The sequence below is a fragment of the Panthera uncia genome, chromosome B1 (assembly GCF_023721935.1).
Source record: "Panthera uncia isolate 11264 chromosome B1, Puncia_PCG_1.0, whole genome shotgun sequence".
Classification (NCBI taxonomy): domain Eukaryota; kingdom Metazoa; phylum Chordata; class Mammalia; order Carnivora; family Felidae; genus Panthera; species Panthera uncia.
In genome coordinates, this window is record NC_064811.1 from 58,757,337 (window position 1) to 58,829,425 (window position 72,089).

Here is a 72,089-nt window from a genome sequence, read left to right on the forward strand (position 1 = left end):
AATAAATAAATAAATAAAATTACAGTGCTTTTAATGTTTTTGTTTTCAACAAGTGTGTAAGAAAATAAAAATTAATTAAAAAGCAATAAAATAAGAAGACTCTGAAAACTTGTTCTATTCATATGCAGTACAGAGGAGCAAAGGTGCCTATCAATTTTCAAACCTAAAATTGAATACTTGCTTTCTCTATTAACCATAATGATTAAAAAGTAATAATATTGCAACAATGAACTTTTTTAAAAGCTAAAAAGAGGAAGTGAATTCATGGCTAATCTTAATAACATTAAGTTTAAAAGCTGGCTTATTTGACAAATAAAATTTTTAAGACTGCTCAATCACCCAATATAAATGCTTTCATGAATAATAAATTTGATTGTGTAATTTCAACCATTTACTTTATGAGTTAATTTCTGCCAATAATATTCTAGGAATCATATTATTTGAATTCAAGTAAATTATAAATTCTAGTAATTTGTGTATTTTTTTTACCTAATCCATCAGTCAATTATTCCCATCAGATATGTTAGGGTTGATTCGTTATCAAAATCCCTGTGGTTCACACATACTTCTTTATATTCATTCACATTTTAATCACTTCTTTGGTGCCATTTCCCTCTGAAAAAAATGTTCTTGGTATTTTTTCTAATTCAATTTTGCAGACCTAGCATATAACATATAAATTTTATGTATTCATTTACTTAGTTAGTTTTAAATATTTATTTATTGTTATTCATTTCTTGAGAGATAAAGAGAGCAGGGGACAAGCGTGAGCTTGGGGGGACAAGCGTGAGCAGGGGACAAGCAGAGAGGCAGAGAGGGCCAGAAAGAAAGGGAAACAGAGGACCCAAAGCAGGCTCCCTGCTGTCAGCGGAGACCCCGACTGGGGCTCGAAACCACAAACCCATAAGATCATGACCTGAGCCAAAGGTGGACGCTTAACCAACTGAGGCACCCAGATGCCCCTATAGTGTATGAGTTTTAAATTGCAGGATGATATTTTTTGTCTTTTTGTTTTTTTCTTTTTCAAGTTTTTATTTAAATTCCGGTTAGTTAACATACAGTATAATATTAGTTTCAGGTGCACGATATACAACACCCAGTGCTCATCACAATAAGCGCCCTCCTTAGTATCCATCACCCATTTAATCCTTCCCCCTGCGCACCTCCCCTCCAGCAACCCTCAGTTTGTTCTCTACAGTTAAGGGTTTGTTTTCTGGTTTGCCTCTTTTTTTTTACCCTCACTATGTTTATGTTTTGTTTCTTGAATTCCACATATGAATGAAATCGTATGGTATTTGTTTTCCTCTATTTTGTTTAACATATTACACTCTAGCTCAGACCACATCATTGCAAATGGCAAGATTTCATTCTTTTATATGAGTCATATTCCAGTGTGTGTGTGTGTGTGTGTGTGTGTGTGTATTCCGCTTCTTCCTTATCCATTCATCAGTTTATGGGCATTTGGGCTCTTCCATAATTTGGCTATTATTGATAATGCTGCTATAGACATTAAGGTGCATGTATCCCTTCGAATTAGTATTTTTGTTTCAAACTTTAGTGAGCACAGGAATCATGTGGAAGAGACATTCATTAAAAATGCAGATCTGGGGACTCCAACACAGATTAAGAGAATCAGAATTCCAGGAGGCAGTGCCTAGCAATTGATACTTTTAATGGTACTGTACATACCCCTCCCCAGTCCCACTTAGTCATAGAAACACACTGTTAGAGATCTTTTTTCTTTAAGTTTATTGATTTTGAGACGGATAGAGAAAAAAGAGAGCAGGAGAAGGCCAGAGAGATAGGGAGAGAGAGAATCCCAATTGACATGGGACTCAATCTTTCTTTTTTTTTATTTTTTTTTAATGTTTATTTATTTTTGAGACAGAGAGAGACAGAGCATGAATGGGGGACGGTCAGAGAGAGGGAGACACAGAATCTGAAACAGGCTCCAGGCTCTGAGCTGTCAGCACAGAGCCCGACGCGGGGCTCCAACTTACGAGTTCATGACCTGAGCTGAAGTCGGCCGCTTAACCGACTGAGCCACCCAGGCGCCCCTACATGGGACTCAATCTTAAGAACCATGAAATCACGACCTGAGCTGAAATCAAGAGTCAGACACTTAACTGACTGAGCCACCCAGGCATCCTGGAGATCTTTGATAGCAGAGATGAAAAACAGAAAATAAAAGCGTTTTCTTTGCAAGGAGACTATTGCTTCTAACTCTGTCATGTTTTCTTTATGTTCTTAGAAAATAGGAACAAATTTGAAAGGTTTAGCATCAAAGATTTTCAAACAGGTTGCTCTTTTTTAATGTTTTAGTGTTTTTAATGTTTTCCTTTTTAAATTTATTTGCAGGAGGAGGGGAGAGAGAGAGGGAGAAAGAGAATCCCTACCAAACTCCACACTGTCAGCACAGAGCCCGACACAGGACTCAATCCCATGAACCATGAGATCCTGATCTGAGCTGAGGTCAAGAGTCAGATGCTTAACTGCTTAACCGACTAAGCCACCCAGGTACCCCTCAAACAGATTGCTTTTAACACCTCTTGTTCAAAGGATGTGGAAAGAGATGTTTATGTAAAATTTAACCACAGGATTTATTTTTTTTGGCTTCAAAATTACATGAGTACATTTGTTCTAACTTGTTGAGCAGCAGCATGAATAAAACAGGAAACAAATCTTATTGAGATAAAAATTATGTATCGTGACTTTTCCCATGTGTCATCTATGTAAAGTTTTTCATATGCTAATTCTTATTAATGTGGGACTGTCAGGCCAAATAAAATGTGATTAGTGTCACTTTCACCACAATAAATGAGGGAAAATTTTTCCTTTTCAGAAAAGATCTGAAAATGTGCTGACATGTAAATCGATGTCAAATCCTGTTGTGTGGCACTGAGAATGTTCTACACTTTCTTTTGTGTCAAATTGTTGCCTTTCAGCCTATTCATTTTGGTAATTTCTCCTTCATTGCATATCATGTTATCCAAGTCAAATCATTTCAAAAATACAGGTGACTATTCAACAATCAGTTCTATTTTGAAGTACTTTGAAAACTTTGAAGTACAAAGTGAGACAAGTTGAACTTCAATAATATCCCCTCAGTGAGAATGATCATTTACCATTAATACAACTCTGTCACAACAAAAGTATGCATTACAGATCTGCCATATTTCTCACTCAGCACAGCGGCAGAATCTGATGCCATTACTGGGGTTCAAAGCATAACTTTGTAAAGTTATTTTCCTATGGTTTCCAGTGTCATCACAAATGCATCATGTTATGCTTATATTTTAACCTGGAAAATGAGTTCAGTGTCAGAAATTGCTGTTGCATCACTGAACTCAGTAGAAAGAAATGGTTATCATTATGTATCAAAAAGAGAGTGATCTCAGAGCCATGGAGCAGAAGTTGAAGCTATATGGGAAGAAAAGAATAAGTATCTATAATAGATATATGTTTTAGGGCCTCGGATGTTAAGATCTTCTGGGTAAATGTTTAGAGCCCTGAGCTAGAAAAGCTTTGCTCAATTTATGTACAAGGACTAGACAAGTTCCACCAGACAGCCAGGATCTTGGTCGATGGAACAATACCCAATTTAGGCTGTGAGTAGAAACAGAATCGATTTCAAGAAAACAGAGCCTGAATATATACTAAATAAAGGTACAGGGCCCTGAAATCACATTGCTCATATAGTATGGGAATCCCAAGCCGAGAAATTGAGTGTAAGACAAAAGAGAAAGACTAAAAACCTAGAGCCCTAATTGTACCTAAGCAGAGTTCATCATAATGCCTTACAAAGAGGTCTCATAGCCAGCTGTATATGATGGCCTTCTAGAGAACATATTTTCCATTAAGATGACCTCATGCACCAAAACTATAAAACATATGAAGAATATCAGAGAAGAGAGTTCACAGAACCACAAAATGTAGAATTAATACCTAAGTAGAGGATGTGTGATCTAAAAGGCTTTTTAAAATACGTAGCTTAAATTGTTCAAAGAAATAAAAGAAATCATAAAATAAGATCCAGGAATTGAAAAATTAGACAAGTGAAAATCTTAAATACAGTCTTTGAGATTAAAAACAATCCTAGAGTAATCAGTAGTTTGGGCACATCAAAGAGAATCAGTGAAATGGAGGGAGGATTGGAAGAAATCATCTAGAATGTAGCACAGAGAAAAAAAAGATGTGTAAGGCATGAAAACTTTCAAAATAAGTCTAATGTGAGTTCCAGAAAGAAAGAATAGGTCAGAGAAAATATTCAACAAATAATGGCTAAAGGCTTCCAAAGCTAAAGCAGGACATGAACCTTCACATTGAAGATGTATGCCTGCTCTTTAGATAATGAGTGAAAACAAATCCACACCTAAATAAATCACAATTGCTACAGAACATGAAAGACCAAAAACTCTTCAAATTTTCCAAGAAAAGAAGATAGATTGCCTAAAGAAGTCAATCAGAATTCCAGAAAATTTCCCATCAGAGAAACAGATTATTATACAATGGAATGAAATGAAATGAAATTAGGTAAAATCAATGTTACCATGGAACTCTACCCCATTTAATAGAACAAAATAAAGACACTCAGCCACAAAAGATGTTAATGTTTTCTAAAAAGTGTACTCAAACCACTTGGGTATAACTGAGATTACAAAAATTCAATGATATCCTACATAATGGGTTTATTTCACATTAGTTTTCTATGACAAGCATAAGTGAATAGTTTGCTGCAGTAAATATTTTAACAAGTATAGTTTTTAAAACAAACATTTTGGATCTCTAGGTTACAAGTTAACCAAACCATACTATATATACTAGTTTTTGTTATCTAACGCTATATCTTTGCAGATTTTTTCATGCAAGTACATCTAAGCCTACATCATTTATTCCAGAGCTTCACCATATTAATTAACGAGTCTTTACTCGATGAATATTTACATTGCCTCTAGTTTCATCACAACAAATAGGGCTGCAAAGACCATCCTTGAATGCACACCTGGTTACAGAAATGGAAGCATGTGGAAAATATGGAAGGATAAGTTCTTGGAAATGAAGTTGCTGGTTCTTAAAAGTGGGATTGCTAGTTCAAAGGCACATCTCTTCCTATATTTAAAATATATTAGTATTTCCATTTCTTTATCAGCCCAAGGGCCCACACCATTAGTCAGTAATAGGCACCATTTATAGAAAAGTAGCCCTTTGTTTTAGACATATCTTGCAAATATTTGTCGTTTGTCTTTAAAATATTTATGGAGCTTTTTGATACCTGTAACATTCCATGTTGTTGAATTTATCCATCTTTTATCTTATGATTTCTGTTTCTTTTTTCATACTTAATGCAGCCTTCACTTGGAGGTTACAAAACAAAACAACCAGGGAAAAGAAAAAGAAAAAGAAAAAGAAAAGAAAAGAAAAGAAAAGAAAGGAGAAAAGAAAAGAAAAGAAAAGAAAAGAAAAGAAAAGAAAAAAAGAAAAGAAAAGAAAAGTTTCCCTGGTGCTCTCTAGGACTCTTATGGCTTAAAACTTAATCCATCTAAAACTTGTTTTAGTGCAAGGAGTAAGTAAATAAAGTCATTTATTATTTAAGTGCCTTTTTGGATTTCTCAATATTTATTGAGTAATCTCTGTTCTTATGCACTGATCTGCAATGTTACCTTAATGTTCTAGACTACTCCCATAGTGCTTCCTGTCTTTGGATTCTGTTTCCTGTCATTGATTTACTTAGTCTCTTTTAAAAATTGCAATATTGTTACTTTGCTGTGATTGTATCAAATGCATAGCCTTATTTTAGAGACAATTTATGTATTTATGATCTTGAGTATTTCTATCCAAGATTAGGGTGCATCTTCCAATTGATTCAAGTCTTCTGTTATATCTAATAATAGCATTTTCATATTTTGTTCACAGAACTCTTGCACATTTCTTGTTAAAGTTATTCATAAACATTAAAAATCATACTGGTATTACTATAACTTGGATCTTCTCCCATTTCATATTCTGTTTGTTGATTCTATATAGAAAGGCCATAACATTTTGTATATCATATTTGTGTCAGCCATCTTACTAAAATGTCTCTTTGATCACAATAATATATAAGGCAATTCTCTTGTTTTTTAAAACTATAAAAGAATTTATTCTATTAATAATGATAATTTACCTCTCACTATTCAAATATTTTGCCTCTTATTTCTTTCTCTGATCTAATACTGATAATTATACTAGCCAGTAATAATTTGTCTCATTTACAACTTTAGTATGAATATATCTTGTGTTTTCCATTGACATGATAGGGACTCTTGAGTTCATCTATGTATAATTAAAACATATTTTTATTTATGTTTTAGTAAGAGTATTTTCAAAATAAAAATGGATATTATGTTTTATAAAAATAACTTTCAATACCTACGGATATTATTGAGATTTTGCCCTTATTGTATTAATATTTTGAATTGAATTAACACTTTTCTTCATGGTAAATCCTCTTTGCACTGTTACTCTGAATCACACCTGCTTCTCTTATAGCATTCTTTTTAAATTTTTTTTTAATGTTTATTTGTTTACTTTTGAAAGAGAGAGAGAGAGAGAGGGTGTGTGTGTGTAAAAGCTGGGGAGGGACAGAGAGAGAGGGAGACAGAATCCAGAGCAGGCTCCAGGCTCTGAGCTGTCAGCATAGAGCCCGATGCGGGGCTTGAACTCACAAACTGTGAGATCATGACCTGGGCTGAAGTCAGACACTTAACCGACTGAGCCACCCAGGTGCCCAGTCTTATAACATTCTTTTAATGTGCTGCTGAATTTTGTTTTCTGGGTTGTTTTGAGATTATTGTATCAAAACTTTTATATGAAATTGGTCTCAAGTTTTATTTCTGCTGTCGTTGTTGGATTTGGGTATCAATATTATGCAGACTTAATTCTGTAATATAATAATAGAAAGCATGACCTCTGGAGCCCAACTACCCAGGTTCAAATACCAGTTCTGCTACTAGTAATTGTAGGACCTTTGGCAAATTATTTAACCTGTGTACTGGTTTCTTTGACTGTAAAATATGAGGCCTGGTGTATTTCTGGTTCTTTCTTTACTAGTAGGATGTAACTCTTCAAGTCTCAAATGAAAGTCTGGACATGTGGTAACAAGGAACCTCCTTTTTGGTTCTAAAGTCTAATTTTTGTTCCTGTACTTGTAAGCATGTCAATAGCCCCGTTCAGTCCCTCATCCTCTATTTTCTGTGTCAGGAATCATCCAGAGGGAAGAGCAGTCCAAAGTGGGGCTCACCACCCTCCCTCATAAGTGGGGATCAATTCCTTACTGCCTGGCCAGCTGTCTGATGCCTTCAGATAAATGCCTTCTTTCATTTTGCTCCAATTTTTCTAGTGATTCTCTGTGGAGAGGTTAATTCAAAATACCATAATCTCTCTACTCTTTATCATTAATGTAAAATTTAAACAAATGAAGATTTTTCTGCTCAGTAATTATTTTAATTTTGTTGATATACACAAGTATTATATATAATTATATATATTATATATATTATTATATATTATATATTATAATATATATTATATATATTTTTTATATATATATATATAATACAAGGATTATTTTACTTTTGTTTCTCAATTCTGTGCTCTATGTCCCCTATGTGTTTTAAGCATATTGTCTTTTTTTCTATTTCAAAAAGGTGTTCATTCATACAAAAGTTTATTTATCTTCTGTAATTTTTCTTGAGTGCTGACAACATGCCTCCAGTCATTCTGTTGCCTCAACACAGGCCCTGAGGCCTTCCATGTTATCTATGTGAACTTTGATTATTACTCTAAGCAATGCAAGTTTATGGCAATGTATCGTCATGGTTTTTATCTGCTCAGTGGAAATATTTTTCTTATGGATGTTCCAAAGCTGCATTTTTTTCTCTGTTGCTTTTCTTGTTTTTTTTTCCTCCCATAACTTATATGTTTTTTTCCTCCCATAACAATATACTCAATGAGACAATAAAATCAATACGTATAATATAAATATTATTTTAATAGCATTGTATAGTGCACCACGGGGAAGAAAGCTTGGAGGTCAAAGGCAAGGTTCTGATCCTTTCCTGCTGTGTTCAAACTCTGGCTCCTGTGCTTTAGTTGTTTTGTTTTGTTTCCTTTTCTCTATAAAATAACAAGAAATAAAAAAATTATAGTTGTACCTTCCTCTTAGTGGTTTGTAGGAATCAAATCTGTATTTGTGTGCTAAGGCTGCCGTAACAAAATACCACAGATTGGGTAGGCTGAACAGAAGAAATTTCCTTTCTCATAGTTCTGTAGATCCAAGATCAAGGTATTGGCAGGTTTGGTTTCTTCTGAGGTCTCTGACCTGGGCTTGCCTTCCTGCCATGTCCTCACATGTTCTCTGTGCCCATGGCTATATCTGATGTCTCTCCCTGTTTCCAAACTTCCTCTTCCTGTAAGGCTTCCAGCCAGATTGGATTGGGGCCCACCCTAAGGGCCTCATCTTAATCACCTCTTAAAAGACTCTGTTTCCAAATAGTCACATGCTGGGGTCCTGAGGGTTAGGATGTCAGCGCAATGAATTTTGAAGAGACAAAATTTAGCCCATGACACACATCATGATCTATTCTGTTTCAAATGATATCGTTTTTTATCCTGATAGTGCAAAATTATTCTCACTCAAAACTGACAAAACCAACACAATTAGTTTAACTGGTAGAGATGGTAAAGGTATGCAAAAATAGTGACCCTGTAGATGTAAAATAATTGTCTGTAAAAATTGTGATATTTTAAAGCCAGCAATAAAATCATGTGGTCTGTGACTAAGGTTTAAGTGAAAAAAATGTAATGAGTATTTGTAGCCAATATTAGTTAAACTGCAGTTTTTTTTAGATTTTTTTTAATGTTTATTTATTTCTTAAAGAGAGAGAGAGAGAGAGAGCAGGGGAGGAGCAGAAGGAGGGAGACACAGAATCTGAAGCAAGCTCCAGGCTCTGAGCCATCAGCATAGAGCCCAATGCAGGACTCAAATCCATGGACCGCGAGATCACGACCTGAGCCGAAGTCAGACACGCAACCGACTGAGCCACCCAGGCGCCCCTTAACCTGCAGTTTTATAGATAACCACAGAATTTATCAATTACCGATAAATTTCAGGTTGCTTACAATGTTGCTCTTGTTTGGGATGATTGTTTGTAACTTGTTAACTCCATTCTATGGATAAAACTGATTCGAAATCATTAAACAACCCCAAGCTAAGTTGTAGGAGCTGGAGTTCAAGAATGAAGTTTAAAAAAAAAGTGAAAATCATTATTAGCAGAGTCAATCCCCTCAAGAAGTTATCTGATCCATTTTGCTGTCGTTTGACAAAATTACACCTCAACCACTGATAGCAGTCTGACTCCCCCACCCTACCTTAGTCTTCTAAGACAACCCTACACCGATCCTTTGTGATCTACTCCAGTCTCCACATTTATAGGCCTGAGTACCTCCCGGAAACATCTTAGCCTTTGAGAACAACCCAATCTGTCTCATTTCAGCTGAGGGAAAGTCTGCTCACCACCACTCAAAACGTAAAGATTTTCTGTCCATTCAACACACCCCATTCCTGTGGCTGTGCTTGATTTTCTGCTCAGCCCTGAAATTCCCACACGGACACTGATCTGAGTGTGTTCTCAGGTTTTGTCATGGCTTCCCTGGGTGATCCTGCTGTCAAATCACAGTTCCAGCAAACTCTTGGAGTCCATCTGTACTCACATGAACAGACTAACTGCCAGCCTTAATTCATGCTTTTATTTCCAATGGAAATGACTCCAAGTTGGGCTAGCTCCCTTGGAGCTCACTCAGGCTATCACAAATACCTGCATGACTGACTATTTAAACAAGGAGATGAACAGGAATAATAGGATGAGGTTAAACACATAAAAATTTCCCCAAATAGATCAATGAAAGAAATCCAATGAGTTTTACCTATATCCTTACCAGGATATTCCTATAACCATACCTATGACATAATTATTGTTCATTCTGATGTGATGATAATGGTAATCGTTTTTACATAGTTTCTTTTCTTAAATTTTTATTGTTGAAAGAGAGAGAGAAGAGTGCATAGGGCAGAGAGAGAGGGAGACAGAGGATCCAAAGTGGGAGCTCTGTGCTGACAGCACAGAACATCATGTGGGGCTCGAACTCATGAACCATGAGATCATGGCATGAGCCAAAGCCTGATGCTTAACCGACTGAGCCACCAGGCGCCCCTTACATGGTTTCTTAGAATGTCCAACGTTGTCTTTGTTTCCAGGTACAAACAGTAGATTCATAGGCACTTCTTCTCTGGATGCTGTCTTTATCTGGTCTCTGATGTCACTGTACAATTTTATCACACAATTAAATTCACAGGTTCTATCTTGGGTAGGGGGAAGACCCAAGCGGAAAAAAAAGTTCACAGATAAAAGTTGAATACACATAGTCTTCTGATAATGGCAAAATTTCTGAGTCCCAGATTTTTTTTAATGGGTCTTTTACAAATTAGAAAATACACGAGTAGGGCTTGAGGGATGCTGTTAAGAATGACTTTAATCTGGGGCACCTGGGTGGCTCAGTCGGTTGGGCATCCAACTTCAGCTCAGGTCATGATCTCACAGTTCGTAAGTTCGAGCCCCATGTCGGGCTCTGCGCTGACAGCTCGGAGCCTGGTACCTGCTTCAGATTGTGTGTCCCTTCTCTCTCCACCCTACCCCTGCTTGTGCTCTCTCTCTCTCTGTCTTTCAAAAATGAATAAACATAAAAAAAATTTTAAGAATGAGATTAATCTATTTCAAGTCAGAAGGTAATTGATGACTAACATCTTCACTATTTGAAAAATGATTGGATGGTTATCTGGGTCCAGCTACAACATGTAAAGAGCTTAGGAGGTATCACATCCATCCTGACAATAAGAAAAAGCCAAACAAACTAAAAGTCAACAAATTTTCTTGACTGAGCAGAGAACTAAGGTCGCAGGACCAACTGCTACCCCCAAATCTAAAAAAACAGATGAAAATACAAATAAATTTAGAGAACCACTGCTGAAATCTGCTGCTTCTATCTGAGGCACAAGACCCTGGAGCCATAAACTGATAGGTAATTTTGATGAACAGGTAATTCATCAAATGTTAATAGTCAATAGATGGTAATTTTGATGACTTGTTAGAGGCTGAGTGTGGAATACTATGGGAGCAAGAAACATCTGGGGCTATAGTCTTGGGGGTGGAGGTCTTCATACTTCAATGGATTTTATCTTCAGGAAGTCTTAGGTTTCTCCTGGTGAAGAGCTAAGGAAGAGACCTTCCTGGCTCTGACTAGGGACAAGAAGCATAACGCTACAAAATATGCATAGAGCATTCTCCATTAAAAAAACCTATTTTCCATAGGAAATATTTTACCAGAGCCTTATCCCTCCTGGGGCAAAGGCATTTAAACCATTCTGGCTCCCTCTAGTCCTTTTAACTCATCCGAAGGAGGAAAAAACAAGCTAAGGAACACTTGTCAAGCTCACAGACCAGAGACAAAGACTCATGAAAAAGCAGATGTCATCATAAGATTATAGAACACGTCTCTTCTCACATGCCTTATACCAATGCAGTAGGATTCTAGTATAAAAGAGAAGATTATAGCTGGAAGAGCTGAAAGATATACAGACTCTAGTACTTAGGGAAGCCCAAAGTAATGAGCGCACGCGCGCACGCACACACACACACACACACACACACACACACAAATTCTAGAAGAATTTTTAAGTGTCTTACTCCTACCACTGCAGCAAACATTATATACACCCCAACTCCTAGCCAGAGTAACATAAAACCTCACACTAAAGGTTTATTCACCTCAGTTTCTGTTACCTGATACATAATGTACAACTTTCAACAAAAAATTACGAGGTATGATCAAAGGCAAGAAAAACACAGACAAAGCAAGTGACAGAAAAATAGTAGAACCCAAGAATAGAAACAAGGAACAAACGCAATGAATGGAAAACAGCTACAAGCATGGTCGATATTAAATTAACTATAAACAAAATCAATTTAAATGAGGATTGTCTAAATGGAGCAATTAAAGGACATTGTTAGAGACTCAAGTACACATTGTCTATGAGAAACTCATTTTAAATATAAAGACTCAGAAAAATTAGAAGTATGGAAATAGAGAAAGACATACCATGTTGATACTAATGAAAAATAGCAGGAGGAGCTGTATTGATGTCAGAAAAGGCCAATTACAGAATAGGGAGAATTGCCTGGGATAGAGAGAGTATTATATAATGATAGAGGGTTCAATTCTCCAAGAAGACAAAACAATCTTAAATACGTACGCACCTAATAACTGTATTTAAAAATGTAAGGCAAAATTGATAGAAGAAATAGACAAGAGAAACAAACAAACCCACTATTATAGTTGGAAACTTCAACATCTCTTTCAGTAGTTAATAGGTCAAGCAGGCAGAAAGATATAGTTGACTTGAAGAGCATTATCAATCAACATGACATAAATGACATTTATAAAATATTGCATCCAACACAGGCAGAAAACACATTATTCTGAAGTTCACATGGAGCATTCACCAAGGTAGACCACATACTGGTCCCTATAACATACCTCAACAAATCTGAAAGACTAGAAATCATACAAAGAATGATTTCAGAGCACAGTGGAATTAAACTTAAAATCAGTAACAGAAAAATAGCTGGAAAATCCCCAATATTTTGTAATTAAAGAACACACTTTTTTTGAGAGAGAGAGAGAGAGAGAGAGTATGAATAGGGGAGGCACAGAGAGAGAGGGAGAGAGAATCTTAATTAGGCTGCATGCTCAGCACTGCAGAGTCCATGCAGAGCTTGATCTCAAGACTGTGAGATCATAGCCTGAGGCAAAATCAAGAGTCTGACGCCTAATCAACTGAGCCACCCAGGCACCCCTAAATAATACACTTTTTAAAAAATGTTATTAATTATTTTTATTTTTGTGACAGACAGAGAGAGAGAGAGAGAGAGCACTTGTGAGCTAGCAGAAGAGGGGCAGAGAGAGAAGGGCACAGAAGATCGGTAGCAGGCTCTGCGTTGACAGCAGAGACCCCAGTGCAGGGTTAGAACTTGGGAACTGTGAGATCATGACCTGTGCCGAAGTCTGACGTTTAACCAAGTGAGCCACCCAGGCTTCCCTAAATAGCACGCTTCTAAAAAAAATTTTTTTAATGTTTCTTTTTGAGAGAGAGAGAAACAGAGTGTGAGCTGGGGAGGAGCAGAGTGAGGGAGACACAGAATCTCAAACAGGCTCCAGGATCTGAGCTGTCAGCACAGAACCTGATGCTGGGCTCGAATTCACAGACCATGAGATCATGACCTGAGCTGAAGATGGATGCTTAAGCAACTGAGCCACCCAGGTGCCCATTAACACACTTCTAAATGACACACAAGTCAAAGAAGTCTCAGGTAAAATTAAAACAATTTTGAACTAAGTGAAAATAAAAATAAAACTTACTAAAATTTGCAGGCTACGGTGCCTCTATGGGGTTCTGGGAAGTTCTATTGATTTGGAATGGGCTCCCTAATATCTGGAATTTGTCGGGAGGTGGGATGATCCTGAGTGGTTTTGGCTGGGGACTTGGCTCTCTGTTCCACATGTCTGTCACCCTTCTCCTGGGACCAGTGGCTAGACCAAGAATTGTTTGTCGTGATAATGGCAGAGATGGCCAGGGAGCAAGTACATCCGTGCGCCTGTTTCTTGAGCCTCAGCTTGAATCACATCTGCTTCCATCCCATTTGTCCCAGCAAGTCATATGGCTGCACCCACAATCAAAAGGCAAGTACCTTCTACACATGAAAATGGGGGTAAGGGAGTGAACATTTTTGAACAATAATCTGTTACAATAATAGTGCCAACTTTGAAGAGATGTTGTATTGGGTGAGATACTAATTGATGTCAATTATATAAGCTCTTAGCATAGAAGCTGCCATGTGCCATAATTTGTAGCTATTTAAAAATTTTTTTTAATGTTTTTATTTTTGAGAAAGAGGTAGACAGAGCATGAGCCAGGGAGGGGCAGAGAGAGAGGGAGACACAGAATCTGAAGCAGGCTCCAGGCTCCGAGCTGTCAGCACAGAGCCCGACGCAGGGCTCGAACCCACAAACCGGGAGATCATGACCTGAGCCAAGTTGGACGCTCAACCAATTGAGCCACCCAGACGCCCCAGCTATTTTTAACATTGTGTTAGGCTCTAGAAATAAGACAGGCATCATCCTTGTCCTTATAGTGCTTATTAGAAAAAGAGGTAATGACTATGTAATTACAGGAGGTGTCAGATGCTGAGGGCAATGTTTTGGGGCACACTCTCCAGAGAAAAGATTCATCTCGAATGCAAGACCAACAGTACTAGCAATTGAAATTCATGAATAGGTAAAATTACAAATTACTCCGAGTTCCTACCTTTGGGACTGAACATTAGCAGTCACGCTTAAATTATTAACCAATCAAATACCATGGGTTTACTGTATCACATTAGCCTTTTATCCCATCTCGGTCTTTTTAAAAACAATAAAAACTGTGCACGCTTTACAGTTTCCAAGTTGCTACATTCCAAGTGGCTAAACTTGACAGAATTCTTACAGTGAGCCCAGCACAGTTCTAAACATGCTTACTGAAGACCCACAATATCTTTTAAACATGGTGATCCTATTGCTTCCAGTTATAAGTAGGGAAAAATGTAAAAAGTGGCAATAACAATAAGTTGGTTAATCCATGGAGTTAGTGATGCCACTTCTCTTAATAACATTGAAGATATGTTCATCTTTTCAGTCTCAGAATCATTCCTCTGTGAATTTTCATAGTAGGGGGCATCCAAATGTCAACAGGTCTTTTTAATATGGAACACAGGACCTTGTGTCGGTGGACCTCCTAATTGGTAGGGTGCCAATAGAAGCGGTCCCTTGGCTCCTTAAGCTGTAGTGTTTTCTGAAAACAGCTCATCTCGTCTCTGACCCGTTTTCAGTGTGATTCAAGATGTCACAGAGTCTTCAACAGGCAGCAGACTCTGAAGATTGCTTGCAGTATTTCTTCTGATCAATAGGCTTTTGGTTGTTCACACCTAATCCATCATATGGCATTGTGAGGGGTACTGATGAAAGCAGAGAGAAGCCTGTTTAATGGTCAGGTCTTCCTTACCATCAGCCCTAAATCTGATTCACAGATGTCTAACAAAACTGGTCCAGGAGCTAGCTGACATAATATGCCCATCATTAATATAATAGGAATTGCAATGGCAATAATCATTAACATCGTAATGGCTGATCACTACCAAATATAGGACAACTGAGTCCCAACATAATTTCCTTCTCTTCCTATAATGTATAATGTGGAATTCAGCTTTGGTAATCAACAAATTCATTCAGCAAGTATGTATTTGGTCCCTACTGTATGCAAGACACTAAACTAGAGACAACAAGTTATCCAAACACAACTTAGACATCATTTTGATTTCAAGAGTATCAGAATTTGGTATTGCGAATACACATTTTATGGGGGGCCTGGATAGCTCAGTCAGTAGAGCATGAGACTCTTGATCTCGGGGTTGTAGGTTTGAGCCCCACATTGGATGGAGAGATTACTTAAAAATAAAATAGAAAAGGGAGGCCTGGGTGGCTCAGTCGGTTAAGTGTCTGACTTCGTCTCAGATCATGATCTCGTGGTTCATGAGTTTGAGCCCTACATTGGGCTCTGTGCTGACAGCACAGAGCCTGAAGCCTGCTTCAGATTCTGTATCTCCCTCTCTCTCTGCCCCACCCCCCACTCTCACTCTGTCTCTCTTGCTCAAAAATAAACATTAAAAAATACATAAATAAAATTAAAAAGGAGAATACAATTTTTGAATCACCACTAAGAATAACAGTAGTCAATATTTACTGAGTAACTTATACATGCCAGGCAATGTTCTAAAATTTTTAACTTTGTGTTTAGAGCATGACCTGGCATGTGAATTACTCAATAAGCATAATTGTTGATCCTTTGCTCATAGAATTTATTTTTTAGTGGGAGAAGCAAAGAAGCAAATGCATGAAGCAAAGAAGCAAATGCATGTACCACAATGTTTGTGGTACCACAGATATTGTAACAAAGACCAGAAGGTTTCGTCTTTGGGTGCCATAATGTCAACTAGGGGACTAGCAGCACAGGGTAGTTGCAGAGAGAAGGGCTGTTTGCAGCCATTCCTTTTGGAACCTCACTGTTATGTGGGTGATATGCTTTCCAAATCCAAAGACACACTCTGTCGTCTAGGAGGAGTACAGCAGGTCCCTAGGAAATTGGCTCAAGATTCATGTAGAACTCTGGTTTTCGGGGCACCTGGGTGGCTCAGTCAGTTAAGTGACCGACTTCAGCTCAGGTCATGAGCTCACAGTTGGTGGGTTCAAGCCCCGCCTAAGGCTCAGTGCTGACAGCTCAGAGCCTGGAGCCTGCTTCAGATTCTGTGTCTCCCTCTTTCTCTGCCCCTCCCCCTGTTTGTGCTCTCTCGCTCTCTCTCTCTCAGAAATAAACATTAAAACAAATTTAAAAATTTAAAAAAACCCCACACAACTCAGGTTTTCTCCTGGTGAGATTTTGGGTTTTATTTAACTTCATTTTTCATAAACTCTTAGGCACACAGAAGCTGCATTAAGCCAAGAAGAGAAGATCTGAAATATTATTTCCTCTCGTACAAAGGCAGAAAGATAACTGGATTTCACAAATAGGTATGTGTTAGGAGGTATCTTTAGAGGAAGGAAAATTAATCCTGTTCCAGGGAATTTGTAGGGTTGCTTGGTGAGATGACAGGAGTTCTGAAGGATACAGAGTCTAGATTTATGGCCCAAAAGACACAGTAACTTGAGGGTATCATCTAACAGTCATAAAACTGATATTCCTTTCATGTCATCATTTTTCTGATCTTACGTCATTCTGAAATCTGAATCAGTTTATATTCCACAGCATCATAAAAAGACTGAGGATGTTGACGTATGTCTGTTTCTCTAGAGGCAACTATTGCCCCTACTGAAGATAAAACAGAATACTATATATGCATATAAATATATTTGTATATAAAATATCCATTGTATATTTCTCCCCCCCACACACACACACACAAATAGTGGAATAGGGATAGGTGGGCAAAAAAAGGAAATAAGAAGCGAGACCCATAAATTTAAATAAGGAGTGAGTGAGATAATAAGTATAGAATCTCAGCATCGCAGAAAATCGCTTTGTCCCTAACTGCCTATTGCAATGTATAAGGAGAGCTTCTTAGAGCTACGTGATATTGAAAGAAAAATTATTTGGGATGTTTCCGTCCAAAATCAATAAGGAAAAGATAAGAAATGTGTGTCAGAGTGAAACCCACTAGCAGCAGCTTCTCTGTCTCATTCATTGGAATACCGTGGGGATTAAACAAAGGCCCACATGTTAGAATGATTCATCTCTACCGCATGGCTTTTACGCTTAGTTCTGACGACTTATAAGAGGCTGTAAGTATTCCCATGTTGAGACTCACAGACAACACATTTCCAAGAGCAATATTTGGTATTGACTTCTGTCCTCGCCATTCTACTGAACTTTCTCCTGAAAGGTTACCAGTGACCTCATTATTGCCAAATCTCTTCCTCCATTCCTACTGTCTCACCCACGCATCTGCGTTGTCTCTGTAACTCCCACTTCCTTCTGCTTTGGGAATGCAGCACTGGCGTGGCCGTCCTTTAAGCTCGTGTGACTTTGCTATATATCCTGGCACTAAATACATATCTGATATTTATTAAACTTAACAATTAATGCCAAGATTTTATTCAACAGTATCTCATTTGAGTCCCGTGAAGATACTGAGATGAGCGAAAGACAGGAAGAACTGTCTCCAAGTTTTACGTTTTTTTTTTCAACAGAAAGGGTGAAACTTTCTTTATATAGGGTTGGGGTCATAAAACAATACAGTCCCCTTTATTTTTTATTGTTTTGAAAACTACTTACAAAATTTTTTATTTCAAGTTTTTATTTGAATTCTAGTTAGTTAATGTATAGTGTAAGGTTGGTTTCAGGAGTAGAATTTAGTGATTCATCACTAACTTATAACACCCAGTGCTCATCCCAACAAGAGTCGTCCTTAATGCCCATCACCCATTTAGCCCATTCCCTACCCACCTCCCTCCAGCAATCCTCAGTTTGTTCTCTATAGTTGAGTGTCTTATCATTTGCTTCCTTCTCTCTTTTTTCCCCTCTTCTCCTATGTTCATCTGTTTTGTTTCTTAAATTCCACATATCAGTGAAATTATATGAATATAGTCTAGATTTTCTAGTTTCTAAATTCCCACTCTTTTTTGTTTTTGTTTTTGTTTTGTTTTGGTGGAGCTCATGATTCTTAAGTTGTGAGCAAAGGGAGGAAGAAATTTTTTTAATAAAAGGAAAACAAGGCCTAAGCAAAGATCCAGGGGAGATTGAGACACGATTTTAGAAAACTGGAGAAGCCTGTTTATAAGATGAACTACTTTCGCATATCCTGAGGACATTATCTCTGCTATCACTCTAGGATATTTAAGCCAATGCCTTTGCACACTTGCCTAAAATTGCTCAATGCTAAAAGGCACATATAATCCAGAGATAATAAAACTGTGGTTACATCTTAGTACCGTATTTCAGAGGTCATAGAAAGCCATTCCATTAGAGATCCTGAAGTTCAAACTTGCATTTTAAGGATGAGAAGAGTCTGGTCCAGAATAGTTAAATTACCTATACAAGACCACTCAACAGTTTATTTTCAGTCAGGACGAGAACCTGGGTCTAAAATATGTGCTTTGGTATTATTTCTCTCTTTCCATGTTTTAGTTAAAGCCTCAGGCTGTCTGTTTGTAAAAATACACTTATTTGAGGCCCTTCCAAAACCAAATGAATCAGAATCTCTGAGAAGATAAGGCCTTAGCATCTACTTTTTCTGAACCTGACCAAGTGATTTTCAAGTACAGCCATGGGTGAGAATGTGTGTCTAGCCAGCCAAACAGCAAAATATTAACAATTTACATAAATAATTCTTTATAGAAAAGGTGCATTGCAAGATAGAATATAATCTTATTTATGGTTTTATTGGTGATATTTTCTAAGTCAAATATTCCCAGTGACACACAATACAATAAAATCAAAGACTTTAATAGCTATTGTTTTATTGCTTTTACCAGAAATTTTTACTTGTCTGTTAGTGGTAATGCTAAACAGAGAAAAAAGTACCAATCATAAAACATTCCCAGGATTTTTGAGGCATTCCACTCTGCCTCCTAGATATGTTTACCCCCAGGGTCTGCATAAATTCGGCCATCCTAGGTAACGTTTATGGAGACTTCAATTTAGAACGTAATTCAGGTGTCTTTAGGAGATGGAAAGACAAGAGAGTTTCAAGCTAAAATGTCTCTTGTGTATATTTCGTCTTTCTTTCCACATCTGCAATGAACATTAACATTAGAAACTCATAAAACCACGTAAATCTGTATGTAATCATGCAATAATCACACAAATGGCTTAGCAGTACAATGCAAAGTTCCTCAAAGGCTGATCTGTGGTCATAAGAGACATAAAATGTTTGTTGAATGACCAAATATAAACTGATTGTTGAACCAATGACTACGAAAGTTAACATTTTGATGCTAAAAAGTTGAAGGGGAATAGCAGCCTGGATGTAGGCAACGTATCATTCCCTGCAACTAGGTGTTAGCCAAACATGAAACAGCACTGCTTTAAATAGGATAGCTGCATTTCTAATTCATCATCACTACGTGTGTAATTAATGCTCTGTGGGCATGCATAAGTGATGGGAGGGGAAGATCTTCCACTATTAGGGCACAACTTGGGGCAAAAACGAGAAGGAGAAGTAGCAGCCTCAGAAACAGCCGGTTCCTAAGATCAAATAGTATCTGGAACTTTTTATATTCTGTGATTATTGAACGACTTTTCAGAGGATTCTGTTGATGGAGATTCCCGGATGGCATTTTAATGTGACATTTTTAGAATAAAATGTTTTTCATAAGCACAATGAACAATAAAAAAGTAAGATTAACAAGTGCTTTGGCATTGGACGCTGGGAGACCGGTACACATGATTTTCTTCTTAACAGGCGAATGACAACATAGAATGTTATTCCTAATAGAAGGGTATCAAAACTATCCACAAAGGGATATGAATACTCTTTGTAAGTAATCTGAGACTAGAGAACCCCAGAAATGTGGATTTTTTTAAGTTTATTTATTTATTTTGAGATAGAGAGAGAGAGGCAGTCAGGAAGGGGCAGAGAGCGAAAGAGAGAGAGAGAGAGAGAGAGAGAGAGAGAGAGACAGAGGATCCAAAGCAGGCTCTCTGCTATCAGCACAGAGCCCAATGTGGGGCTTGAACTCATGAACCGCGAGATCATCACCTGAGCTAAAGTCAGACTCGTAACCGACTGAGCCAGCCAGGCGCCCTCCAGAAACGTCGGTTTTAATGAAAATATATGAGAGCATCTCACATAGAGCAAACCCTGCACTTTCGGTGCACTGGCTACAGGTAAAACCAACGTAATGTGTGGTGAAGTTTAGTGCTGGCTAGAGTCAGTCTCATTTGAATCCTGTCTCTGTTGTTTATAAGCTGAAGGGCCTTGGACTAATTCTTAATATTTTTTTTGCCTTAGTCTCATCTGTAAAATGGAAATAAAATATAGGGTTATTTTGAGGAATAAGTAAGCAAATATATTTTAAGCTCCCTAGTGAATTAAAAATGTTAGATATGAATATTTGTTGCTATTATTAGTAACATTATTAGGCACATCTCATTTAGATTTAAGAGCAAATATGAACTCCTTTCATGTTCCTTTCCACCTATAGTTCTGAATCTAAGTTAAACCACAAACAGAAGACATTGTGTTTAGTGACTCTACTCACCTAATCAGTTAATTAGCCATACACACCATCCATTCAACATTTAAAAGACATGTACATTTTCAAATATGTTGGAATCACTTGTTTTTAAATTTTATTTTTATGTAATCTCTTCACCCAATGTGGGGCTTGAACTCACAACCCCAAGATCAAGAGAGTCGCATGCTCTACTGACTGAGCCAGCCAGGTGCCCCAGAATCATTTTTAATTTTTTTTCTTTTTCTTTCACATTTAAAAAAAATATTTTAATTACATTTTTTTTTTAACGTTTATTTATTATTGAGACAGAGAGAGACAGAGCATGAACCGGGGAGGGTCAGAGAGAGGGAGACACAGAATCTGAAACAGGCTCCAGGCTCTGAGCTGTCAGCACAGAGCCCGCTGTGGGGCTCGAACTCACGGAACGCGAGATCATGACCTGAGCCAAAGTATGCCGCCCAACCTACTGAGCCACCCAAGGCGCCCCTAATTACATTTTTTTTAATTTACATCCAAATTAGTTAGCATATAGGGCAACAGTGATTTCAGGAGTAGATTCCTTAATGCCCCTTACCCACTTAGCCCATCCCCCCTCCGGTAACCCTCTGTTCTCCATATTTATGAGTCTCTTCTGTTTTGTCCCCCTCCCTGTTTTTATATGATTTTTGTTTCCCTTCCCTTATGTTCATCTGTTTTGTCTCTTAAAGTCCTCATATGAATGAAGTCATGATTTTTGTCTTTCTCTGACTAATTTCACTCAGCATAATACCCTCCAGTTCCATCCATGTAGTTGCCAATGCAAAATCACTTTTAATTTAAGAAAAACCTCAAATTATCTGGTCAATCAATGAGAAAATATAATTTACTATTTAGTAGACTTTAAAATGTTCTCAACATCTATTTTTTTTTAATTTTCTTTTTTTTTTTAATGTTTATTTTTGAGACAGAGAGAGACAGAGCATAAACGGGGGAGGGTCAGAGAGAGAGGGAGACACAGAATCTGAAGCAGGCTCCAGGCTCTGAGTTGTCAGCACAGAGCCTGACATGGGGCTCAAACTCACAAACTGCAAAATCATGACCAGAGCCGAAGTTGGATGCTTAACTGACTGAGCCACCCAAATGCCTTAATATCTAAGTTTTTCTACTTCTTTAATTATACAATGAAACATAAACAAGGGAACTTTCCATTTTACACTACTTCTCTATTAAGAATGGATTAATCCAGAGGAAAAAGACACTTTTTTAAAAGTCTATGATAGGGGCGCCTGGGTTGCTCAGTCGGTTAAGTGTCCGACTTCAGCTCAGGTCACGATCTCACGGTCTGTGAGTTCGAGCCCTGCGTCGGGCTCTGGGCTGATGGCTCAGAGCCTGGAGCCTGCTTCCGATTCTGTGTCTCCCTCTCTCTCTGTCCCTCCCCCGTTCATGCTCTGTCTCTCTCTGTCTCAAAAATAAACGTTAAAAAAAAAAAATTAGAAAAATAAATAAAAATAAAAGTCTATGATAGAGGCTATTTAAATAAAAAAGAATATCACTACATTCAATATATGTTCCTCCTTTTCTCTTTTTATCTCTTAAGTCGATTAAAAATTCTTTGGATTTAGGGATATATCTCTATATCTCTATCTACCTATATCATGTAATAATGTAATCATACCATTACAGAGACGTTCAGTAAATATTTGCTGAACACAAAAACAAATGAGACACGTCCCTAAATAGCACTGTAGTCCGTTGATTTTTAGTTAAGGAGAAAAGCAAAGCAGTCACTGTCTTGTAAAGGTTATGGGGAAATAGGGAGTCCAGAATTTTGCTTGGAGATTTGTGCTTTTTCTGTACTTTATATTATTTAATTTAAATGTATATTTAAATACTTATCATTAAAAAACATAAATTCTTCTTTTAAATGGAACTTGTTAAAAAGGCCCCAGATGATTAAGTTTAGAATAAAATCGGTGTTTCCAAAAGTTGGCATCCGACAGAACAAAATTCATGTTCGATGCCTCCAATTTTAAATATTAAACTTAACAATCAGATCTTGGACACTTTCTTGTATTTGTCAATGCCTTCCCTGTAGAAAAGCAATCCGATACCGTCCCATCCCAGTGGTTCTTGCAAAGGACTAGCTAATCAACAACTTTAAACATCCTGTGTTATATAAAAGCTAATTCACCAGAGTAGGTATCCTTAGTTGTCAGTTTGAAAAGCAGTGATCTCATAATAAACAAGTGCCAGTTGCAGTCCCAGACAGCCCTAACTTGAAGGAAAAAGCAAGAGATCAAAGAATTGCGAATTTTCCAAGTTCTAGTCTGAGGCTAGACGTTTGGCTCTCTGTTTGGGCCCAGGACTCGCCCTGGCTGCAGTCTGTAGTCCTAATACCAGTTTGGGCCTGTATGTGGATGTCAGTCCAGATGTCCTCACTTCCTCTAAAAGGATTCCCTTCTCATGTACAGACATTATTATTGTAACATATTCCCTGCCTGATGGCAGTTACATGATTGTTATGTGTCAACTGAAAAACATATGGCATCAAGCCACCCTGAACTCAGGATCAATTTAAAATGAATATATTTTAAAAATCACAATAGAACCTCAATACATTAAAACAGCTTTAGATAGATATATTATATATTTAGTCTATAGATGTTATTTAGATTTACCAGCCCCTTGGAAAAACAATCACGAGGACTCTCAGATTGAGAATTGCTGATCTGATGTCTGTAAGTCACCTCCTAGCTAAAAACACTCCCTATGACTTGAGTATTGTCTTCCCAAAGTGTTCCATCTTCAAATATGTCTTGTGCCTTTAAGAGGAATCATGATTGTACTTCATACCATGTATATATATTTAAATGAACGATTAATGAAAATTGTTCCCAATTATTTAAAAAAAAAAAAAAAAGAAGAAGACTGTTTTGCGGAGGCAGTGGCAGATATTCCCTGATGTGTCATGATGGAGTCATTCTCAAAAACTAATGGCTAGAAAATTGAGCAAACATAGAAGCAATAAAGAAGAGATTTCTTCACGCCGTGTGAAATCAGCGCAGAGAAGAGCACGCTGCCATGGAAAATTTTGGGATAAGCACAGGGATTTTTTCACGATGATATCTCATGCGTGCAAGGCATCAGCTACAAAGTGAAAAAATTCCTCCCCACGTGTCAATGCCACAGAGTTGACTGTTGCAGCATGACCCCATTCTCCCCAACGCGTTCCCACCCCATCCTTCTTTTGAGCACAAAGCGCAACACTGTATTTGATGAAACAGGACATTAATCAGGACTAATAAAATTCCTCTTCCTGTCACTCCTTGCAAGTATCTGACAGCATCTGTGTGCAGAATAAGGAAACATTTCCAGGTGACACCCCATTCTTTCAAGTTTTGCTCTAGTTTTTTAGGCATTAGAGCTATTTCTTTTCCAGAGACCAGGTGGAAAACTTGAAAAGGCATTATGTAGCCAGTGGTCCCTTTTCCAAATTCTAATTTACCGAACTTGGGATCACTCTCAACGCTCCATAAAATTAACGCATTGCCAGGATCATCTTTCTTGGTTCCACGAGTTCTTTTACCAAAGACCAGTTAAGTGAGAGGTCACTTACTGCTCGTTTCTTGGTAGATTCAGAAGCTAGACTTAGGAACCCCAAATCCTATCTCTATCCTACTGTTCATTAATTCATTTAAGTCATGAATACTGTCCAAGTACTATCATCCTATGCATCAGTATTTACGTGCAATCATAAGTATTTTTAACACATGTGAACTCTGTGCTAGGCACTGTGGGAAGCACTTTCATTATCTTCCTATGAGTTAGATACTATTATTATCCTTGTTTTACATATGAGGAAACTGAGGGAGATTAAAGAACTTGTCCAGGGATTCACATGCAGACAGCCTAAATGCAAGACCCGTGAGCTTCATTCCTGGAGGACGAAGTAGTTGTTGCCAACAGGAGAGTTCTGGACCTTACCAGCCACCCCTTGGGGTGAGGAAGAAAAAAGTCAAAACAAACAAACAAACAAAACAAAAAAGGAAAGGAACAACAAGAAAACAAAACGTAGAAAGGTAAGGGGCTCTCACCATCCAGCAGATTCCATTTTCTATTCAAATATGTTTTCATCACCGCTAAATTGACTCACTTCTTATGCCCTACGGGGAAATACAAGGAAAAGTAAGACAATTTATGTATTCATACAGATCTAAACATAAGACTCACAAACAAGAAAACAAACCAAAAACCCAACACGAAGTAGTTTCACCACGTGTGAAGTATGAGATCTAGAATTCTATGAACCTCCGGGGGAAGAAAAACAATACAAGCTGTAAGAGATCAGAGCGAAAAGAGATCCCCCGAGGCGCAAGAAGTCCAGGCCCTTCTGGAGAAACAGCAAGATGCGAAGGACTTGGCCAGCTCCAGTAAAAGGCCGTCATTGCCCCAAACTGTGACCCCATCAGCAGAGGCAGGAGGAGAGTTTTGCAGCCCAGCAGAGCTGAGACAATTCGTCTGGTATACCAGCGGGAAGCCGAGTTTGAAAAGACTGGTTTGGTCCACACTGCGGCAGGTCTCTTTGGCGTCACGCAAAGAGTTTGTAGAGGGAAGTGAGAGGAGGAAGGCACAATCTGCTGAAGCAAAATCAAAAGCGGCAGCCTGATGGACAGCAAACTGGACAGAGATCGGATAATTTAGGGTTTCTGTTCATGACTAGACTTGGAAGCTGAAAATGCCGGCACCACGCTGGAAGCCGAGCTGCAGGGAAGGAGAGTGGGGACACGAAAGGCGCTTCCGGGCAGGGGCGAATGCAGGCCAGGAGGACTCTTGAGCCACTGACAAACCTCAAGGATGACCACAAGTCACTCACTGGCACGCGCGGCTCTCCAAAAGCGCACGCTCGACCAACGCCAGCCCTGGCTGGAAGACTGACTTTGATTCAAGTTAGGCCTGTCACCCAAGCGGCTAACACCACCCGCTCCTGGGCAGGTGACCCCACCGAGCAAACCGATCCATCTGGTCCACGCTCCCCACCTCCTCCCGCAGAGGTCGGAGATGGGGATGGAAAAGTTTGGGGAGTAGTCCCCGGCTAAGCAGAAGGGCTTTTTTTTTTTTTTTTTTTTTTTTTAAATTCCTCAAGCACTCTCAGGTGCTCAGAAAGGGAGGATGACAGGATGACATCCGGACAGTCTCCGGCCGCTCCTCCCCCGGACCTGTTATGAAACTCTGGACTCTTTCTACCTCACCCCGCTAGTGTGTCCTCCGGCCCGAGGGCCCTCCCCACAACTATAAAGGTGGCAGCGCCGGCCGGTTGAGCTCACTTGCCGGACAGACCGGGTGGCAGAGGGACGCGGCCGTGGCGCGCGACCGCTCCGGGCTCCCCGACGCGCTCCAGCCGCAGCCCCGCGCTCTCCCCGCGCCGCCGCCCGCTGCCCGGCCCGAGCGCCCGCGCCGCCGCTCCCTGCTCCCGGCGGGAAGGACAATGGAGGCGCGACGCGCGGGCCGCGTCCCCGCGCTGCTGCTGTGCCTGGGTAAGACCCCGCCCGCGCCTCCCCTCCGCGGGGCTCGCTGAAGCCGGGAGCTTCCCCCCTCCCCCCCAGGGTGAAGTGCACCCCGTTTAAAATGACGTCTGAGGTTCCGCGAGTCCGTCTTGTCCTCAAGCCGGGGACCGAGTGGGGTGGGATGGGAAAGGGGGGGATCGGTGTTAAAAATGCCTTTCATCGATGAATTAACCATCGCCACAAATGTTATGCCTGAATTAATGCAGCTCCCTAACAGGCCACAGACGACGTTGCAAAGTTTTTGTTTCTTTCTTTAGAAACGTTGCCAGTTCTGGAAATCCAGAGGCCGGGAAAGCACTGTTAACATTTCAAGTTCTGTTCTTTCTTGTTGGAGGGGGGCGGGTGGGGACCGGGGCAAAGGGCGGGAGTAGAGACCGGACCCGGGCAAAAGAGACCTTTTGGAGAGAAGCGCTTTTCCTCCGGTCTCGCCCTCGGTTTTCTCTGTCGTGTCTGGTTGTTCACGGGGGCGCTGGTGCACGCAGGTGGCAGCTTTGCTGGAGCTCCAGACGTCACGGAATTAAAACGTGGTCTGGCGTCCGAGAAGCTGGAGGGACATGGGCGGGTCCTGGAGCTGTTTCCAGCCCTTGGACCCCCAAGCCCGAGGCTTCCGATCCCCGCCGCCCCCCAGCCTGCACCGCGGGAGACCGGTCAGGCAATTTTCTCTTGCTGTTTATTGCACCCCATAGCCTGAAATTGATGAGTTGGATGCCTGTCTATTTGAGATGATTTAGTTCTTGCGGATGGAGGGGGGGGGGGAGGGGGAGAAGGGGATCCTTGGTAAACTTTCTGGTTTGAAAAAAAAATATCATTTCTCTCTAATTCCTTAAATTTCAAGAGGGATTTGGAGGTGTATAGGAAAACCTTAATAAGGAAATAAAAGTTGCCAGCCACACATTCCTTCTGGGGTTGCAATGGGGCAAATTCCCCTAACAAATTAACTCTACCTATGCAGGATGTGACAGTTAAATTATTATTTCGACACGCCTTATCTCAGGGCTTGGGAGACCTAATGACATGCATACTATGCATAGTTGGAAGTTACTTGTACAAGTTTAGGAACTGAAGTAGAAACTGGGTCTGTGGTTTCTGCCAAAACTGTGCTAAGAGTGATTTGCCAGAAGATTCTCAGTAAATGATTTGGCTTGGCTATCTTTGCTTTGAAGGGTCTGTGAAAAAAAATACAGTTGGAAAGGGGACTGTCTTCCTAGAGCTAGAAATGAACCTAGAGGTCAGAAAGGCTCCGTGCTTTTTTTTCTTTCCACCTGTAGGGCTGCCTGGGGAACAATGCAAGTGTCTGTTCTGGGCCACTCATTGAATATTCTAATTTGAGACAGCAAGAGCCTATGAATAACCTGGTGACTACCCACCTAGAGAGTGTGTTGTGTGTGTTTTTGTTGTCATGAAAGTGTTTAACTCCTTTATTGCATTACTTAATTATAGTTCACCTATTTCATCAGCCGCCAAGCCCATTTCCAAATGAGCTAGGTCAGTTTCTGTTTTCCCAGTTTGTTTAGATATTTCTCTGCCACTAGGAAAGTTCCTGTTTGAAGTTCTCTGTCATATCTCTATACTCTAATCAGGTATGCAAGTCCGATAGTCTTATTCTAAAGCATATGTAACAAAAGACAAGGCCACCTGGTATTTTTGAAATTGACTCCCACCCCCAATGAAAGATTACCTGGAAATACTTTTCCCAAATGTCTGTTCTTCCAAAGATTAGTTCAGACTTCGGCAAATATTTTGTTCCTGCTTTTTTTGATAGAAAGTATGTGTATGACTGTGGAAAAAATATAGATGCCTTCGGTTTCATCCTCTGCCTCCAACACGTGCAGATTTAAACTGCTACACATTCATACAATCAATTGGTTACTTTTAAATTTTATAAATATTTGATATTGATGTTCTTGCTTTATATACTGGGAAAGTGTGACCCAAGTTCTTGTAGAAAAGCAGGGCTTAACTGAGGAAGGTCACACCTGGATTTGCCAGCACTTTTAGCTTACTGAATACTAAGTGCATGGTTGAGATTCCCCAAACTAGATAACACATTTATAAGTAATCTGCCGTTTTAGAGCTGAACTATCATTTCTAATCTTGTGATTGGCCCAGAACAGAGAGGAGAAATTTTTATCTTGAGTTCTGCAGCTAATGTTTAGAAAGGCTCTTAATCTAAAATCCAGCATTTTCACTGATACCCAGATGCGCTTTTGAGCATGTTCCCGAATGCCATCTCTAAGATAGTTTAGTCCTACTTCATTGCACAACCACAGAATTGAGCAGAATAAGCATTCTTTCCTGAAAATATAAGCAGCACACGTCTCAGTGAGACATTGGCTCATCTCAGATCTTTCCTGTTGACCCTGAGAGTTTATGAACTGCCTGAGTATTGGCATCACCTGTCTGCCTTCCTCCATCATCTTACCATATAAACAATTTGGGTAATTGGGGTGTGTGGTTCAGCACCGGGGCCCAAATCTGGGAGTTGGGAAAGATACGGACAGTTACCAAATGCTACCTGTGAGCTAACCACGTTGCGTGTTGAGTGCTTCATGCACAATCATCTCATTTATTCCTTAAAATCACTCTGTGAGGTAGGTGTGATTAGCCCTGTGACAAATGAAGAGACTAACCCTAAGTGAAGTCAAATACCTTACAAGGACTTAGAGATGATAGTCAATGGCATGGTCTTTTGGGAGCGATGTGGGAGGAGCCAGAGGGTCTCAGGATCATCAGGAGCATAATAAAAATCACAGGTTCTAGTAAAGATGTTTCAGAGTAGTCTAGAGGCTGCCCCAAGGCTTAGAATCCGTTATCGGGACAAGCATATGTACAGAGATGGTTATCTGTAAGGTGTCACTCAAAATCAAGCCCAGAAAACATGTCACTGTTTTCTTAAGCGGTGCTAAAATATGTTGAATTTTTACTTACCTCTACATTCAGCATTTTTAATGAATGCAATTTCTAGGAAATGACTTTTATTCCCAAGGAGTCATTATACCAATCAACTGAGGCCTTATTTCTGCATGTACCTAGACGTATAGGTAAGGAGAAGGGTACTTATGCCTTTTTTCATTCCTGGTATCTTTTTATATTATAGTGAATTTAACATAATACCAATAAGGAACTAAGATGGAATCTAATCTAATCTATAGCACATCTCTGCCAACAGTGAGAAAATAAACATATTTCCTTGGAAGAAAAAAGTACAATACGCACCAAGTCGTTTTGGAAAAAAATGAACTTGAATGCCTTCTGTCCATTTTTGCCCAAGAATCTTCCATTTCCTAGTTCATGATAAGCTGAGAGATGCAAATGACATGTAAGAAATCCCCTTCACAGAGACTGGAAGTGAAGGTGTGGTTTCCACACCTGTCAGTCTTCGCTCTGGGTATTGGCCTATGCAAATTGTCTAAGTAATATGGCTGCAACTGCCGTGGGGACCATTGCTTTGGACAAGAATGGGAAGATTCCCCAAAGCTGTAATAGGAGGGATTCTTAGGGAGAATGATCCTCGCAGCCATCACCTTGGCATGGCAATTCTGGAACCTTTGCAAAAAATGAAGTAACATAACAGACTCCGTATCCTCTGGTGATACAGTTTATGTAAAATTGGGTGTCTAATGATAGGGCCAATGAAGATTCAGTGACATTCTAGTTTAAAGTCATGATTTCATTAACCAGGCTACTATTTACAATATGCAAGATGCTTTGACAGTTGTCATGAAAAAAAATGTTAACCCTTAATTTTTTAGGTCAAAATCCTGAATTAAAAAAAAAATTTATGTTTATTTATTTTTGACAGAGAGAGAGAGAGAGAGAGAGACAGAGCATGAGCGGGGGAGGGGCAGAGAGAGAGAGGGAGACACAGAATCCGAATGAAGCAGGCTCCAGGCTCCAAGCTGTCAGCACAGAGCCCGACGCGGGGCTCGAACTCACAGACTGCGAGATCGTGACCTGAGCCCAAGTCAGACACTCAACCGACTGAGCCACCCAGGTGCCCCAAAATCCTGAATTTTAAATTTGAGGCATGAAAGTGAGTTAAATATAATTCCTCCTGAATATAACTGAGTTATATTCTGATATATATATGTTATATATACTCTCAAATATATAAATTTATGTTTATATATATACACACACATATATAATTTTGTTTGTATAAATATAAGTATATATATATATATATATATCCTGAATATAAATATAACTTTCCCCCAAAGAAGGGGAAAAAGCCCCCCTCTCATACTTATATATAAACACACACATGTTTACATATGTCAAACATTATAGTTTTGAGTCAAGAGACATTGTGTATGGAAGAGTTTCCATACCCCTGTTCCTTTATTTCATACTTTCAGAAAGATTTATTCCTCTCTGAGCCTCAGTTTTCTCATCTGTAAAATGGAGATCATAGCAGCTATGTTGTCAGGTAATTGTATACAATTTAATTACTCTGATGATATTATAAAATAATAAAAAGCACTTTTAAAATTAAAGCTGTTATCACCATTATCACCATCATCAAGTGCTTTCTTAGAAAAAGGCTCGTTGCATCCTTACAATAACTCCCTTTAGGCTGGGAAAGGTATTAATATTCCCAGTTCCAAGTGAGAAAACAGACTTAAAAAGAAGTGAGTAACCCAGTGTGTAAGGTTCCATGCTTGAATATGCTGTGCCCTCTACTGTGCCCCAGCTCACACTTCCCTTTTGGCGAAAGCTTTCCTCACTTTTTAAGACTGAAGAGAAGTGGGGCACCTGGGCAGCTCAGTCCGTTAAGCCTCCAGCTCTTGATTTGGGCTCAGGTCGTGATCTCATGGTTCGTGTGCCATGTCGGGCTCCATGCTGGTGGCACGGAGTCTGCTTGGAATTCTCTCTCTCCCCCTCTCTCTGTCCCTCCCTCGCTCATATTCTCTTTTTCTCTCGCAAAATAAATAAATAAACTTAAAAAAAAAAGACTGAAGAGAAGTATCAAACCTTCTCAGTTACCCCCCTCCTCCTTCCTCCCACCACTCCAAAATAAATGTGCAACCTACCTCTGCCTCCTTTGCACCATGCCCATCCTGGGTCCTGCCCTTTTTAAGTCCCATTGTAAGTCTGTGTCAGCCCCAAGTCACCTTACTGGTACCGTGTTCCTCTTTGACGATCCACTTCATGACTGACTTATTTTCAACACTCAGTACAGGTTTGTTAGATGGACAATTGGGATGGTACTTTATTCAAAGTTCTCATCACTGTGTGTCGAACTCGAAGCTGTCTTTTGAAAATGTGTCTGAGAAGCAAAATATTTGGAGACTATGCAATAGTTTTTGAAAATTCAATGTGTTTAATAATAAAGTTTAGTATTTTTTCTTCCCTATTTTTCTCATTTCTAACACTTAATATAGTCTGTGTTCGCTGACGGTATACCTAATAAAATTTAAGTATATCTGCACTGTGTGTGTGTGTGTGTGTGTGTGTGTGTATGAGAGAGAGAGAGAGAGAGAGAGAGAGAGAACAAGGGAGAGGGACTGAGCAGTATATGACTGGATGATGGATAGTTAGTAAGAGAAAGAGAAGTATTGTTTTAGAAATGAAAGGAACCTTAGAGTAATCTAAAAGTTCCATCTCCCCCCACCCCCTCCCCAGTCCACTCCACTCCTTAGGTCTCTGTTTTCAGAGATAAGGAAACTCAGTTGCAGGAGCTACAGTGGGATAAAAGTATTATCTGAGCTAGAGGTGGACTCCATACCTAACAGGTCTAGTTCAGGGTTTTTTTTTCAGCCTTGGCTCTATTTACATTATGGACTAGCTAATTCTTTGTTGTGGGCTCTCCTGTGCATTGCAGGGAGTTGAGCAGCGACTCTGGTCTCTACCCACTAGATGTCAGTAGCACCTATGCAGTTGTGACAACAATGTCTCCAGACATTGCCAAATGTTCCCCAGGTGACAATATTACTCCAGGTTGAGAACCACAAGCTTAATGTATTTTCCATTGCTATAATACATTGCCACTCATAATTCACAGTTTGAATTAGTGCTCGAGTTGCCAAGACAAGTAAAATTAATATTAATGGTAGGTGCAAATACAAAATCAATGCTAGTGTTTTAAAAAAAAAATCAAGTTAGCAATTTTTATTGGTGATTTAGCACCAGTTGCCTTGAATAAAGGTGAATCTTATTTACGATGGAGCCATTCATCATAATGAATGACTTTCTACAATCACTGTGTTGCTGACCACCCCATGCCTCCTTTTAAAACCCAGTGCTCTCTTGGATCCCACAACACTGAACTTATTTTTTTTCTCCAGTTTTCTTGGCCATTTCTATCCATTCCTCATCACCCATTTCCCAAAGTGCTATTATTTTCCATTCCATGTGATTTACCTTGGAACGTCTGAATCACTCCTATGCCTTTAAAGGTCGTATTTCCACATATGACTTTCAAATAGACTCCACAAATCCATTCTTATTCTTTTATCTAAGAACTATATTCCCAGGGCACATGGGTGGCTCAGTCAGTTGAGTATCAGACTCTCTTTGGCTCAGGTCATGATCTTGTGGTTCATGGGTTTGGGCTCTGTGCTGACAGTGTGGAGCCAGCTTGGATTCTCTCTCTCTCTCTCTCTCTCTCTGCCCCTCTCTTGCTCGTGTTCCCTCTCCCTCCCTCTCTCTCTCTCTCTCTTTCAAAATAAATAAACAAACTTTAAAAAAAGAACTGTATTCCCAAATGCCTCATAAATAAAAACAGGTAATATATGAAATACGATCTCAAATTCCTGTATTCATTCTGTCTCCCCTTCATGTCCCCTAGCTACAAATGCCACCACAAACTGTTGCCCTGCCTATGTTTTCTACTCTTTTCATGGCATCACCATCCTTGGTATTTTCAGGAACTTGGCATCACCTCTCACTTCTCTCCTTGCTTCTCCCCACCAGGTCTCTAGCCTATTAACTCTGTTGAGGACAGAAACTATGTCTTTTGCATTCATTTTCCTGTCAGCATTTTGTCCAATCCCTTGCATAGAGAAAAATCTCAATATTTATGGAATTTGACATATATGGTTACTAAAAGGAAGTAATCTACCCCCTGCTTTTCCATTTATAGAGTATAACTAAGCCCTTTCCACCTTCCTATCAGACTACCGATGCAAATGGGCTTTTCACTGAAGTTGAAGTCCCCCAAGTTAACCAAAAAAAAACATGTATTTTCACAAAATAAAATTTCTTAGCAACTTCTATGTGCTGCTTACATGACACAGTTCCTGTGAATGAAGTATAATTAACTTTGAGGCTTTAAAAATTACCTTTTATGTATTTGTTCTCTCCTTTCTTTCTTGATGGTCACTTATTAAAACTCTGTTTTTTAGAAAATTCATTTTTGGCAGTAGGCATCTATAAAGAATGAATGATATGATAGCCAACATGCTTCTAAAAACACCATTAAGCATCCAAAGCTTCAGGCCATAATATGGCCGTAATGAAAAGAAGGCTCATGGCGAACAGTTACAGTACAGACTGCTGTTGCTTTCCGAGGTCTTTCTTCTGAGACAGTAATGTGATAGTAATTTAAATTTCTGAATTGGATCAGTAGGGATAGGTGTGAGAAATAAGATGAAAGGGAGTAGAGGCAGACAGGGTCATAAAAATACTTCCCACGTAACAACTTAAAGAAAAAAAAATAGTTTCAATAGGAGATTTGAAATACTCTAGAGATGAAACTTTGGCTTTTAAGGAATGCAAGTCCCACCTTTAGAGCTCTTCATCAAAAAATTCCAAACACCCAGGTTAGTATAAATTGTACCTTTTCCACAAGAGTTGATATGCATTCTCCTGCATTATGAGAATACTTCCATTGTGAATAAGATATTCATCTTTAAATCCATTTTTAGGGTGAAGTAAACTATACCTTCACATTTTAACTCACTGCTTCTCAATTGAATAGCTTTAAGTACGGTATTGTATGATGACTAAAATATATGAGTACATTGAAGTATGATTTAGGAATTACTACTAGAATTGAAGAGTGTTATTTCATGCCTATGAATTAAAAAGCATGGCCTAATAAATCTTTTCTTGCCATTTGGCAAGGAAGATCCTATGGCGACCTTTTAAGACTCAAAATTAAAAGAGATACTAATTTGGGGCACCTGGGTGGCTCAGTCCGTTCAGTTCCTGACTCTTGGTTTCGGCTCCGGTCATGATCTCACAGTTCATGACATTGAACCCCACATTGAGCTCTGTGCTGACAGCATGGAGCCTACTTAGGATTCTTTCTCTCTCCCCCTTTCTCCCCTCCTCTATCTCTCTCTCATAAATAAACTTAAAAAAAAATACTTATTTGTAACTTGTTATTATATATCAACTTCTGGTTTCATCCTGTTTATTTGAGCAGTTATAGTTGGTTTTTACATTTATTATTTTTTATGTTTATTTATTTTTGAGAAAGATAGACAGAGTGAGAGCAGGGGAGGGGCAGAGAGAGAGGGAGATACAGATCTGAAGCAGGCTCCAGGCTCTGAGCTTTCAGCACAGAGCCCAATGCAGGGTTCGAACTCATGAATGGCGAGATCATGACCTGAGCTGGAGTCGGACGCCCCACCGATTGAGCCACCCAGGCACCCCTACATTTATTTTTTAATGAAGCTTAGTTATGAAGTTAGCACTGAAAAGCTGTAGGAAGAGAATGATTTCTGGAAGAAGGCAAGGTTTATATTCTCTCTGTCTCTCTCTCTTTTCATGTAGTTCTCTGGGAAGGAGACTATGTTCAAAAATACTGACAGAGTTCTTTTTGGGATCTGACGTGATAAAGAGTTTATAGTTATTTTAGCCAAGGTGAAGCCACACCTTATCTAATAGTAAATTTTAATTTTAAACAACAAGGCATCTGGAAATGGTGAAAGCATATTCATTCTTTGAAATTATACAAGACCTAACAAGCCTACTATGTTACAGACAAATTCTAAAATTATAGACTGCCATGGAAGAAGGTAGAAAACTAACAGTCCATGAGCAGGGTAGGCACATGATCACACCAAAAGCGTGAACAAAGCGGATTTTGATACCTGCTTGGGATGGGCAAATATTATGATTCATTATGAGTTTACCGTTCTGGTCTAAATATTCTGAAAGGTTAAATTGGGAAAATAAGATGATTTCTTTCATTCTGTAACCTGCCTCATTTTATTTGGGGTCATTTTTCTTTGCTTCATTGCTATTCAGGAAAGCCATTTTCTCCTGGAGAATTGCCCTTGACTTTGCAGTATCGGCTTGGTCAGCCAATCCCCAAACCCCAGCCTCCTTCTAATTGAGCCCCTCGGTGTAGCCGTAAGGAAGCAAGGTGAAGGAAACCCCATGCAATAAGAAAGACATTTTCTACATCTGGCGTTCGTCCTGACTGTTGGGCAAGCACTTCTTAGCGCCTCAGGGCCCATGGCATTTCGTGCTACCCCCATTCAGATAATGATCCTCAAACTTCTTCTCCCACGCACGGTGCCCCAATATTGTGTAAGGATGTGGGCTCGGCCCTGACTCACCGAGTAGAGGTGATTTGTATCCTGTGAATCACCTACACCACTTCCTGCTGGCACCTTCGAGATTTCATTGAAACACAATCTCTGAAAGGTGAAGGTACAGAGAGGAGCAGGTGTGCATCAAATTCCTAAAACTCATTTGGGAAATTTGACAGAAATAGTAGCCTCTGATGGAAATTTGACTTTTATTGCATTTCTTGAAACAGAGTGCCAAGAGCCCGTTTTGAGTTTACAGATCGTCTGCCCCATCCCACCTTGCACGCAGTTCCTCTATACTTCAGTTACCGATGTACGGCTTGTCACCAGATCTGCTTTCTGGACACACTGACACTATCCAAAATCCTTAATATCCTAGTGAAATATTTTCTTAGCAGAGACCCATGGTCAAGAATCAAAAACTCAAATACAATATTTGCAATAGAATCATAGACCATCATTGTTCAAATAACACTAAAGGCAGGGAATAAACCTGTAAGATTAAGGAAATGTATGTATATGACTTTAGCGTCTATTCCTTCCCTGTCTGACTTTAAAGTAATGAGTAGCGTTTCCTAAGGGTGACAAGGTGGTGGATATCAGAATTCTCCATGGGTTCCCTTTTTAAATATTTTGATCACCTCCACCTACTCTACTTGAGTTTGCAAGGGCCTGGAGCAGAGACGAACTTGACAGAAGCTCGAGAATCATTCTTTTAAAGAAACAGAGCTATGCAGAGGGACACAGCTTTAGAACCAATTTTGCTGTTTTATTGGCTATGTACATCCATGATAGAGCTGCAGTCTTTCATTTGAGGAAAACATTTAAAATTATTTACCAGTTCATCTGTAAAAGACCCGGATGTTCAATTCATGCAGCGAGAGCTAGTCTCGCAGAAACCATCCCAAGTGATGGACTATGTCCAAGGGAGCGTCACAGGTTACCAGAGCCCAGTTTTTGTGGAGACACGCCCTGCACTGAACATTCTTTAATTCACAAAGACAAATATGTCACCTGTGGCCTGACCAGGTGGAACAAAGTTTCCAACAGTGGAAAAACTAACAACTACTAAAAACCTTAAAAAAAAAAAAGACTAAGAAGCAACACCCCAAAACAATTAGCTGAATTCTCTAATAGTTGCAGATTGCAGGTGTAGGCAGATCCAAACAGGAAAGGCTAGTTTCTGATTTCCACAAAGGATAGAGAAATGAGCTTCAAATGTGTGTTTGCACAGTGGACGGGGCTGATGGGCGAAATTCTTGGTAGGAGCACTGGTAACGTTTTCTCCAAAGCCTTCCTCAGATGAAGAAGCATGGAGGAAGACCGGCACCAAGAGTGTAAAAACACACAGCTAGAGCTCCTGTTTGTGTTGAGCGGACTGTATAAGTTAAAGGGTTTAATTCTGCCATAGGAAAATGCATGGCCAAATTATATTGAGAAGTGGAACAAAGCTGGCCTGGATGATGGCTCATCTTCATAAAAAGATATATAGAGAGGGGCACCTGGGTGGTTCAGTCGGTTAAACGTCTGACTTCAGCTCAGGTCATGATCTCAGGGATCCTGAGTTCCAGCCACTCAGCACAGAGCCCATTTGGATCCTCTGTCCCCCTCTCTGTCTGCTCCTCCCTCGCGAGTGCATTCTTTCTCTCTCTCTCTCTCTCCCAAAAATAAATATTAAAAAAAAAAAATCTGTGTGGAACAACTTATCTTTTTCTATCTCTGTTCAAATGACAATGAAATCCAGACTTTAGGATTTTTTTGTTATTTAAGAAAGATGATTTATTTTCCTTTATGAGCAACTGAAGCAGTTATTTATATTGTAGGAGAAATATGGGGTGGGAAGGAGATAGTTCTAAACTTTTCAAAAAAGGCATTGTCAGATCATTGGAAGATTATGAGACTTGCTGTCCAAACATAGATTCCAACTCTTATTTTCTATGCTCATTATGTAATCGGTCTTGGACAAGACATTTAATTTAACTTCCCTGATGTTAAATTTGGGGGGGGGGGTTACTAATTACTTCATAGGATTGTTCTAAGGGTCAAGTTTGAAACTTATGATGCAGATGTGTAATGTAGTTTTTAGCAATAATATGCAGTATGTTTAACATATCCATGTCTCCTCTGATCGAGAAAAAAAAATAAGATAAAATCTTTTATTACTTGGATTAAATCATACTTTAAAATATCAAATTACAAAGAGATTTGTAATCTTGTTATAGACCAGGAGAGGGCACTACGCACACATACTGCTAAAACTAGAGGCTAGACCCTGAGTATCCTGGGGCATTTGTGGGAGTCTCTGGTGTGTTAGGCATTTTGGAAAAAGATCATTTAATTTAATTCGCCCCCAAACTCTGTAAGGTGGGGGAAATCTAGAGCCAGAGAAACTAATTAATTTGTCCAAAATCACATAACCCAAGTTTTCCCCCAGGATTGCCTTTCCATCACACTTGGTTGCCTCCCTATAGCCTTAAAATACTCTGCTTCAATCATATTTACCCTGGTTTGTCTGTGTGATGTCTGTATTATTGCCCCTTTCCAGGTTGTATAATGTGGCCCATTAACAACATTGCTATGTACCCTTGGGAAAGTTACTGAAACTCTTTAAGTCTCAGTTTTATCATATGCTTAGTGGGGATAACCGTAGTAGCTTCTTCAAAGAGTCACTGGGTGGATTAAATGAGATAATATAGATAAAGAGGACAAGAGCCACGCCTGCATATAGTACATGCTCAAGAAATGTTAACTGCTATCCACAACTGCATCACTACCATTAGTATTTATTGTATAAGTTACTCGTCTAGCCTAGAAGAGGGGTGAAGCGCAAATGCCTGACTCCTGAACAGAAGCAGCTAAACCCTCTTCAGTAAACATCTGTGCAATGGAAAGGACTCTTCTTACACTTTCTATGGAATTCAGAAACTACTTAAGTCATTCCGGAGCCTGTTTTCCAACATTGGCCTATCAAGTGGGGACACACGATGAAATGCCTTGTTCAAACTTTTACTGGGCTGACAGAAACTGGATTCTAGGGCTCAGTGCTTCATCTAGCGTGTTTGTTTGCTCCCACATTAGATAAGATATATTCTGACTTTACTTAGATTACATTTTATTAATTAAAATCTACTTTTGTGCATAATACAATGCAAACAGTAAGCTGGGCACTTAAATCAACAAAGGAACATATCGATGGTTGAGAGTCCTGTTTAGTTATTACTGTAAATAGAAACTGATTGTCAGTTAAGCCTTTGTGTGTGTGTGTGTGTGTGTGTGTGTGTGTATGCGTGTGTGTAATAAGCTCTATCTTGGAGCATTGCTCCAAACACATCATGGAGCAAAATAGTGGAAAGTTTCTACAATTTCTGTTGCTAAGCTTCTAGGAAATCAAATTTCAAAATCAGGTCTTTGACCCTGGGAACAGGGCAAATCTGAAATTAGGAATGTCATGCCAAGGTTTTTACCCCTAGACCGAGAGCTGGGGGCTCATTGATTTTCAATTATTTCCTGTTTTTTACAAATCAGTTTCTTTTATGGTTTCAATGGATCAAATTCTTGAAATCATTAAAACAACCCTATAAGTAGTGTGGTTACATGAAACTCTGATCAAGGTTTCTTTTCTTGAAGCACTGTTTATATATTTGGTTTCCCCTGTTATTAGGTTGCCATCTTCTCCAAGCAGTTTTCGGCACCACTGTGATTCCTTCATGCATCCCAGGAGAATCCGAAGATAACTGTACAGCTTTAGGTGAGCCCGGCTTTGCCAGTGCTGCCCTGGACAGTCACACATTCTTAACAGAAATGAACTCAAAGGTTATGAATATGTGACAGTGTAGAGAAAAGGGGAGAGGAACAGCTTCTGTGTTAACAAAATAATTGGGGGGGGGCTGAGTGGCTCAGTCACTTGAGCGTCTGACTCTTGCTTTCAGCTCAGGTCATGATCTCCTGGTTCATGGGATCCAGCCCTGAGTTGGGCTCTGTGCTGACAGCACTGAGCCTGCTTGGGATTCTCTCTCACCCTCTCTCTCTGTCCGTTCTTCACTTGTGTTCTCTCTCTCTCTCAAAAATAAATAAACTTTTAAATAATAATACTGATAATTTTTTAGCACCTTATTTATGAACTAGATCTGGAAAATTGATATAAAAGAATAACTGGTGGGAGAGGGATTGGGCATCTAGTTCTCTGGAATGAGTGGATCTTAAAGAGATAGGACAAGGAAAATCAGATGCCCTTTGGCCATTCCCTAGAACTTTGCTGTGAAACCATTGCTAGAGATTAGATCCCAGGCAAAGTAGGCAAATTTAACCTGGTACACAGTAGATAATCAATATATTTTGTTGTTATTTTTTGTAAAAGAAACAAATGATGTCCTTTCTTTCAGTTACAACGTTCATTCAGAAAATATTTATGGAGTACTTAATACATGCCAAACACTGTGCATAGGCATAGGAACACAGAGAGAAGTCACGCATAGTCTATTTTCCTCGGGGACCCCTGAGGACTCTGGATGTGGTTCAAGAGAGCTCTACTTTGGACTCAGTCTGAATATTGAGTCAAAGGTTATCCTGAGAAACCAGGGTATTTCCCACAATAATTTTACCTTCTCTCTTACCCTCCTTTTTGTTATGCCTCCACTATTTAGGGTTTTTTTTTTTTTAAGTTTCTATTTAAATTTCAGTTAGTGGACATACAGTGTAAGATCAGTTTCAGGTGTACAATATAGTGATTCAATACTTCCATATAACACTCAGTGCTCATCACAAGTGCCCTCCTTAATCCCCACCACCTATTTTGCCCATCCCCCACCCACCTCCTATCAGTTCGTTCTGTATAAAGAGTCTGTTTCTTGGTTTGCCTCTCTCTCTCTCTCTTATTTCCCTTTGCTCATTTGTTTTGTTTCTTAAATCCCACATATGAGTGAATTCATATGGTACTTGTCTTTCTCTGACTGACGTTCTTCACTTAGCATAACAGTCTCTAGCTCTGTCCACGTTGTTGCAAATGGCAAGATTTCATTCTTTTTTATGGTTGAGTAACACTCCAGTGTGTGTGTGTGTGTGTGTGTGTGCCGCATCTTTATCCATTCATCAGTCAATGGACACTTGGGCTGTTTCCATAGTTTGGCGATTGTAGATAGCACTGCTCTCAACATTGGGACGTATGCATTCCTTTGGATTAGTATTTCTGTTCTCTTTTCTTCCTTCATCACTGGACTCTTTAGAAGTTTGGTCTGCCTCCCTCCCTTTTTTTGTTATTGTTTGCTTGTTTATTTCTTTGAGCAGGAGTATTACAATCAAGATGCTATTGTTTATTTCATAAGCATCCTTCACATTTCAGTAACTAAAAATCCTAAAATGAATTTTACATACAGGTTGCAACACTATTTCTAAAAAGGCTTCTATTTTCACTGTTGTGTTTGCCCAGCCCCGGGCATTTGGAAGTCAAAATTTGTCTAGTTCAGTTCTCATGGTTACAGATGTTGGGGAGGCTTTGGTTGATTTCTTTGATGGTACCCTCAAAAATTTGGGAATATACACCAAAACATGCCTTCCCAAAAGATCTTTGACTTTTTTGCAGTCCCCCAAAACACTCACACCCCACCCTGTCGTACAATACTGTATTGACAGAGGCTGATTACTGAGAAAAAAAATACAATGAGTTTTGAAACTACTGAGAGTATATCAGCCTGTTGGCTGTGTTTTAGGATTAGGGCCAGGGTATGGGAACAGTGTGAGTTAGTTAATAAATAAAATAAAGAAAACCCACTATAAAACTTTGCTCTTTGAACTAATTAATGGTTTCAGTTTGCAGTTGCTTTTGGAGTAATGAACTGCAGAATTATTTTGAGATTTGAAAAACATCAGACACACTCGGGTTAAGTGAAGAACTTTGGAGGGTAATGATTTTTGTGTGTCGTAAACTTTCCTTTTCTATCCTTTGAGATTATCCTTTGTGAATTAAATGCCTAGGTCTTATTTTGTTTGTTTAGTCTGTTGGTCTTTCTCCTTAGGGGTCAAATGTTTGTTTATTGGCCTAGGAACTGTGATAACTAGAGGGACTTAGTCCTGAAAAGTCTCCTCGACTGATTAGTACCTGCCCTGCTTTGCTACAGTAGCTCAGCAATGACTATATGAAAGGGTGATCCATGCTTCGAAGAAGGCAGCGGAATATACCCAACTTTCCATTTCCTTCACAGTTCAGACAGAAGACAATCCACGTGTGGCTCAAGTGTCAATAACAAAGTGTGGCTCTGACATGAATGGCTTCTGTTTGCATGGACAGTGCATCTACCTGGTGGACATGAGTGAAAATTATTGCAGGTAATACGCAAAAAAAAAAAAAAGTGTTTTTTAGATGTATACTCTATTTTTTTTTAATTGTTTGAAGTTGATGTGTTTCCAGGGGCTGTAGTTTATACATACTATTAGCATGCAGTTATATGTGCTATTAGTAATGTTATTAAGCATGTTTTTTTTTTTTTTTTTAAGTTCTGGAAGAAACAGTAGCTCTCAAATTGTACCGATATTTCCAGGCTACAGAGTCGGGTAGGCTTTGATGCCTCCTTCTCATAGACCATGAAGGTGGTTCTGCTTTTAGTCTTTCCACTGGACTTCTACATCAGCCCCTGTTTTAAGGATTGATTGAACTGATTTAGACAAAATGCACCTCCACCCTATGAAAACTTACCAAACCCCCTTGTGGGTTGTCAGCCACCCTGGCAGCTGGGCCAGCCTGTCACTTAGCACCACAGTTAAGCTGAGAGCTGTGTGGAGCTCTGATATCAATGTGGGCCCCGCTCTGAGGCCAGTCTTTGAATTCCTCTTTACAGCTGTCAGCAACCCTCGTCGGTTTCCTGTATCACAGTGCGAGACGACTCCTTACAAAACGAATTCTTAATGATAATTTCTTTTTTAAATAACTGATCTTTTTCTCCCGTGTTCCTGTAGGTGTGAAGTGGGTTACACTGGGGTCCGCTGCGAGCACTTCTTTTTAACCGTCCAACAGCCCTTGAGCAAAGAATATGTCGCTTTGACTGTGATTCTCGTTTTCTTGTTTCTCGTCATCGTTGCCGGTTCCATGTACTACTTCTGCAGATGGTAAGCCGGTGGTTTCTGCACTCTGCTTCTCCGTATTATGTTTATACAATGCAGGCTAACAAACTGGGTAAGACTATGGACAAAGTGTTACTTAGAGGGATACGATAGACTCTGCACAGATGATACGTATTTTTTTAATCTTTTAAAACATTTATTTCTAAGGAGGGGAGGGGCGGAGAGAGTTGGAGACACAGAATTTGAAGCAGGCTTCAGGCTCTCGGCTGTCAGCACAGAGCCCGTTGTGGGTCTAGAACTCACAAGCTGTGAGATCATGACCTGAGCCAAAGTTCGACCGCTTAACCAACTGAGCCACTCAGGCGCCCCCACTGATGATATTTACAAAAAAGAACTTTCAGTGGCAGGTCATATGGATTTGACTCTAATATTAGCTCTGCTATTTATTGTCTCTATAAGCTGTACAAGCCAAGCTTAGAGTATCAGTTCTTTCTTCTATAATATACAGATAGAAATCTTCCACATTAATGACAGGACCATTTTCAGCATTGAGTATTATCACGCATGTTAAAGAAACCATAAGGCATGATGTCAATGTTATATTTAACCATTTGTATTTAATTATTAGGTTAAAATTTGTATTTCATAAAGCATGTGCTTTGTAAATTAATAACCCTAGAGGCTTAGGATTTTAAAGTTTAAGGCAGACCTGTAGACAGGAATTTCCAGACAGTTGTTAAGAGCTTACTTTTTCCCATCTCCCAGAACAGTCACACCCCACCCTGTTGTATAATACTATACTGACGGAGGCTGATCACTGAGAAAAAAAAAATACAATGAGTTTTGAAATTACTGACAGTGTATCAGACTGTTGGTTGTGTTTTAGGGTTTAAGACCAGAGTCTGGGAACAGGGTGAATTAGTTAATAATAGCTGCCTTGAACTGTCTCCATGAAATCCTTCTTATTTTGGAGCTGGTACAAATTTTTCAGTGAAGATTTGAGTGGATATCATTTTGTTTGTTTGCTGAAAGCAATGTGCTTCTACTTGTGAAGGTCGGAAAGTGTGCTACTTTTATAAGATTAAATTTATTTTGCCCATGATTGATTCTAAGTATTCATCAAATTAAAACGCCTTCGTAATTAGTTATGATCACAGAACTGAACACTACTAAAACTGAAATACCCCTAAAAGATCTTTGACTACAATCCTTTCCTGTATAAAGATTGGGGAAGTGAGACCTAGAGAGGTCATTTGACATGCCTCAGCTCATATAGTTGGCAAGTGGCAGAACTGTGTCTGTGTCTAAACAAAAGCTTTCAAATTGTATTCTTCCACTAAGCATACACGTGCAGTTTCCTCAAGGCTACATGCCTCATCTCCAAAATGGGTAGAAAATGAACTCAAAATATTAGGAGGATAGCTTGAACAAACGAATGAATGAATGAAGATTCTGAATCCTAGCTGGCAGAACTTGACCTTATGTAACCCATTTGTACTTCACTGTCATCATCTATAAAACGAGGATGATAATGGCAATGTGAGAATGTGAGAATAGAATGAGTAATGAATGTATAGCACTTAGGGCATTGTCAGCCACTAATTAGTGCTTGATAAATAATAAGTTATTCTAATTGCTTTTGGTGATAACATTGTATCAATGTGATGGATAGAATGTAATGATGTAGTATGGTATTCACATACTAGTTTTCTAGAAGGAAGGAAGGAACGAAAGAACCAAGGAAGGAAGGAAGGAAGGAAGGAAGGAGAAAGGAAGGGAGGGGAGGGAAGGAAAGGGAAGGGAAAAAGAAGAAAGGGAAGGGAGGGAGGGAGGGAAGCAAAGAAGGAAGGAAGGAAGAAAAAAGAAGGAAGGAAAGACAGAGGGAGAGATTGAGAGAAAGAAGGGAAAGGAAAGAAACAGAAATGAGAGAGAAAGAGAAAGAGAGACAGAAAATAAAACACCCAGGCTTAAATATGGTCACATGCTTTCCTGGAATTTTGTAATTTTCAGGACATGTTAAAACCTCTGAAGAGTCCTTTAACTGTGTTTCACCATTTCCTCCCCAAATTGTTTGACCACAGAATACTACCCCTTCTCCCCTTTTTTTTTCTCTTGCCCAACCTAAATCTGTTGACTTCTGTCATTTTGGAAACACTATGCTGATGTTTCTTTTGAGTCCATATGTTGGTTTGTTTTGTTAGCATACTTTGTTCTTCTTACTGTTAACTACAGTGCTAACAGTTTCAATTTCTGAATATTTCTAGGTACAGAAATCAAAAGAGTAAAGAACCAAAGAAGGAATACGAAAGGGTGACGTCAGGGGATCCAGCATTGCCACAAGTCTGAATGCTGCCGTCCAGCTATGGGCAGGGATGCGCAGCGTGCCTGATTATGTTAATATTCCTATTTTATTAATAATATTTATGTTGGAACATGTGTTAAGTCAACAATGGTGCATTTTTAATATACTTGGAAAAGTTTTTTTATTTTTGTTTTATTTTTGACAGACTATTTGCTAATGTATAATGTATACAAAATATATAATATAGAAAGAAGTCCTATTTTTGTAAGAAATAATTTCCTGGGCCAAATGCTTTAGCTTCAAAGCTCATTTGCCAGCTACACAATGCTTAGGAGTGAGCGATGTCCAGTTCATCACTCAAGAAGGGTCAGCAAATGACAGATTCCTGTTAAGCCTAAATATATCTGGTCAAATCGAGTGAATATTTTCCTACTCCTCACATGAGCGATAATTGATTTGACTGTATCACAGTTTGATGTATGGCGTGGCACCACTGTGTCATGTATTAAAACACTAATGCAATGGGAATTGGGAAGAAGCTAGCCTATGTCATGTGCTAAGCACTACACCGGGGAGCAAAGTAGACCCAGGAGGGCTGTATCCTTCAGTCCCTACCCTCAGCTCTGATTCCATGGTGACTGGCCTGGAGGGCAAGTGGACAGTGCCCTCTGCCAGCTCACAACTCCTGTGGACACGAGTCACCCAGCTGCAGATTCTTCTTGCATTAAAGGAATTGACAACTTCATTTTATGCCATCTTTTATGTAAATAGTAGGTGTTTTCTAGCTTCACGATGTTTCTTGAGAAACATATGTTCATGAGAAAATTTTAAAAAAAATCCACACTTGAAGCCAAAATTTGGGCTTCTTTTTAAAAGTATTTGTTTTCATAGGGACTTTGATTAAGAATTCTAAGATTAAATCGTAGTCCAAAATTTGATGGACTAATCATTATTTTAAAGTATAAGACAGTAATTCTGTATATTGTTTAAAGATGGAAAATACGGTTATTTCATCTTCTGTGCAACAGAGTTTTAATTTAAAACAATGCAGTAAGTAGTTCCTTCTAGAATTTAAGATTAAATGTGTAAAATCATATCCTGATGTAGGAAGTGGAAAACAATAAGAAATATAGACCGTAGTGTATTTTCCCAAATGAACAAATTCATTTGAAAACTTTTAAAATTTAGAGACTTAACCATGCCTTCTTTTGGACACTGAGGTGAAACCAGGGCCCTGCTTGCTGTCTTTTGTTTATTTTTTTGGAAAAGATGAAGATTCCTCCTGTGCTTGAGCCCATGGTCTCGTTGCATTACTAAGGGTACTTGGGGGCAACCGCGTGAGGAACCACAGCTGTCAACACCTCCAGGTCTCAGGGGACACTGCCTCTTGGAATACTAGACCTTTGGGTAGAGTCCCTCAAGATCACACACCTTGTTAGGGAGGGTCTCCTCTTTGTCCACCTTTTTTCCTGGCAGGTGCTAGGGCAACAAAGAGAAAATAAACAACAGCTGACTTCTGAAGTGCTAGGTGCCAGGACTTGCCTCCATATGTATCCCTTTATTTGTACCATGGTGCTCTCACATGACTCTTTTCTAAAGTGTTGGATCTGGTCCCTCACTATTAGAGGAAAAACACATGTGTGTGTGTGTGTGTGTGTGTGTGTGCGCGCGCGCGCACGTGCATGTGTGCATAAAATATGCATATATAAGCAAACATTTATGTAATATACAAATTCATATCCGAATACACATGGACACATGAGCTCATTCATAGAATTGTAGTCATTTGTTGCCCATTCAACAGCACATAAAACTTAAACACAAGATAAAGAGAAATAAAATAAGGGGCACCTGGAGGGGGGGGGGCTCAGTTGGTTAGTCTGACTCTTGACTTCCGCTTGGGTCACGATCTCATTCGTGGTTTGTGAGTTTGAGCCTTACTCTGGAGTCGCCTTGGGGTTCTCTCTCTCTTTCTGTCTCTCCAACCCTCCCCTACTCTCTCTCTCTCTCAAAATAAATACATAAACATTAAAAAAAAAAAGAAATAAAACTTTTAGACCTAAAAGGATATTTCCATTTCCCTTTTAATATAGCTGAAATCAAAAGTGCTGTGTAAGAACACATTTTAAGCCCTACACATTGTTATTGACGCCTACTAGATGTAAATGAAGTCTGCTTACTCTAAGTGATCTTGTCGGTGTCAAAGAAAATGTACTGACTTACCAAGATATCAATAGCAATTCACTTATTTTGCTTGCAAAAGAGGGTTATATTGGTTTATCTTAAACGTCTCAGTCCTTACTAAGTAACAAATTGTAAGTAGTTTGGGGGTGTTTTTAATCTTTGCTTACGAATGCTTAAAAAACTAACCCCTATAAAAGTTAAATCTTTGTTTATAAATGTATATTAAATAATAAAAGGATGCGACCCAGATTGCTTTTTGCGGGTGACAATATGTCAGAAGTAATTGTTTTAATGAGGACAATGCTGAACAGGTATCGATGATTGTCATCAGCTCAAATTTCCAACAATGGAAAGATTTGGGCTCATGTTTCGTCTATCTTTCTTGCTTTACAGATTTCTCACGATACATATTTCTCTATATACCTCCAAAGTACTGAGAATAAGTGCTGTCAGGCATCAAACCAATTTTCATGCTAGAGATATATGTATCAGTTTCTAATTTCTATTGAATTCAATAATCTGATTTTTAAAAGTTCATGTCTGATCCACGTGGTCATTTTTGCTCCTATATCCACTCTGTAGACTTTGGAGGGAAAAAAATGTGTTTAACTGGCTGCTCAATATTTTCTGATTTTTTTTCTATTCTTATGCACATGGGAGAAGGGGAGTAACAACTTGCATAAGCAGTGTACTTTTTTACTGTTCTAGCAAAAGAGTAATTTTATCTAAAACATACCCGTTATTCAAACTGGATGAGGTTAAGTGTAAGATAGTGTATTTTTCCTCTTTGCTGTTTTTGCACTCTGTAATTGCACTTTTTAAGTTTGAAGAGCCATTTTGGTATGCAGTTTATATTGAAGATGCTATGGACCATAAAGTTGTATTGCATGCAGTTTAACTTATTTGACAATGGATTTTATCAGAGTACTGAATTGTATCAATTTGTTTGTGTTCAATATCAGCTTTGATAATTGTGTACCTTAAGATATTGAAGGAGAATATAGCTACTTTACGAGATATTGTTAATGTTTATTTATTTTTGTTGGGAACTGGAAAAAAAGACAACTGAAAAATAAAAATGCATTAAGTATCATGCACAAAGGAGTTTCGCTGATAAATACCGTCTCTCTCTCTTTTCTTTTTTTCCATAATAAATTGGAGGGCCTAAAAGCAGTGATAGAACTACAATGTGTTTAGATATAGAGACTTCTAAATATAGAAAGATAAAGATCTTAGTTTGGGAAAGCAGCTTATAAATTTATTGCCCTTATGGCCTACCACAATGAAGATTTTTGAAATAAAAGGAGTTGCATTAATTATAAAATTTTAGTGGTTATTATTTTTTTAGTTTCTTTTTTTTGAGAGAGAGTGCAAGCCGAGGAGGGGCAGAGAAGGAGGGGGACAGAGGATCTGAGGGACAGTGGATCTGAAGCAGGCTCTGAGGGGGCTTGAACTCACCAACAGTGACATCATGACCTGAGCCAAAGCCAGGCGCTCAACCGACTGAGACACCCAGGCACCCCAGCTGTTATTATCTTTTTAAAGAATATATTTAAAGACTATTTAAAAAAGGGTATTTCTAAAAGGAAAAGATATCCTACTGAGAAGTAATTTATGAAAGGACACGTGAGCCAGAATGTGTTTCATGATTCCCTCAGCATCCGCCAACCAAGAGACTTGGCTCCCCTGGGCCTTCAGAGCAAGAAATATTGGTCCTGCTGGACCCCAGTTACAGTGATGGTATCCTTGTACATACTTCAACAACCCACAGAATACTCTACCCCCCTATTAGCTCCTTGGATCATTTCATTAGTCTATGGACAGGGTAGAGAGGCATAGCTAGGACCATTTCATAGAGAGATAAAACGTAATTTGTTCAGAGTCACAGTGGTAGGGAAAAGTAGAGTTGGCATGAGTAATAAGGTCTCCTGATTCCCCATTCCACAGCAGCTCTGGCCATGTCAGAGGCAGCAGAGCCAGCAGGTGAGTGAAGTCTCAGAGGTAGTTTAGAATATTCTTGGGAGAAACAAAAATTTTTGTAAAATGAATCTCACAGAACCCTCACATTGATTGACCCTGTTTAAAGTCTGAGATCTCACCGAACCCTCAGATTGACCCTGTTCAAAGTCTGAGAACCCAGAGAGTTAAGAAAAAGAACTCCTCGAAATACTTTTTTCACTTGGCTTCTAGGACACGACATTCAACTGACTTTTCACCTGCTGCTCAGTCTCAGGCTGGATCTTCCTTAATATCTCCTGTCCCCCATCACTGATCTGGCATGCCCCCTGATTTCAATCTTGGAACTTTTTTTCTGTATACAGCCACTCACTACTTTATTTCATAAAGCCTGTGTCTTTAATTATCATCTGTATATAATTATTCCCAGCCTAGATACTTCCTCTGAGTCTTAGACTTCTTCATCCAACTGTCTATGTAACATTTCCACTTGGATATCCATTGGACATTCAAAAGGAACATGTTTAGTAACTGATATTCCCCTAAAACACTGTTGCTTCTAAAATTTTCCCATCTCAGTTCAATCACATCCTACCTTGGGTCAAAAACCTGGTATGATCTTCTGGAGGTGCTGAGGTGCTGAAAGAGATTTCAGGGAGATTACTCTAAACTTTTTAGAACAATGTCAAAATCATTGATTTTGAAGAGATTATGCAAAAAAAAAAGTCCCAGGGAACTAGAGTTAGATTATCACAATTTTCAAAAGGAGAAGATTATAGTCCCTGAAATTGACTTTGGTCAAGTCTAGAACATATATCTCCCCAAATGGCCACAGAACATTATAAAGCATTAGCACTATTCATTAGGTTCTAACATGGATTTCTTAAGAAGGAGACATAAAACATGGGGATCTTTTCAATATCCTGTCTGGTCTCCAACTAATGGTAACCACTCATCATATGAAACCAAACACAGAGAGTCCATTCAATTTATCTGAATTTCAGAGAAATATTTGGGAAAAGTCTTCCAAACACTTCATATGAGCCTGAAATGCAATGTACCTATTAAAAAAATAAGCACAGCTTAGGCTCATTTAGGGAATGGGTCATTACATGCTAAATAGGTGGAGACCGTGTGACCACATAATAGAATACATTGGGGATATAGGAAATATACATAAAAAACACAGTCAGTGGAGTGGTGACCCTTTCAATCCATCTATCAGGAGGGAGAAATGATTTTCCATTTCCCCTTCTGGAAAAGGCAGGATTGATATCAAGGAAAGACATGTCATGTTCCTTGTTCTCGACTTGCTACCAGGAGCAATTCACATTCTGAAAAAAAAACCAGTACTTTATGAAATAGTCAACCAATATTTATTGAAAGGAATTTCTGTGTGTAGTAATATACAAGGGATTGGGGAGTGTTTGAGAGACATGTAAAATATATTGTAGTTTTATGAAAAAGAGAATTTGAAGTTATGAGTACATTTAAAGAACAGTAAGGCTTTAGCAGTTAGGGTTCTTTGATTTTTATGAAACAGAAAATGATTCTGGCTTACCCCAGGAAAAATGTGTAGGAAGGATGTGGGGAATTTGGCGGAATTAAAGTAAAAGCCAAAGTGCCGAGGAAGTTCTGGTGATTTTGTGAGCAATGTGCTGCTTCTAGAAAGTGTGAGCTCCAAGCATTTTTACTTTTTGGGTGTCTGTGGTCTAGAGAGATATATCAGATTGCCTGGCTGGAATCATGAGCTCATCCCTTGATCAGGAGGGCAATTCATTTTACTTGAGAAACCACTAAGTTTTTAATCTAATAGGAAAAAGTTTTCTTCCAAAGGAAAACCAGCGTGCTGCTACCAGAGGAAGATTGAATGAATTCTGAACAAACCCAGAAGTCCACCACATAAACTAAACAGTATCATATCAAACAATTAGAAAAAGGTGGCATCAGTGGGGGAGCTTTTATTGAGGAGGTGGGGCTTTATCTGGGCTGGAAAATTGACGAGACTTTGATAGCAACGGAAGGATTGTAGGACGTGTCAAATGGAAGAATAATTGGCAAAAACACTAGGAAAATCATAGCATATTTAAGGTATGTCGGGTAGAATATCCTAACGGTAGTACAGGATCTTTATTTTAGGATTGCTAAGAATTTAATTTGAAGGATCTTCAAAGCCATACCAGGAAGATAAACTTTATATTATCTCTTGGTCGGGGGAGTGACACCATTAAACTGGTGTGGTAAGCAGAATAAGACCACTTATTCCCCAAAGATGTATGTGTCCTAGTCCTCAGAACCTGTGAATATATTATTTTACATGGCAAAAGGAACAGCGCAATGTGATTAAGGTTACAGACCCTGAGAAGGGGAGATGACATTGGATTAGCCCAGTGGGCCGAATCTAATCCTCTGAGTTCTTACAAGCTGGGAACTCTTCCTATCTGTGGTTAGAGAGCTGTGATCTCAAAAGGACTTGACCCACAGTTGCTGGCTTTGAAAACAAAGGAAGGGAGCTGCAAGCCAAGAAATGTAGGTGACTTGAAAAGACAAGGATATGAATGCTCCCCCAGAAACCCCAGGGAAGAATCTAGCAGGGTGACACCTTGATATTTACCTGGTGCCAATACCTTGACACGAGACAGGTGAGGCTCATGTTGAACTTCTGATCTACGGATCCATAAGACCATAAATTTCATTGCTTTAAGCTGCTAAATTTGTGGCAATTTGTGAGAGCAGTAATAGAAATCCAATCCAATTTGGGGAAGATCGGAATGAGATTATTTGAGAAGACTGAGAGAAAGACTGCAAGTAGAGAGACCAACGAATGGTGTTCTAATGGCCTACCTAGATGTACACGGAAGAAATCTTAGAGTAAGATTATGTCTGGGAGAAGAGAGAGCAGGAGCAAAATTGTAGACACATCACAGAAGGAGAACGAGACGTGCTTAGCGATACTTGTGCCCAATGAAAGAAAGCAAAGTCAGCATTCAGTTTGGGAAATAGGAAATTAATCTACTTGATGTTGAATCTAAGATAACAGCAGGGTGGGTATGTATAAATGGCATATTTGAAGTATTTGAAAGCACCTCCAAATGGTATGTACTGTTTTATAACTGACAAAACACTTTCACTTTTACTAACTCTTCGTTTTAAAGCACTATCTGAGATGGAAGGTAGAGAGGAATAAATTATTACCTATGAGAGAATTTGGTCTCCCGAAAGGTTGTGGCTTGCTCCGAGTCACAAAGCGAGCGAAGTCACAGAACTTACGCTCAAGGCCAGGTCTCCTGAGTCTTGGGCCAAATTTCCAGCCACTGAGAGCTGCCTCCCCAGTGGAGAGCTTGGCTGTATGGGCTGCGCTAAAGATGCGATGGTAGGGACTCCCATCACAGGAACTATAGCTGAAGCCAGAGAAACGTTTCAAGTTAAGCACTTGAAAGGAGTGAGGGTAGAGGAAAAAATGCCAAGGAAACCAATGATTGACTCCAGGGAAATGTCTTCACCCGAGAAATTGGCAAAAGGAGCCAGTGAGGATAGAAGAAATGGTTAAATATTTTTATTCATTCATTTACTCAATAATAACTTATTGAAAGCTTAGTGTGTGCTTTACTATTCTATATCCTGACCAGTAGTGATGAGCAAATGGATAACGCCTGGAATTTGTATCTCTAGTGGGAAGAGAAAGAAAAACAAATAAATACTGCTAACAATAATAGTGGTAAACACATACAGGGCTGACTATTTGCCGTCAAGCTTCTGAAACGTAATACCATTTAAATCCTGATAACAACTCTATGAGGTATGTAACTAGTTGTGTAAAACTCACTTCTGTCATGAACCTGGGGCACAGCGTAACTTGCACAAAGTCTCACGGATAGTGACAAAATATGGTGGTAATACACAGTATATTCTGGTTTCAGGGCTGCTGTAGCTAGGGTGGTTGGAGAGACGTCTCTTGGTCATATATGAGCAGAGATGTAGCCAGATGAGGTGAACAAACTCAGTCATACAAACGTGTGGAGCCAAAGTATGTTTGACCTGGAGAGGAGATGTAAGGACTCTAATGTTCAAAACACGCTTTAAGACCAGTGTGGCTGGAGCACGCTCCATGGACAGTGGCAAGAGAAGTCAGAGAGATAGGCAAGAGTAGAACATTTAGAGGGTAGAGGCTATGGTAAGGTGTTTGCATTCTGTTAAAAATGCAATAAGTCATTAAAGGGTAAGGGATGGGGTGGTGATATAATTTGCATGTCCACAAGACCAGTCAGTCTGCTCTGTGGAAAATAGATTAGAGAGGCAAGGCAAACCTGGAAGAAAAGGTAGAGGGTAATTTTTGTCACCTGCTTAAATGACAGCGTGGCTAGGACAAGGAAGGCAGTAGTGGAGGTGATGAGAAGTGGTTGACCTCCAGCTGTATTTAGAACATACTTCGTATCAACAGGACTTGCTGATGGTTACAACCAAAAGAGCAAAACTAAGAGACACAATGACATGAAGATCAGAAGAATAAAAAGCCGAGACTTACAGCAATAGTTAACACTGTCCGGTACAAAAGAACCTAGAAAAAAACTGAGAAGGAGGGAAAAGGCCACTGGTTTTGACTTCCGAATGACATGAAGGCTAAAAGAGTGTTTTCAGAGGATGGTGAAGATAGAGGCCAGATTGCACTAGATGGAAAGAGTTGGCCGTGGCTGCTGGTAGAAAATGCTTATCTAGAATCTGGGCTGTGAAACAGAATGGAAATGACAAGTGCTCAACTGTTCAATGATCATACGGCCTTTTGATTTACCAGACCCTATGCTTTTCTCTCTGGCCTTTTTTGTGTTCATTAAAATCAGTAGTAAAAGAACATGGAGATCATAGAAGAGGTTAACATTACCGGTTAAAATGGAAGTTGGGAATCACTGATGGATTTCATATTGCAGATAACTGAGAGTTGGCTCCCACCCCAAATTCCAGGAAACGGACCTGTGCATGTGAGTCATGGGCTTACATAAGATGAAGTCTAGATTACAGGAGGAGAATCTGGCTGTGGGAATAGAAATTAGCCCCTAATCATTGGGTAGGGCCTCTTTCTAGAGCATGGGTTGGGCTATGGAACAGAAGGTTGAACTGGAGAACATGCACGGTAGCTCTATTGAGAGTTTGTTCCTTCCCCAGCGCACACGATAGCTCCTGATCTGTTGGTAAGATCATGTAATTGAAGAATCTTAAGTAGGAGGTTTGGAATTAATGGCTACAAATCATAGATGACTTCTCAGAGGTAACAATTTGCTCTCCTTGATGTCACAGACTGGGAAACCTGGCAAGGGTTTGTAGTTGAAATAAAATGCCATGTTTCTGCCTTCTTAATCTGTGCTTCAGGCTCTCTGATTGACCATTGTCTCTATAATACTATTCCAGAAATTGGGACCCAATCTCTAGTATTCCTATGTTTAATGTATATTTGTTTCCTGGCCACTTGTCATTCTGTGGTACTTAGTAGAAGGGCTCAACATGTGTCACTGATATAATAATGTAAGGAGTGATTCCTTCTTAGGACCAACCTAGATTGTAGAACAGCCCCAAACCAAGACTGTAACAGACGGTGTCTGCATTTTTAGGTACACGCACACACGTGTGCACATACACAAAATGTGGATAGTTTGTGTAGCAATGTGCAGATAAAATTACAAGTAAATACATCCAGAGTCGAATGACAAAGAAACAAAACCTTAAATATCACGGATATATTTTCCGAATCTAGGTCCATTCCATCTGAAATTTATGTCCTCCAAAACATGAAAGAAACGAACTTTGGAAATCACATCACAAGAGAAACAATTGAATTATTTTAAAAGTCCTTGACATTGAGAAAATGAAAATTTAGCATATAATGAAAGTGTGGCTGTTTCACAGATCGTCATGAGTCATAGTGCGTTTTCTTGTCTGAATGTGCAACATTTGGTTTCAAGCTCGATTCTTTCATCAGGAAACAAATTCAATAGACATTGCCCCCTTTGTAACAGCCCTACCTATATCAGTTTACAACAATGGTAAAAGAATTTCCCCATGTTGGTTTGAAAACTGGCCCCTATACACGAAGGGCAAGGACAGACTGAAGGAAGAGAGGTAGACCATTCCAGAGTCGTAGGTAGCAGGTTTAATCGACAAGGGAACTTACATATGGGGCTTGTCTTGGGCAGACATGTATTGAGTAGTTCTCCACCATCACCTGCCAGAATCTTTTTTTTTCTTTTTTTTTCAGACAGAGAGAGAGAGAGCACAAGTAGGGGAGAGGGGCAGAAGGAGGGAGAAAGAGAGAGAGAGAGAGAGAGAGAGAGAGAGAGAGAGAGATCTTAAACAGGCTCCACACTGAGAGAGAGAAATCTTGAACAGGCTCCACACTGAGTGTGGAGTCCCACATAGGGCTTGATCCCATGACAGTGACCGCATGACCCAATCCCAAATCAAGAGTTGGATGCTCAACCACCATCCAAGTGCCCCTCATCTGCCTGAATCTTAAAAGTGTATAGAGATGTCTTAAATAGGTTTACTTGCATATTCAGTCCAGATGGTTTCAACAACGTCTTGTTCTCTCATCCTTGTAAATTGTGGGCAGAATGTACATTCCCAGGACAGGGAAGGGTGTGAGGAACCTACGATTGTCTGGGTTTAGTTAATGGGTCAACCAGTGCTCACTTCCTTTCAATGACCTCCTTTCATGTTCCACTAAAGGAGGAGTTTAGGAGTCATGTTCTGAATGTCACTTACCAAATTCAGCAGCAGGGCCTTGTGTAGTTGGAAAGAAGCTATGGAATATAGTAGGGTGGTGTGTGAAAAGAACAGGGGTTTTATTAAAATTTATGGTTATCTCTTTTTAAAAGATGTACTCTTTCTTTGTTTTTATAATTATTGTTTTTAATTACAAAATAACATATTTGTTTTTAGCAAATTTTCATAGTACTGTAAAATTCAAGTAAAAATAAGTTTAAAAGTTACCTTTTTCCCTCCACCTTAAAATGACCACAGTAGCATTTTAATTTATAGTTTTGAAATCTTTTATGGGTCTGGGGTTGTGGGTGTATGTGTATGTACATCTACATGCAGAAATCGAGTCACTCTGTGTATACCATCTTGCATTTTGTTTTTACCACTTAATAATGGCATTTTTACAAGTCAGTAAATATTAAATAGCATTTCAGTGACTGTACAATCTTAAAACAAAGCTATTATTAGGTGTGTAAGTTGTTTATAATTTTCCAAAATTGTATACAAATTTTGACAAGTATCTCTGTGACAAAGCCATTGTGCCTCTCCATGGTTATTTCTTTAGAATAAATATCCAAAAGTGAGATTACTGGAATAAAGTTAGGTACTTATAAAGTTTTCCTTTAATACAAGCCTCAACAGTGGCAAGTGGTTCAGGCATGAGTTAACCTGAAAGCTTTCCATCCCCCTTCTGCCATCGTTTCTTCTCTCGGAACAGCATGAGAAAAGTCCCAGATATCTTGCGCCTCTGCCTCTAAATATTTCAGTATTTATTTCCTAAGAATAAGGATATTCTTTACATAACCACAGTCAAGTTATCAAAATCAAGAAATTTAATATCTATATACTATTGCCTGATATTCCTTCCATATTCAGATTTATCAATTGTCCTAATAATGCCTCCTAGGGTTCTTTCTTTCTCTTTGTAGTCGTTTTGGTCCAGAATTTAATACAGGATCGTATACTGCATTTTGTTTTCAAGTCTCTTTAATTCCCTTTAATTTGGAACAGTTCCTCAGCCTCTTGATCTTGATTTTGTAAAGATTACGGTATAGCTATTTTCTAAAATGTCCTTCATTTTAGAATTTTCTGGTGTTGGTTCATGATTAAATTCCAGTTACGTATCTTTAGAAGGAATATGCCGGAAGCAGTAGTGTGTTTCTCGTGGTACATTATATTAGGGACCACAGGATATTAACTTATCTCAATGTTTGTGGTATTACCTTTGATCACTTAGTTAAGGTACCATTTATCCTGTAGATTTCTCTACTGCAGTTACTATTTTTCCCTTCCTAATTAATAACTAGTTTGTGGGAGATAAGTTTGGGCTATGTTAATGCACTATTTCTCATCAAAATCTCACCACTGGTTTTAGCATCCACTGATGATTTTTCCAACCTGTCATTTCCTCTACATTTATCATTTGGCATTCCATAGTAAGGAAGAGCTTTTCCTAAAGCTTTATTTATTTATTTTTAATCAGTATGAATTTATGAATCCTTGTTCTATCACCGGTTTTATAAATTACAGGAAGAGTCCTCTCATGTGATTTCAGTAAAGGGATTAAGGGAACATGCTCACAATCCAGACTGACTGAGATCCAGGCAAGGCTCTGGTACCTTGGGCGTCTTACTTAACCTGTGAACTTGGCCATGTCACCAAACCTCTCTGTGCCTCCATTTCTTCATCTTTATAGTAATCCACCTCAAAAGGCTACTATAAGGATTAATTGTACCTCTGGGGTGAATTGTTTTTCTCATCCATATAATTAAGTCAGCTGTGCTTTTGTACTTTGGGTTTCTGGTAAATTTTCAGCCTTTCTTTCTTTCTTTCTTTCTTTCTTTCTTTCTTTCTTTTGAGAGGGAGTGGGAGGACAGAGAGAGAGAGGGAGAGAGAGAATCTCAAGCAGGTTCCATGCTTAGCATGGAGCCCGATGCGGGGCTCAGTCCCATGACCATGAGATCATAACCTGAGCCTAAATCAAGAGTCAGACACTCAACTGACTGAGCCACCCAGGCCCCGAGCATTGCTTCATTAATCTTTTGTTAGAAGTGCTCCTGAGCAGGAGAAAGCAGAGAAATGCACAACTTTTCCAGATCATGCTGAGCTGGTGGAAGATGACAGATGAAGCATTTCCTTTTAGTGAGGCATTGGGTCTCCTTGGAATCCCTGAGTTTGCAGAACATCATATTGACCTGTTTCTCTGGTGCCCCGTCATCGAGTGGGAGTAGAAAAGACTCAGTGCCTCCCCAGAGGGCTTGTTCTTTCACTTTAGAGGCTGGAGATCAGGAATGGGCAAGAGGAAGTTCAGTGCTTCATGTAAGGTTATAAGAAAACCCATGAAAACAGGAGCTGGAGGGATTAAAAACCAGGAATGTGAACAGAGAGTTATTGATAAAGTTATTAACTGAAATGCTATTTTAAAGAGCACAACCTTAAGTACCACATAAAGTTTCAATTAATGGGAAATACACTGGTCAGAACGTGTGTTCATACTGTCCTTTTGAAAATCTGTTTTGCACAACTTAGCAAGCTTACGCTGGTAATTACACTTTGAGGAATCCATTCTGAAGAAATAGTCTCAAATTCATGTAGAGAATCTGAACAAGGATGCTTAGCATATCATTGAATTTAGGATTGCAAAAAGTTGGGAACATTTTATCTATCCATACAATGAACCCATAAAATGAAAATGCTGTTTCTGAAAATATTCTAATGTCATTGGGAAGGGCTCACAATTTAATGTTAAGCAAGAGAATGAAGTCATAAAACTGTGTTGGCTGGGTTTTCTGGGAAGAAAAGATTTGGGGGCAGGATAATGCCTCTGAAAGACAAAGGAGAGGGACTAGGGGAACTGGGGAGAGACTTCAGATGGCACTGTGGGTCTGGCATCTCTCCCGAGAGGGAAGAAAGACTAGAGAAGAGGAGATCCTCAGCCTGTGGTTCAATGCTGAGAGAGTCTCAGCCAGGCCAACAAGGGGCTCTGGTTCCAAGATTGCTTGTAGAGGAGTCCCACATGAGGCCAAAAGGGCAGGCCCTAGTACCCATTGCGGTGCATAGCCTTGGCCAGACCTGCCTGTGGACAGTGTCCCTGTCCAGCACTGTGGCAGACGTCAAAGAGGCTTCTGTCTGCGGGCTGCAAGCCCTCCAGCTAATCAGGACACTCTTTCTTGAAGGGAGATCAGATCACTTATTTCCTCACTACTTATTTGATGCCATGCCACTTTTGAGAAAGAGAGAAAAAGAAAATGCGGGAAGAGGAAAGGGAAGAGAGAGAAAGGAGGGAAATAAGGAAAAATCAGGTGGCTATTGATTATCTCTGGAGTGTGGGAATATGAATTTTGTAAAAAGTCATTTACATAGTTTACAGATTTCTACAATAGGCATATATTATATTACACTAAAAAAATTGATCCAAGAAAGAACTCACATAAACTCGCATGGAAATTAGCGTGAAAGGTACAAAATATCTCTGTGCCAGGACATTCCCAGCTACCTCTGCTAGTCTAAGAGCTATGTATAGTTCTTCCACGAACTAGAAGAAAAATCCTGGTTTTCATTAAATGTTTCCCTGTGAGCTCATGAGAGCTCTAAGCACTATTTAAAAAAGGGATTAAATCAACATGTATTACGGTCAAATGGCAAGTCCTGTTTCCTCCCCACCTCTCCCAGTGAGTCAAAGAACACCCTATAATCTTCATAATCTCCTACTTGCCTACAACATCACATTGAAAAGGTTGGCTGTGCGATCAGAGTCTAGACTGGAGGCAGGCGGATGGTGGGGTATCAGAATGGTGAAGTGGGCAGATGAAGTAGAACCTTAAGGCCACGTGAAAGATGTTGTGCTGTCCTGAGAGCCAAGCCACGCCACCAGCAGTGTCCTCCCGCACGAGCACGTTTTATAGGAGCCACTGCTCAACAGCTAGAAAAAGGACCTCGATTGTTAATCTCTTTATTCTCGTCTTCCAGATGAAGGGGTTTAGATTGTCAGCTCGGACAAGTAGCAAGACCTTAAATTGTGCCCAGCTTTGGAAATGAAAAATGCATTCAAGAAGAGAGATGGTGGGATATCAATGGGCAAGGTAGCTTTTCAAAGTAGTAGAATATACGACATGATTTGTAATCCCTTTATCCAAGTAGGTTTGATTTTACATTGTAGATTTGTATTTGAGTCCAGTATTTCACAGATTTTCTTTTTTCCTACGCCTAATTTTTTTTTCCCCAAAGCCTGTAATTCACTTAGCTGACAAGTAGTTTGCTTGGTATGGGCTCATCTGAGGATCTGAGTACGATGAATCGTCTAAAATATAGATGTAAATTGTTTTCAAATTACATATTCACATCTATAAACCTAATGCGATGAAAAATTTAAAAAGCATATATATTAGTCATTTCAAATGATTTTTGTTTTCTACTCTTTAAAAGTCAGTATAATTATCTCTCCCAACTTCTGGGGTTGTGGTGAGAATTATATGGATAACACGTCCAAGGGATAGCCAGTACCTGTGTGCGATCTTCTCTTCTACCTAAAGAAAGACTGTTCTCAGGGGAGGCCATCGCTGGTCAGGAGGAGCCGACTCATGACATCCGTCTTTCATTTTTCTCAGTCTGGTTTGGAATGTGTCACTGTCAGAGCAACAGTGCTGGTATTTGAGGCTATCCTCAGAAGACATGCAAGAAAATTGAACAAAAGCCCCAATGAAGGCACTGCTACCTTGGATTCCATTTCTCATCAAAATCATGTTCTCCAAGGAAGATTTTGGTAGTCATAATCCACCATTAGTGGTCAGATTTTGTCCAAGTGGAGCTGAACTAAAAAAATAAAAATAATTTAAAAATTCTAGCAAAATAAACTGCCCGAGGCTATCCCTCATGTGACTCATTTGAACGGAAATGTGAAATTATTTGAAGGCATAAGAAAAATCTTATATTAAGTGATCCAAATTAAATGAGTTAAATGCCAAGGGATGAGTCACTTCTTTTCTCCAAAAGCACTAGAATTTCTGCTGATATCATTTAGCATCATCTTTCCATAATTATTCCACCTTTCCCTTCACCTTGCATTTAGTCCACTGTTCTACATTTAAGTCACACAGACTCTCAGGATTGGAAAGCCAGCATACTATTATTTAAATTTTAAAATTAAAGTTGGTAATTTTTTAAAATATTTGTTTGTTTGTCTGTTTGTTTTGAGAGGAGAGAGAGAGAATGAGCAGGAGAGGGACAGAGAGAGAGAGGAAGAGAGACAATCCCAAGGAGGCACCATGCTGTCAGTATAAAATCCAACGTGGGGCTCGATCTCACAAACCATGAGATCATGGCCTGAGCTGAAACCAAGAGTCAGATGCTTAACCGACTAAGCTTAGGCACCCCTAAAGTTGGTAATTTTGCCTTTTATGGAAGATATCTGAGTTTTCCAATGAGCATTCGATTTTGCAATACTTCCTTTTTATAAACAGGTCATATAATGCATCAGAAGGATCCACTTACATCCATAGTTCTGAGAAACTGATAATCCGAGAAATTTCCAAACTCTATCATGAATTACACAACAGGAGTATTTACAAACAAATGATAGTTGAAATACACAATTTTTTGTCTTATCCATGTAAGATGTGCGAGGGGTAAATAAATTTCCTTCCCAGATGGTGGTTTGTATAGGTGGTGACATCTGTGTTGAAATGATCCCACAAGCTTGCACGCTATTCATGCCCGGACGTTTTCCATCAAAGAGGGATGACTAAGAGTGACCATGCCAGCTCATAGGGCCAAGAATTCCAGGATAGTCTTCTTGCCTGCCCAGGCCCAACCTGTCAAAGGTTCAGGGATAGAAATCCTCTCTGATCATCCTCATGTTCACTTAAAACTGGGAAAAATTAGTTAAACAGAGTAGTCTCTTAAACTGGATATTACTTAGTTCTTACAGTTGACCAGTGACAATAGCCAGTGACAAAAACCATGTTTTCTCTGCAATTAGATATAATTTTTTGTTATTCCCTAACTCTGTGCAAATCAACCCTGGGTGCACATTACTATTGAATTTAATACATGAAACCATAGAAATCCTAGAAGAGAACAGAAGCAGCAACTTCTTTGACATTGATCACAGAACCTTTTTAGTAGATATGCCTCTTGAGGGAAGGGAAATAAAAGCAAAAATAAACTATTGGGACTTCATCAAAATAAAAAGCTTCTGCACAGTAAAGGAAACAATCAACAAAACTAAAAGGCAACTGATGGAATGGGAGAAGATATCTATAAATGACATACCTGATAAAGAGTTAATACCCAAAATGTATAAAGAACTTATAAAACTCAACACCCCCAAACAAATAATCAAATTAAAAATGGGCAGAAGACATGAATAGACATTGTTTTCAAAGAAGACATCCAGATGGCTAACAGACACATGAAAAGATGCTTAACATCACTGATCATCAGGGAAATATAAATCAAAACTATAATGAGATATCACTTCACATCTGTCAGAATGGCTAAAATCATCAACACAAGAAAGAACAAGTGCAGGTGAAGATGTGAAGAAAGAGAAACCCTCTTGCACTGTTGGTGGGAATGCAAACTGGTGCAGCCACTCTGGAAAACAGTACGGAGTTTCCTCAAAAAGTTAAAAATAGAACTACCCTATGATCCAGCAATAGCACTACTGGGTGTTTTCCCAAAGAATACAAAATACTAATTCAAAGAGATAAATGCACCCCAATGTTTATAGCAGCTTTATCTACAATGGCCAGTTATGGAAACATCCCAAGTATATTCACTGATTGATGAATGGATAAAGAAGATATGGTATACATATGTGTGTGTGTGTGTGTGTGTGTGTGTGTGTGTGTATACCCATACCCACCCACACACACACACACACACACACACACGCATATGCATATAATGGAATATTACTCAGCCGTAAAAAAGAAGGAAATCTTGCCATTTGCAATGACATGGCTGGAGCTACAGAATACAATGCTTAGTGAAATAAGTCAGTCAGAGAAAGACAATGATTTCACTCATATGCAGAATTTAAGAAACAAAACAAATGAGCAAAGCGGCAGGGGTGGGGGGGCGGAGAGGGAGAGAGACAAACCAAGAAACAGACTTAATAGAGAACAAACTGATGGTTACCAAAGCAGAGGTGGGTGGGGGATGGCTTAAATAGGTGATGGCCATTAAGTAGTGCACTTGTGGTGATGACCACTGGGTGATGCGTGGAAGGGTTGAATCACTATATTGTACACCTGAAACTAATATTATATTGTGTGTTAAGTGGAATTTAAATTAAAACTTTTAAAAAAGAGAGATTTAAAAAATATGTCTACGCATAGGTCCTACTCCAAACAAATTAATTAACATCTCTTGGGGTGAGATTTGGTAGGAAGCTCCTTGGGATGCTTATGTGCAGACAGGATGAGAAACAATAGTCTCAACCAACAGAATCACTTGATGTGCTTTATAAAGTACAGATGCTTGGATCCCACCCCCGGGGATTTAGTCTCTATTGATCTGGAGTGCTGCCTTGAACCCTGGGAGTTTTAAGAACTCCGAGGATGATTCTAAATGTGCAGCCAGGTCAAGATGGTGGTTTTGTAAATTGTCTGTGTCTTCTCTTTAGAAAGCTGAAGAAATCCAGGAGGAAGAAGTCTCTTGAAGCAGTGGCTCCAACATTGGATCTCTTCAGAGACAACAAAGGTATTTATAACTATAATAACTCTTCACACTTATTTAGCATGCAGTACATTTCAGAATGTTTTCAGGGCTTTTGATCATATTAAACAGGTATGGACATATTTTGAAAATAATTATAAACTACAAAATCAATACCTTTCAATATTGCCTATCATTTTCTGCTTTGTATCATCATTTATTTTAACCCTTTCTTAATTCCTCTAATAAACTAGAAATTCCTTAAGGTTAACTTCTGTATCGTATTTATCTTTGTATTCTACACGAGTGCTCGATAAGCGTTTTTACTTGGTTAGTGTTCGATAAATTTCTCTTGCATAAGGGACTGGATAATCCCCTTTGCTTTGGTGAACACTGTTGAGGACTACTGTGCTTGCTTCTCTCTGGGCTTTCTAGATCCATGAACCTTATACCCACAGATCCTGTTTTCATGGAACTTACATTCCAGGGAATGAATAAAATGCGAAGATTTCAACTTCCAGGACTACTCCAATGTCTTATGTCACTACTGACAGGCCACAGCAGAGCTCCAGACTGGGACAAGCCAAAAAACGCAAGGATAGGTGCCTTTTCCTTTGCTAAGAGGAAGCCAAGAGTTAGTCTGTGTTGGATCATTGCACTCCTTCTATTATTTTAAATGAACAACTTTCTATTTCTTCAAGCTTCCTCACACAGTGGACTTAAAAAGCACAACCAAAGGAATGCATTAACAATGCTTACAACAGAAACTTGAAATCTTAACAGATGACATAAATGCCTCAGTTTGCCAGGTAATCTATGTTTTCATTTCCCCATTGAAAGGACTTTGCCTAAAGCTTCTATCTGAACTGGTGATATACACCTGCGATGCTTGAAATGGACATATTGCAAAGAAGTCTTGGCATGAGAAAACATTTAACATACAATTAACATAAAATTAAATGCGTGCACATGTAACAGTCTCCCATGGGCAATTCTGAGGAGAATAAAAGTGGCTTTTTCTCAGGTTACGTGAAATTGAAGAAGTGATTAGGAGGAGCCTCAAAATGCCTGCTGTTAATAAAGATTCTCCCTCTCCCAAATGGCTTCAATGTCAGATGCTAGTTTATCATCCCTTTAAGCAAAGACTAAGTCCTGTATTCCTCTTCAAGGGAAATTATTGGTCATCTTCAGAGAGGCATTGGGGCTATCACATAATCTGAAGACAGGAGATTTGCAGATCAGGCTCATGGGCTCTTCTCATTTCAAAACTGCCCTGGGCAAGAAGGAGGAGAAATGAAGAAAAACCATAAATGCCCTTACTTTACTCAAGAGTTACATCCTGAGTAACTTGAGCCTTGACTGCAGGGTAGGCTGGGTGAAGTTTGGCCCAAAATAAATTTGCCTGCACCTATGAAAATTGTGTTTTCAATTTTAGAATTTGAGCTCATTGGATTTTGTGATCAAATGTCTTTTAAGAGTACTGGCAGGCCGAATGGGGCAACGGCTGCGATTCTGTTCAAAAACCCTGTGTGCTTACATTGGAGACAAGATAATATTCAATATAAACAACCAATTAAAGAATTACCATTATACTGGCATGTGAGGTGTGTAGGTGGGGTGGGAGAAGAGTTATTTTGAGTTTAGAGACCAAATATAAAAGTGATATACACAGATGGAAAAAATATTAGTGTACTTTCAGGTTCAACTTCAACTAAAATTATTTACCATCATAACCATAAAACATAATGACTTTAAAAAGCACCTTGAAAAAAATGCGCAAAGAGAATGGGAAATCATCTGAAGGTCAGAATCTGAGAGTCTGATCTAAAATTAGGGTTTTCTTTATGAATACCCCTTGTTATGTTTCTACAAATGCCAATCTCAAGTCTACATTTTCAAAGGCAGTGGATGTCTCCCAGCTCTTATTATTCTTTCAAAATGAGGTAATTAAAAGAGCTAATGGTTAACTAGGGAAGAAAAAAAAGTACTACATATCCAAACAGCTGGCCTATAGTAGGTATCACTTTTCTTTTCTAAGGGAAAACAGGATGAAGATCCAGTAACCACATTTAAAGGTTGGAAACTGACTAACAGGATGTAACCATCTTGGCATGAAACTTGTGTAGGAAAGACTTGGAATTCAGCAAGATAAAAATATCAATTGATATACAAAGGCAAAGGAAATTTTACTGAAAGCATAACATTTCCATGTTGGAAATATTAATTTTTTTATATGAAACTTATTGTCAAATTGGTTTCCATACAACACCCAGTGCTTATCCCAACAGGTGCCCTCTTCAATGCCCATCACCCACCCTTCCCTCCCTCCTACCCCCCATCAACCCTCAGTTTATTCTCAGTTTTTAAGAGTCTCTTATGGTTTGGCTCTCTCCCTCTCTAACTTTTTTTTTCCTTTCCCTCCCCCATGGTCTTCTGTTAAGTTTGTCAGGATCCACATAAGAGTGAAAAGTTTTCCTAAGTGCAAATCAATAGACGATTCTGGTTAAAAATATGGGGATAACAGAAAACTGATGTAACTGTATTTCTTCCTTCAAATATTAATATTTGTAGCAACGCAGTGTTTGTAGCAATATTTGTTGCATTGCTACAAATATTAATATTTGAAGGAAGAAATACAGTTACACCAGTTTTCTGTTATCTGGCATATTTTTAACCAGAATCGTCTATTGATTTGCACTTCGGAAAACTTCTAAGTACACGGATAGTAATTATTCATTATCACAACACTGGGATGCTGAAACATTACGAAGAGCTATTTAAAGGCCAAGCATACTTGTATACTCTAATACTTGAAAATAACCAATGTTTATGTAAATCATGTTTGGTGTATTTTAATTAACCATAATATTATTTCCTAGGGATGCCAGACACCAGACTTCTTGTAAATAACATCTATTGGTAGGATTCTCCCTTAATTTATATAAATAGAAAAAGACCCATCGTTGAGGCCAATTAGAAAGGTGAATTATACTAAAGAAAAATGAGTAATGAATCATTAGCCTCATACTTCAAGTGACAATGAATTTGAACTCACCGATTTCACTTCTCCACCAATTTCCAGGTATTAGACGGTTTCTGATTAAGGTTGGTTCTTCTTGACTTATCTGTCACTTTTGCCATTTGGAGAATAATATTTTAGGACCACATTACTGAGTTCAAGCACAGATGTGCAATGATGGGAGTGATTACAAACTGTAAGAATTATGAAATCTCAATCACTAAAAAGCGTTAGAATAGCATTTTGCAAAGCACACTCCTTGGACCACTTGCATCAAGAAACTATCTGGGATGTTTGCTGCACACATGATTTGCTCGTCCCCACTCTAAATCTAATAAGTCAAAATCTTGACACAGGAATGGGCATTTTAATTAAGTGCCTCGGTTGATTCTTATTCATGCTGAAGACTGAAAATATCTGGAAAAAAAAATGACTTCTTTTCCTAACTTAAAGCCAAAATGTTGTAAAATCTGGGAGTAATTAAAGATTTAGGTTTATGGTGAGCTCTAAGCTCTGGCTAATGTAAGACTATCTCTAATGGAGTGATATCAAGGGCATGTCCTATTGTCAACAAAAACCATCCTGCAATGCAAGGATTTGGTTAGAGGCAAGGAAAAAGCTTTATTGCCAGGCAGTTTGCAAACTGAGAAGACGCAGCCATTGCCCACACACCAAAAGTAGGCTCTGAAGGGGGAAGGATTGGGCTCCGGGTTACTCACCAGTTTTCTGCCCTTTGCATAATTTGGCGGACTCAAGTCCTGACCTGCAAGTTTCAGGAGCGGAGGACGGCACTGAGGACACAGCTCACTATTTGTGGGAGCACTTTCAGGATGTGAGCTCTTCGAGGGCGTGATAGATATGTGGTAGGTGTCTTTTTGCAAATTTGGCTGAATTTTCTGCCAGCTTGTCATCTTAGGCTGTCCTGGCCGATTTTGTTCTTCGTAATCATTCAGCCTGATTCAAATTTTAGTTTTTCATCTTTGACATGAGGAAACCCATCTTTTCTGCCAGTTATTACTGTCTCATTATTGGGTCTTTTGTTCTCACTATGACGCCTCGAGGAAGCGCTTCCACAGTTACAGGATGATGACGATGATAGTGGTGGTAATGGCAACGGTGATGAAAATGATGGCGGTGATGGTGGTAGTGGTGGCGGTGATGACGGTGGTGATGATGGTGATGGTGAAGTGGAGGATGATGGTAATGGTGGTGGTGATGATGATGGCGGTGATGATGTTGATGGTGGTGGTGAGGAGGGGGAGGATGGTGGTGGTGATGATGAGGATGATGGTGATGGTGGTGGTGATTGATGAGGTTTTTTTGAGGGGACAGTGGGATATGCAGCGTCCGGAGCTGACGACAAAGAAAGAATTCTTGAAGACATCTTTGGTGCAAAAAGGTGATTTTATGGGAGTACAGGACAGGTCCAGTGGGCAGAAAGAGTGCCAGGACCATGAGGACCACTAGTGAGGACCACTAGTTATATGAGGACCACTAGTTATATACTATGGGATTGAGGGAGATAAAGTCCAGGGGAAGTTTCCAGTGAGATTTTCATATGCTAAAGAAGACTCACAGGATACTGAAGGCCTAGCTATTGTCAACCTAAGCTTGTTTTTCCCTCTAGCAAAACATTAAGACAGTAGGGAGTTCCTGGGGAGACATTTTACTCTGCCTGCCTCAAGTATTTGTCACTGGCGGCAGGTTACAAGGAAATTTAATTCTATCCGCCATTTCCTTCTGCCTTTGTTTCCCACATCACTAGGGAGGGGTGAAGGAGACTTAGGTCCTGCAGAACTATGATCTCTATCAATTAACCATTGGTTTTTCCCCTTTCCTTTGCTCTTGGGCAGCCAGGAGTGCCTAAGGAATATCACACAGATCCCACCTGGTGGTGGGGGGTGGGGGCGGGGGGGTGGGTGGTGTTTGCGGCCTGTCAGCTTGCCTCATGCTCCCTCATCAGTGATGATGCAATCAAATTAATTTTAGCCAAAATTCCAGAAAGTGTCTTGAAAATATGAAGTGCAACGCTCATCACAGGGCCTTTGCACTTATTTACGTTCCCTTCCCTGAAGTGATCATTCTCTAGATTTTAAATCGCCGGATTTTTATTTGCACTCAAGAATCACTTTGTCTGAGAGATCTTCCCTGGCCACCCTTAAATTTCACCACCCTCCCTTACTCTATCCTCTCACGTGGATGTGTTTTTCTTCATAGGTATTATCATGTTCTATATTAATATTTATTCGTTTACTTGTTTCAGTTCTTCTCCCACTAGAACGTAAGATTGATAAGAGCCGTGTCTTCGCGTGTTTTGTTCACTGCTCTACTCCCAGTACCTAGGATGATAAGAGCACTATGAGAAATCTTAACACATATTTGTTGGCAGTGAATGAGTCAACATACACCGTTGTTAGTCCCTCCGCAAACACATGTTTTAAAATGATCTAAAAGGGAACAAGGATGTGAACTTGTAAAACCCCGATTAACCTCATGTTTTTCATGCTCTGGCAAAGTTGTCTACACACACACACACACACACACACACACACACAATGTACTAAAGGTAAATTTATGTTCCAATGTTTCAAGACACTCCCCTGTTAAACTCATCTCCCTGCTTTCACTATTGTCACATCCAATTCATCTTCCACGTTGAAACCAAGGTAATCAGATAACATCATTCATCTGTTTAAAACTCTTCAATGGCAGCCCATTGTGTCCAGGATAAAATACGCCTAGGGCTTTGCATGGTCCAGCCTCATCAGGATTCACACCTGCCTGATCAGCTCATCCAACAGCGCAAACTCTGCCAAACTCAAAGCCATATTGATGCTGACCTCTCTGCAGAGACTGCCCCTTTCTCCTGGCCTTGGCCAGCTCCTGCTCATCCTTCAGTTCTTAGAGGAAATGTCATTTTTTTCTATGAAGCCTTTTTTAACCTTGTGGTCTAACTTAGTTCTTCTTTTTTTTTTTAATTTTTTTTAACATTTATTTATTTTTGAGATGGAGAGAGATAGAGCATGAACAGGGGAGGGTCAGAGAGAGAGGGAGACACAGAATCTGAAACAGGTTCCAGGCTCTGAGCTGTCAGCACAGAGCCCGACGTGGGGCTCGAACCCATGAACTGGGAGATCGTGACCTGAGCTGAAGTCGGACGCTTAGCCGACTGAGCCACCCAGGTGCCCCTAACTTAGTTCTTTTTGATGCATTTTCTGATAAGCGTTCCATGATACACTTCCATAATATTGATCACGGTTCATATAGTTATTGGCAATACGATTATTATTTTTAGAAGCCCACTCAACTCCACTAAACTCTGCGTTCCATTACACAAGATCCTTGTGTTCTTTTGTGTCCCCAGTAATCGGCACAATGCAGTGTGGGCTCTCAATCAATATACGTTGACTGACTGAATGAGCCATCCAGAACTACCTTCTGGTAAGAGTGTTGTTAATATACAGCTATTTTACACCGTTGTGAGTGCTTTGTAGTTCCCGGAAAGCGTAATGCTTTTGAAATAGTTTTAATTCTAGTGTGCTCTTTTTATCGTTAACAGTAACTCTCATGCATTATCTGGATTTGATTTAATCCTTTAAAACCTTTCTGAGGTACTCAGTATTGTTTACTCGGAGAGGAGGCTCAGTACAAATGATGGGCACCAAGGTTTGAGTCCAGTCCTATGGACTCCATAGCCTGTGCTTTAACCTTCAGACAGTGCTGCTTCAGCAATAACAGCACCTCCACCGGTCTCTTGCTCCTTTCTGGAGCCTGGGACACGTATTCGTGCAGAGGGCCTTGAATTCGCATTCACCGAAACTTAGTTTTCTGATCACTTAAGTAGTTACAAAATCCAATGGAAGTGAACTAAGGCATCTTACTTGATCCGTATCCACTGCAATCAAATACTCAACTTAGTAATTCATGTATGGTCTTGTGTTTTTAGGTCCTGGATTTGGGGTCTTAAAAGACAAGATTTGTACTTTATTTTTTCAATATTATGAGTCAAAAATTTTAAGGAGTACAACTAGACATATTAACTATATATATTAAGATTTGCCTAATATGCAAGATTCGTATTTGGCAGCTACCTGGCATGTTAAATGTTGAACTTAAACATGCCGTGGCATGTACGAATGAGTTTGCTTTCTCTGCCCTCTTTATGACATTCGTGCTGATAAAGAAGGCTCCCGAGTCAGTGAGAATGCCAGATCAGCTATGGAATTTATAACATTATTTGCTTTGAATCAAAGTTCGTTTGATCACCCCTGGCATTCTGGATATCAGCCTGGTTCCTCTTAAATTGTCCTTGTTTATTCTAAAGTAAACCTCGGTTGACGTTTTAAAACCTTGATTAACAGGAAATCAATGGACTGTTGAAATAAGTAAAAGGCAAAAATTCTTTTTGTGTGAGAGTCCACTGGGCCTTTGAAGACATAACGTAATTGACATGTGAGTCACCAGTGTGAATGAGTTTATTACGTATCACTACGATTTTACCTTTAATCACCAATTTTTCCATGTGAGACAATTGTACTTCTATTAAAGCCATTCTAAAATTTCAACACTCTGTGTACCTTTACGGTTATTTCAGATGCAATCCCAAATCTGATTATTCTTGCTTAGATTGAAACAACACGCCAAGACAAGAAATCAGAAACTTTCTAACAGAATTACCTATTTTGTTACGTGATTGACAAGAAAGAGGAGAGATAGCATTTAAGAAGTTTAGAATAATTAGCAAAAATTTCACCCGTATTTAAAGTAGGAATTGGACCATTTGGTAAGTCATGAAGGTTGTTTGAAAGTGAAAAGAATGAAAGTAGTCATTTGGCCTTTTATTTTTCCAGGCTTGTAACATAAATGTGTACTAAGTTAGCGCACTTAGACTTTAATGTACATTTGGAATTGCCTGGGTATCTTGTTATGTAACAGTTTGTGATTTATTAGGCTAGGACCTGAGATTCAGCCTTTCTTTCGAACACTAGTTGATGCTGATGCTGACGGTTCCTAAATCACACTGTCCATGCCTTACATTGTGTAAGAATTCAATATAGGCCGATTTTATTTTTTTATTTTTCATTTATTTTTAATTTTTTTAACGTTTTTTATTTTTTATTTAAAAATTTTTTTTAACGTTTATTTATTTTTGAGACAAGCAGAGACAGAGCATGAACAGGGGAGGGTCAGAGAGAGGGAGACACAGAAACTGAGGCAGG

At 39.2% G+C, this 72,089-nt stretch overlaps 1 protein-coding gene across 1 annotated transcript; it reads left to right on the forward strand.

The window, feature by feature from the left end:
- The first annotated feature begins 26,067 nt into the window (after positions 1–26,067).
- EREG (epiregulin) lies at positions 26,068–48,746 on the forward strand. The gene is made up of 5 exons (XM_049630634.1): positions 26,068–26,432; positions 39,609–39,695; positions 42,145–42,268; positions 42,896–43,045; positions 45,265–48,746. Exons 1-5 carry the CDS (start codon positions 26,384–26,386, stop codon positions 45,344–45,346), a joined length of 492 nt encoding a protein of 163 aa, XP_049486591.1. The 5' UTR covers positions 26,068–26,383; the 3' UTR covers positions 45,347–48,746.
- The last annotated feature ends 23,343 nt before the right edge of the window (positions 48,747–72,089 follow it).

Bases quoted from the DNA above. Each gene is read 5' to 3' on its own strand.
- EREG (XM_049630634.1), top strand. From the start codon at position 26,384: ATGGAGGCGCGACGCGCGGGCCGCGTCCCCGCGCTGCTGCTGTGCCTG. The intron at 26,433-39,608 runs GTAAGACCCCGC...CCCTGTTATTAG, and splicing joins CGCGCTGCTGCTGTGCCTGG to GTTGCCATCTTCTCCAAGCA. The intron at 43,046-45,264 runs GTAAGCCGGTGG...GAATATTTCTAG, and splicing joins ATGTACTACTTCTGCAGATG to GTACAGAAATCAAAAGAGTA.